General features: G+C 36.1%; 8 protein-coding genes across 8 annotated transcripts; 5 read left to right on the top strand and 3 right to left on the bottom strand.

Moving 5' to 3' along the window:
• Positions 1-391: 391 nt before the first annotated feature.
• LOC126705969 (serine/threonine-protein kinase RIPK-like) lies at positions 392-3009 on the bottom strand. The gene is made up of 5 exons (XM_050405209.1): positions 2316-3009; positions 2056-2191; positions 1786-1922; positions 1553-1676; positions 392-1179 (listed from the first exon to the last, which is right to left on the bottom strand). The coding sequence occupies exons 1-5, from the start codon at positions 2694-2696 to the stop codon at positions 638-640; spliced, it is 1320 nt and encodes a 439-aa protein (XP_050261166.1). The 5' UTR covers positions 2697-3009; the 3' UTR covers positions 392-637.
• Positions 3010-11875: 8866 nt separating this feature from the next.
• LOC126707012 (uncharacterized) lies at positions 11876-12631 on the top strand. The gene has a single exon (XM_050406598.1). It carries the CDS (start codon positions 11876-11878, stop codon positions 12629-12631), a length of 756 nt encoding a protein of 251 aa, XP_050262555.1.
• A 311-nt stretch (positions 12632-12942) lies between these two features.
• LOC126707011 (uncharacterized) lies at positions 12943-14831 on the top strand. Its single transcript, XM_050406597.1, has 5 exons — positions 12943-13245; positions 13459-13854; positions 14218-14351; positions 14462-14612; positions 14715-14831. Exons 1-5 carry the CDS (start codon positions 12943-12945, stop codon positions 14829-14831), a joined length of 1101 nt encoding a protein of 366 aa, XP_050262554.1.
• Positions 14832-14897: 66 nt separating this feature from the next.
• LOC126707009 (uncharacterized) lies at positions 14898-15494 on the top strand. Its single transcript, XM_050406596.1, has one exon. It carries the CDS (start codon positions 14898-14900, stop codon positions 15492-15494), a length of 597 nt encoding a protein of 198 aa, XP_050262553.1.
• Positions 15495-18080: 2586 nt separating this feature from the next.
• Positions 18081-18716, bottom strand: LOC126707008 (stress response protein NST1-like). The gene is made up of 2 exons (XM_050406595.1): positions 18540-18716; positions 18081-18446 (listed from the first exon to the last, which is right to left on the bottom strand). The coding sequence occupies exons 1-2, from the start codon at positions 18714-18716 to the stop codon at positions 18081-18083; spliced, it is 543 nt and encodes a 180-aa protein (XP_050262552.1).
• A 22886-nt stretch (positions 18717-41602) lies between these two features.
• Positions 41603-45630, top strand: LOC126707722 (pro-cathepsin H-like). The gene is made up of 8 exons (XM_050407587.1): positions 41603-41887; positions 41969-42090; positions 43232-43347; positions 43498-43571; positions 43667-43931; positions 44150-44281; positions 44614-44749; positions 45315-45630. Exons 1-8 carry the CDS (start codon positions 41712-41714, stop codon positions 45350-45352), a joined length of 1059 nt encoding a protein of 352 aa, XP_050263544.1. The 5' UTR covers positions 41603-41711; the 3' UTR covers positions 45353-45630.
• A 3748-nt stretch (positions 45631-49378) lies between these two features.
• Positions 49379-59664, top strand: LOC126705703 (protein FIP1). Its single transcript, XM_050404857.1, has 14 exons — positions 49379-49569; positions 49823-49914; positions 50001-50105; positions 50708-50757; positions 51546-51612; positions 51849-51921; positions 54885-54940; positions 55492-55588; positions 55730-55814; positions 55996-56058; positions 57090-57149; positions 58054-58146; positions 59105-59167; positions 59245-59664. The coding sequence occupies exons 1-14, from the start codon at positions 49505-49507 to the stop codon at positions 59359-59361; spliced, it is 1086 nt and encodes a 361-aa protein (XP_050260814.1). The 5' UTR covers positions 49379-49504; the 3' UTR covers positions 59362-59664.
• Positions 59665-61286: 1622 nt separating this feature from the next.
• Positions 61287-66542, bottom strand: LOC126705663 (uncharacterized). Its single transcript, XM_050404774.1, has 15 exons — positions 66144-66542; positions 65626-65892; positions 65386-65510; positions 65070-65286; positions 64676-64801; positions 64313-64569; positions 64125-64232; positions 63718-63859; positions 63455-63620; positions 62951-63108; positions 62414-62737; positions 62167-62241; positions 61887-61956; positions 61611-61768; positions 61287-61490 (listed from the first exon to the last, which is right to left on the bottom strand). The coding sequence occupies exons 1-15, from the start codon at positions 66432-66434 to the stop codon at positions 61347-61349; spliced, it is 2628 nt and encodes an 875-aa protein (XP_050260731.1). The 5' UTR covers positions 66435-66542; the 3' UTR covers positions 61287-61346.
• Positions 66543-70666: the final 4124 nt, after the last annotated feature.

Here is a 70666-nt window from a genome sequence, read left to right as displayed (position 1 = left end):
TCTAATAACTAATTAGGTATGTGTCATATTTGTGTCTCGTCTAATGAAAATACAATAAACTTAAAGTAAAAGCCAAATTCAAATCTATTTTTTACGATAAATCCATGAGAAGGGCTGCTTAAGAAGAATAATAATTATTAGTGCAATTGCTTAGTGGCACTTCACTTCATCACCTAACAAGGAATCCGCGTTGCATAAATTCAAACTGCCTAGCTGTATCAATGTTGAAAGTCTGCTTTCGATAAACATATCTAAATATCTAGTGGGCTTGTTTTGAATGGTCTTCACCTTCTTTATAAATAAAACCATAAATATAAATGCTTCATTGCACTACAAGCAATTGAAAACAAAAGTTCCTCTATTATATTTTATTAAAAAAAAAAAAAAAACATTTATAACGCTGCTTCATTTCACATACAATTCAAAAACAATACTTCCTGTACACATTTGAAAAATGAAAAAAAAATCAATTAAAGAAAAGTTCTTCTTTCCAAACAAAAATCCTTACACTTGGCCTAAAAAAATAAAGTGACAAATTATGCAATATGAAGGAAACCCTGAACAAACCTGTATTTACATTTACAGTATGATTTTTACATTACTATTGGTCTATGCTGCCCTGCCCATATGGTGCAAATTAAGGAGAGTGCATCCCTTGATGATCTCTACAATTTTGGCGCATATCGGTTTGTGAGTGAATTTTCGGTGACTTTGATGATCTATGTTGACGCTTATGACCATGATGGTGCCCATTCTCTTTCTTTTGGGATTCTCTTTTCAATTCCTTTTGTCCTTCCAATTCTTTAGCATGTTCCTCATTTAAATCATTTTCAGACGGAACCGTGTACACAAATGGGACAAAGGGGATCTCATTATAATCCTTAAGGGGCTCCAAAGTCTCAACCACAGTACTCATTGATGGTCTTTGCTTTGGTCTGTTGCTTAGGCATTGATATGCCAATGCAGCCGCCTTTCGAGCCCCGGCTTCCGAGTATTGTCCTTCCAATCTTGGGTCCATAATTCTGCCAAGTTTCCGGGAATCATTTAACATTGGCCTTGCCCAGTCTACTAGATTTTGCTCTCTGCTAGGACGATTTTTGTCTACTGACTTTCTTCCTGTTAGAAGCTCTAAGAGTACTACTCCAAAACTATACACGTCGCTCATTGCTGTCAAGTGACCTGAGAAAGAACATTAAACAAATGTTAATTAATTTTTGGCATTTTATCTATTTATGTAAGTATTACAAACTTATATGTTATTAATTATGAAAATGTAATTGAAATCAAAATAATAATAAAAATTATGAAAATGTGGTTTAAACATTTATTATTTATTATGTTGTTAAAATGGCACCAATCATATTTATTATCATATTAATTTATTAGTTATTTTTTTAGCAAAATAACTTAGCTTTATTATCTTGCAAGTTGAGTATTAAAGTTGTAATTGGAACAAGTCGAAAGTCAATAGGCCTTCACATTTGAATTGGCATTTAAATTACCTGGAAAATAAGAAATTAAAAAAAAAAAAAGTGTCTAATAAATTAATTACCAGTCATGATGTATTCGGGAGCAGCATAGCCTTGGGTGCCCATAACACGAGTGGAAACGTGTGTATCATCTCCTTCAGGACCATCTTTTGCAAGCCCAAAATCTGAGAGTTTTGCTGTGTAATCCTGCAAAGAAAATGATCAATAAGATAAGTTCATATTACCACACAACCATGTCGAGGAAGTGCCAGAGACAAAAATCACAAAAAAGAAAGAAAAAGAAAGTGATGCTTACTGAGTCTAACAAGATGTTTGAAGCCTTAAAATCTCGATATATAACAGGTTTTTCCGCTTCATGAAGAAAGCCAAGGCCCTTTGCAGCTCCAAGAGCAATTTTCATTCTTGTTGACCATGGTAGTGATACCGAATATCCTGCAAAACCAAATGATAGACATTAATTAATTTTTCTATTAATTTCCATGCAGATAGGGAAAAGAATAAAGTAATTTTATAAGGATCAAAAGTCGTTAATTTAATTATATATAGAGATGAGAAAGCAGCATACTTCTGAATAAGTGATTCTCTAAGCTTCCTCTTGGCATATATTCATATACGAGTAGTCTGTGTTCCTCTTCACAACAATATCCAATTAGTTTCACAAGGTGTGGATGCCTCAACTGCCCCAGAAAAATAACTTCTGTCTGTCGGAGAAAAGGTAAGAAAAGCTAGAATCAGAAATCATTTAAATCTGCATGATCATAATGGAAAAATGTAAATTAGGAAATTTAGGTACATAATTAGATAATGTTGTACAAAAATACTCACCAACCACTCCCTATGGCCTTGTAAGCCATCCAAGTCCAAAAGCTTGACAGCCACGGGCTGAGCCATTAGACCAGGTCTAAGTTTGTCATCAATGAAACCCTTGTGCACGGGTCCGAACCCACCTTCACCAAGAAAATTAGTTGAAGAGAAATTCTGGGTGATAACCTTTAGCTCCATAAGCGTAAACGCATGCACATTAGACCCTGCAAGAGATATAGAGATGTCCTCGGAAAAAATTGAATTCGGGTTACTCAAATCGGAGAGTGAAATCCGTTGAAAAGAATTTTGCTTTGAGCACACTTTCTTGGTCTTGGATGAGGGGACTTCAGACTTGTAACATGTTGGTATTATTGATCTCCACGTGATTTTCTTGACAGTCATTCTTGCTGATAAACAATATTGGTGTTGGTTTCTTAGATTCAAAAACTACAAGCATATAGTTGTCTTGTAGTTGTGAAATGTATGAAGCAAGGAGCTAGATGTGTATGAAACAAAAAAATGAAAAGAATGAGACTTTTAGAGGAGATGAATTGGTGAAATGGTCTATATATGGTTTGAAAGACCATGAGAGGGAGAGGCTAAATAGATAAATGGCCAAATATTCAAATTCACCTACTGCTTTAAAAAGTCCAAACCAGCCAGAGAGAGAATAGAGCTTCACAACTATCAACCTTGTTGACTTTTCTCCTCCTTTTTGGACAATATGGAATTCTTCAATCTTATTGAGAATATTTATATACGCGGATTTAGGTGATTTATGATTACTTTTTTGGGAGAATTGGTGATGAGTCCAATGTGTACACAGTTGTTTCAAGATAAAATGACAAGGGCTAGCCTCCTTTGACTTTTCGCATGATTCGTGTGAGAAAAATAGAAGGAAGGAAGAAACTTTGTTTTTTTTTTTTTTTTTTTTTTTTTTTTTTTTTTTTTTTTTTGGAACTTTTTTTTTTTTATGAAATCATAATTTCGCCATGGTTTCACTTTTATCTCTCTTTCTAGTGATACTAAGCGACAAGCCCAAAACTGAGTTTTTCCATGGAAGCTAATTGACTCGTTTGATTTTATTTTTATTTTTTTTATAAGATTATTAAACAAGTTTCAAGTGTATTAGGATTTTTTTCTATCATTTGTTAAGATGAATGAGTAAGATTCAACGTATGGTAACAGTTACGAGTCTAAATCTTCTGTTCCACTTTTCCTACTCCACCCTATACTCCACCAATAAAAACATGCCATGTGTTCACCTAATTAATTAAATACTATCATTATTGAATTATTAATACTACCGTTATTAATTAATAGTAGTATTTAATTAATTAGGTGAACACGTGGCATATTTTTATTGGTGGAGTATAAAGTGGAGCAGGAAAAGTGGGACAGAAGATTTGAATTCAACAGTTACATGATGATTATTCTTTACTATAAAATTAATATATTATATTAATTTTTTCATTAATTAGTGAGATTTAATCATAATTCTTATTTACTATATGATTGAATCATAAATTTCTTAACACTCACAATAGTACAACCTACCATAGTGATTAAGTTTGAAATCAAACCAAAAACCCGGCCAAACATGAAGACAAAATCATAGAAGAAGAAAATAAAGTTGCCAAGAGAGAATAAAGATAAAACCCAGCTATTTGACTACTTCACACTTAATGGACGGTGGGTTTTACCCTAGTGGGCTAGACAGAGGGGATGAATCAATTAATTAATTAATTAGTTAATGTGTGATTTAGACTCAGTAATGATAATAAGGGTAAAACCTAAGAAAGGTTGGTGTGGTTCCAATGTTGTTCGGCTTCTAGAAGCTTGAATCAAATTTAATTATAATCTGCCAAATTATTAACAACCTCCCCACGTATGATTAAAAAACATAAACCAATCACAACCGTTAGTTCTTTGTACTTATCCTGTTCGGCAGATCAGATGCTCGTGATTCTAATACAGTTGACCTCAGATATCATCATGGCATGGTGGTTGTGGTGTCATGCTCATACGTATTTCTTTGATCATCTTGTTCATTCTTGTTCTTAATTCACACAAGAAATATAGGAATAGATCTAATGAAATCAATTAAAAAAAAATTATTGGCAATGAATTTGGTCTCTATTCTATATTGTTTGTATCGAACAAGGTCGGTTGCGTTGCATGGAATTTGCGTTAGGTTAGGTGTCATTAATGGTGGTCTTATATATATTAATGATTGCTCTTAGCAGGGATTATTAAAAAAAAAAAAAACAGTAATTATCGATCTTATCAAAATTTTAAATAAGATTAAGATGGATTACTGGAATTGTGTGAAAGATTCTTTGCCTCTCCACACGGGATGATTCCAATCCCTCCTGATTATGAAGATTCATGAAGAGGTCTCTCTCTCCCTCTCTCGAATGCACTTTTATCAATGGAGGGATTAGGTATTTAATGGACCATTCTTCGTGTTGTCTCCTATGGAAAGTCAATTAATGGGCATAAGTGTCATTTCAGGAAAAAAAAAAATATTAATACTAATGAACATTTCAACTTGAAAAACTGGATCCTCTCTGGATTAGATAGCGAAAGCTTAATTTACCAAAAACAAATGGATTGTGAAACTTAATTTTCATAAATAAATATTAAAAAAATTGCAACTTTGATAATATTTTTACAATAAATATTAAATGATAAGTTGTTATTGATTTTAATTTAAACTCGTTATAAAATTACTTTTTTTATGCATCAATAACAGCCGTTAATAATCTATTATTTAAAATTTGTTGTGAAAATATTATAGACTAATGTTTCAAACATTATTAAGTTGTGGAACTTTTCATAAGTTTTAAACCCTTATGAGTTTTGAACTAAAGTGGCCATAATATATGCTCCACTAGGCAACAACTAAGCTAGTGAGATAATACTCTCCACAAAAGCTAGTAATATAATACACTAATGGCCAATAGGTTTATACCAATGTGCTTGCTATCTCCGGGAAAAAAGGCTGCCTTTTTAAGCTTGCAAAAGAGTGTGACCATTCATGTGGGTCACGGTTGCTAATTACTCATATTTTCATTAACAACTTATGGTAAGTAACACGGTGCGACTACAGCTTTCAATCACAATCTAAAATTTCTTAATCTGATTTTTGCTATTTCATGGAAAATTTATGACCACACAGAAAATATCTTTGACAAAATGGTCTTGTAAGTTGCAACCCTGTTCTCAACCTCCCTTTTTTTTTTCTTTTTGTGTGTGGGGGTGTTTTACTTAATTGTCCATACATTATATATACACATTATTTAACAAAATTATTGGGTTATAATTCATTTTTAATTACTATTATGTGTTGATAAAGGTCAAGAAATTTGGATGAACAAATCAATCCAACTACAACTACCTTACCTTCTCTTTGGAATCCCACCAAACAACCCAAGGTTCAAAAATAATGTCTTGAAATTTGCAATGATCACATTGACTTAATCTTTCTTCTAAAAGCTTCTTCTTGAAGGATTAATGTTATCAGTGCACCTTGCTTTCTTCGATTGATTACCGAATACTAAGATAAAAATAATCCTTTGGTCTTGTACAAAAAAAAATATTGAAGGAAAGAAACTTAAAATTTTAAAAATAAATAAATAAATTAGGTTGAGATCGAATCAAAGACAATTTTTTAATGGCATATGCTGATAGATTAATCTTATCCAGCGGTTACTTGCTCATTAATTCATCAAAGGAGATGGATTTGATAGCTAAGAATAATAATATAGATATATGATATATGAACACAATCAAAGTCTCTGAAGAAATATGGTATGTATGAATTTAGTTCAACCACCAAAGGTCTCGTATTTCCACCTTGTAAGATCATCTTGGGCGTCACTCAGTACTCAACTTATGTTCATACATACATACACGTCGACGTAGACGCCAAACACGGAAAATTTGTGAGTTTAGGGTATAAAATTTTGTTAAGGCAAGAAAATATATTAGGTACACACAGAACATTCTATTAGCGTGTGTTTTAGACTTAAAACGCAGTAAGACTCTGTTGGGTCAAAGCTCAAAAGGTCAATCTTCTCTATTACCCTGTTTTTTTTTTTTTTTGATGACACAACACTCAACGCAGCATTTAGGTCATTAATCCTTGGAACTAGTCTAAGCCGTGTCAGTGATAATCGTGTCAGTATTGTATAAAAATGGTGGACCACCCTAAATCCTTTGTATATATGAAGTATGAACATATATTCTATGTAGATTGTTCGTATTGTCAACCTTTCCTGACCACTAGTTGGATTATCTTAATTTATCGATCATGTGAACGTAATAAACATTGCCAATTGTTAGTTAATATATATATATATATTAATCCTTGCCAAAATTTCATGCCCAAGCCTGTAAATCCAAATTAAGAATGATGTTAATAAGTTTGAGTATGTGCTATATATATATATAATTTTTTGTGCCATATATATAATTTTTTAAAAATTGTTTTTATAATATACAACTTTTTTTTTTCAGTCTAATGAACCAATCAAACCCTTTTTTTCTAAACGATATCTCTCTTTCTCGTTTTACTTGTCAAAGAAATATGTGCATGCATGAAATTTACTTTTCAAAGAAATATGTTTGTGCCTGAATGAAATTTTAAACCGCGTAAATTAGTTCCATAATAACAACTAAAAAACAAGCCGACATTTGACAAAACTAAAGATTGGTTATAGTAAATTTCGTCGGCACCATCCAAATCTTACACTTGATCGAAAACGAAAGGAGATAGTGGAGGTTGGGGGAGAAAAGAAATTAAAGAGAATTGACAATAGAATAGAGTACACAGAAGAAAGTGAGGCCCAATCTTTGTGATTCTAAACAAACTTGAAAATACAAAACTACAACGAAAATTCAGGTCGACGTCATGGCACATACCGTTTTGCATGCATCATCATTGAATTCATTTGCCATTGTCAAAAAACAAAATGGCAAAAATGGCTAATCGATCCTAACTAGTATGTGAAACGTACAAAATTTCCAAAAGGAAGAGGGAAAAAACACGCGGACACATGATTTCAACAAGACTCCAAAATTTAATTCTTGGTACATTTTAAATTAAATATGTTAAAACTCAAAATAACTGAAGATGAATAAAGAGATGAGTTATAATAAAAGTTGTTAAAGAAAGAGTTACTTGTATGTAAGTTAGATTAAATAAATTAAGAGAAGTTTTCTAAATTAATAAATAACATGTAGGTTATGTGAAGGGTTGGAAAACTATATATACGGCTATGCTATGGACTAATTTCATATCAAGAGTGAATGAAGAAAATAGTAAAAAAGCAAAGAGTATTGTGTGAGAGAGTGAATTCAATAATATTCCTAAATACTTGAGAGATTTTGGGCCAAAGAAAGGTGTTCTTCTGGTGGAACTTTGGGCTTGAACACTTTGTGCAGAAGCTGTTCTAGGCATACAACATTTGTTGGGTTGTTGTATCCTGGGGGAGACAAGTCAGAGAAGGTTTGCACCGGTTACAAAGTTTAGCCAACCAAGGGCTTGAATCTCCTTAAAGAGAGCGAGTGCCGCGCCTCAGTCCAAATAGTGTTGTGTAATTTTTCTCATTGAATTAATAATATTCAGAAGTACTATTCAGTTTCTCATTGTGTTATTTCCATTATTATTGTGTTTGCACCAACACTTTCCAATCTAGAAAACAAATTCCTTGGCTTGTGTCGCATTGGTATAGTTAGGGGTGGCAAAATTGGACACAACTCGCAAACCTGACACGAGACGACATGAAATTATCAAGCTTTCCTTGTGGACTAGGTAATCTAAGATGAAACCAAGGCCTCATGTTACAGACATGCATGGCTTTCCAATTTAGAAAACAAATTCCTTCGCTTGTGTCGCATCGATATAGTTAGGGGTGGCAAAATTGGACACGACCCGCGAACCTGACACAACATGACATGAAATTGGCAGGTTATGGGTTTAGACTTAACGGGTTCGTGTCATATTCGAGTTGACATGGCTGAACCGTTTAATAAATGGGTTGGGTTAGTGTTGAACATATAGAACTCATTTGACCCATCTGATCCGTTTAATTAAATGACATTTTACCGATATACCCTTCAAACTCTAGGTATATAAACTTATTAGTTGTTGTGGTCTATTTTTTTTGACATATTGTGATTGATTATTTATGATATTGTAATATTCTTTAATTTTGAATAATTATTTGTGATGCAATTACTCGTTAGTTCTGAATTTTATATTAAAAAAATTTATTTGTTTGTTTTTTCATAATTTTTTTTTTTTCATTTTGATAAAATCTGATAAATAAGTCGACACGACTGACCCGTTTAATAAATAGGTCGTGTTAGGGTTTAAAAATCTTAACCCGTTTAATAAATATGTCGGGTTAGTGTTGACCTATATATATCATCAAATACTCATGACTTGACACGACACGAACCCGACACACGAACACGAATTGCCACCGCTAAGTATAGTTGATAAGGAAGCACATCAACCACTAAAATAAGGTTAAACACCATTAATGTTAAGAGTATGCTAATTGACTACAAAGACCTACCCTATCTAGTTGATGCCATTTGTATTTGAATCCAAAAACTATGAAATTCCAAGAAAATCACATATGTTGGACCAAACAAAACAGCCGACACGTGTACGACAAGGATGCTGGACTCATTGAATGTATATATTGTTGGGAAATTTAGACTCCGGTTGATAGAATTAACAAGTTTTAAACTTAAGTTGTTAATTAGATTTATTATGAAAAAATCTTGTGAAAACAAACTAATATCAATATCATGCACAGCGGAAAAGTAAATAAGACAAGATATGATGACCCAAGAAAACCAATGAAACAAACTAGCTTCACAGTAAAAAACTTGGGGGAAAACTTTCCCGAAAAGCAATCCACTATAATAAATAGAAGTTTCAGATTTAGTACAAAACTTTCGTCCCTAAACTCTACAATCCCCGTAAATGAACTTACAGTAGAAACCTTCTACCGCTTCAGAACCTCTGAACTCTTCAATATATGAATGTCACCCTTTTGCACAGATTCCAAAACATGACTAACCAATGATGCATGGCTCCCAGTACGTGATTAACACACCAACTTAAGGAAGATGTTGACTTCAAAATTCTTCACTTCATCAACAATGAAGATCAAGAAGCACTTGATTATAAAACCCTAAGATGCAAAGACGCAGTAGTTTCTTTCAAAGAGAATAAGGCATTCGGTCACTTTTTGCATGTGTTCTCCTTGTATTCTCTTATGTGACGACCTTTAAAATAAGCCTTATATATGTCTAGGGTTGTGAGAAAAAAAACCGTATACATACATGTCAACATGGGCCAAAAATCAAATCTGAAAATCTGAATTTAGTAATTCTCGATAGATACAGCTATCGAGCTATCTATCAAGACCTCGATAAATACATTTGTCGAGCTATCTATCGAACTTCATTAAATCTCAATAGATATTATTTGTCGGCAACTGTCGAGAATCTGTCCAACTTAAATGAATAGTTTTTCTTCACTTGTTTCTTGGTCCAATTTTCATGGCTTTAATACTAGACTCTTATTCCTTGAAGTATTAAACACATCCTAGATCTATCCAATTACAAGTAAAATGCGTTTTGTCAAAAGATTAGCCAATTCTAAATGACATATGTTCTTAACATAATTTACATATGTCCTAACATATATAGGGGTTCATGGCCCTCTAAGAATTTTTAAAAATTAAATTTTATATATATATCTATTCTATATATAAGAGCCTTTCTTTTGTTTAACTGGACTTTTATATGGTTCAAAAATACATTCATTAATGAAAGGTAACTTCATTTAAAAATATGGTCATAAATGTCAAATAACAAATTTCATTTTGAATTCAAAATGAAAATTCCTAAAATTTAGGATTTTTTTCCCTTCTGAACTTTTATGTGGTTCACAAATACCCTAATTAATAAAGAGTAATTTCATTTAAAAATAGGGTCATAAATATCAAATAACAAATTTCATTTAAAATTTAAAAAGAAAATTCCTAAAATTTAGGATTTTTTCCCTTCATGTTCAAAAAAGAAATTACTCTTCCTAAAGTGTATTCTTTTTATTTTTTTGAAAAATAAAAAATATATATTGTGGGGACCGGTTAGTCACTAAAATTATTAAAGTCAAGTTAATTGGGCCTGTGGCCCATCCGATGACGTAAAGCTGTCCGAGGAGGCCCATACCAGGTTGTAGGGGTAACCAAACGAAAGGAAGAGTAGATATCACGTAAGGTAAGTTCAGTATTCGTCCGAGAACAAAATCCTTCTCGGCAATATGAGTCCCAGGACGATCAGAACGCCACCTTGTTACAAACGTACTTCGGAGCTACGTCACCACTAAAAGTGGGATAAGGGACCAAGGGTAAGAAAGAGAAGGCAAACAAATATCTATAACAACAGCTGCCTCTGCATTAATTGCCTCTCAACCAACTCTCTGGCCGCATTAATGTGGAGGTGATGCCTGAACAGTGATGAAGTAGCCTTACAGCTGCTAGTAGAAGGTTCCAGAAGGTGTTAGATGGGACAGAAAGAGATCCCCTGAACTCGACTTACACGTGTGTGGTGAAGATGATATGAAGAAGGCAGTATATAACATGAAAGAAAGCATTGAGAAAAGCGAATCGGAATGTCAGGAAACAAAGAGTACTCAGAAGAAAGCCTTAAGAACAAAAGAACTGAACTTGTTTCAAAAGAAAAAATTAATTGTTATAGCTCTGTTAATCCATCTATAAACGTGTGGTTTAATCGTTTTTCTTTTAGAGTTAACCTAGTTCTTGAACACCCACGCTCTACAAATTTTATTGTTTGGGCCTTTAACGTACGAACCCAATACCAATTTGGGGTCGTTACAAATTGAGTCCTTACAATTGGCTTCGTCTGTGGGGAGAAATTGATTTAACTTAAAAGAACTCCGGTGCAACATTTATGATGGAGGAAGCAGGTCCACATCACTACGCGGCAGGACCACATCAGAAAGATGCCAACCCGCACCAGGCAGAGTCAAAGGGCTCCCAGCATGGTAATCCCCATCGGAGTCCCGAACGGAGAAAAGGCCGTGAGGGGAGTGTGCGCACAACTCATACCACCAAAAGTCACTCTCGTGGGAAGAGTCATGTCTCACATGCAAAGCATGACTGGAACCTGCAACGTGAGATTGCCGATTTGAAGAAAGAGTTGCGTCATGCCCGGCGAGAACGCTCCCCACCTTGCTACGAACCATCATCCGAGGAGTCGGATAGAGCTAGTTATTGGCGGAGGTCAAGAACTCCGCCTAGTGAGACTTTCTCCTATGAAGAGGAGCACGGCCATCGACATAGGCACAGAAGCCCGCCTGGCAGGGGCTTGGGTAACAACGCCATGAACAAAGCATTGAGCCAAGTTTCCAAATCACCCTTCACGAGGAATATAGAAGATGCAGTTCTTCTCGGCGATTCCACTAGCCTACGTTCACCTTGTATGATGGCCGGTCAGACCCATTAGAACACATTAGCCATTTTAGCCAGAAAATGGCTATCTACTCCAGGGATGAGGCCTTGATGTGCAAGGTTTTTCCATCAAGTTTAGGTCCGGTGGCGATGAGATGGTTCAACGGCTTAAGGACCAATTCTATTGAGTCCTTCAAAAAGCTGACCCGGGCTTTTGGCGCTCGCTTTATCACATGCAGTAGGGTTCCTCGGCCTTTAGGATCCTTGCTGACTATGTCCATACGAGAGGGCGAGACTCTCAAAACTTATTCGGATAGGTACTGGGAAATGTTTAATGAAATAGAAGGAGAGCACAATAATGTGGCCATAAGTACATTCAAAGCTGGCCTCCCAGCCGATCATGATTTAAGGAAATCCTTGACGGGTAAACTTGTTACCAGTGTACACCAGTTGATGGACAGGATTGATAAGTACAGAAGAGTAGAGGAGGATCAACTTCAAGGAAAGGGAAAGGCTAAGGTAATCCCTCAGGAGAGGAGGGATTTCAGGTCGAACCGTTATAACAGTAACCGACCTCGGAAAGACTTCGTCGGGCAGTCAAGTTCTGCGGATACCCAGGTGGTTAATGCGGTGTTTCGGAAGCCGGTGCAGCAGGTTTTGGAGAAGATAAAGAATGAACCATTTTTCAAATGGCCGAACAAGATAGCGGGAGAGCCTAGGAAACGCAACCCGAACCTATATTGCCACTATCATCAGGATCATGGGCACACGACGAAAAATTGCAGGAATTTATGGGACCATTTGGAACAGTTGGTCCGAGAGGGGAAGTTGAAGTAACTCTTGCATCATTCCAGTGGTAGCGCAAGTCAAGCAGGCTCAGAGATGCGTGGGGAAGCTTCTTCAAGACTTCCCCTTGGTACGATCAACATTATTTTTGCTGCCTCGGGGAGGACTGGATCTTGCCCTTCCAGGGTACTGTCGGTGTTCTGACCTCCGGCCAAGGATCATTCCCAAGCGTCGAAGAGAGCCAGGGTGGATGTCCCCCTGATTCTGGGCTTTTCAGATGAGGACAAGGTTGGAACCATACAGCCCCATGATGATGCTCTGGTGGCCACGCTGAGAATTGATGGGTACGAGTCAAAAAGGTGATGGTAGATCAAGGTAGCGTTGTGGATATAATGTATCCAGACTTGTATAAGGGGCTAAGTCTGAAGCCAGAGGACTTAGCAACCTACAGCTCCCCTCTAGTGAGTTTTGAGGGAAGGATGGTCGCTCCGAAAGGACTGATCAGGCTACCTGTGCAAGCCGGAATGGATGTAGTGGAGGTGGACTTCATTGTCGTAGACGTTTTTTCTCCATACACGGCTATTATGGGCAAACCTTGGCTTCATACCCTGGGAGCGGTCTTGTCTACTCTGCATCAGAAAGTGAAGTACCCATCCGGAGGCCAAGTATTGGAGATAGTAGGAAGCCAAGTGGCAGCTCGGCAATGCCTAGTAGAGGCTATACAACATCGGCCAGAGGCAGAGACCTCGGCCACGACCGATAATGAATTATAGCAATTAAAACCCCCAGTATTACCCTTAGATATGTCAGCCGACAAGGTAAAGTGTGAAGATTTGGAGAGGGTAATTATTACTGATGATTCGGAAAAATTCTTCTAGGTTGGGGCTAAGTTGCCTTTGCAAGAGAAGGAGAGGTTACTGAAGTTCCTCCGAGCAAATGTAGACGTGTTTGCATGGAATCCGTATGAAGCCCCGGGTGTGGACCCGAATTTCATTTGTCATCAACTCAACGTGAATCCCTCCATTATTCCCAAGAGACAGCCACCTCGGCGACCATCAAAAGAGCATGCCGAGGCTATCAGGAGTGAGGTGACCAAGCTCAAACAAGTTGGGGCTATCAAAGAAGTTTTTTATCCTCAATGGTTGGCCAATACGGTGGTGGTAAAAAGGAAGACAGGAAAGTGGCGAGTGTGCGTGGACTTCACGGACCTCAATAAGGCTTGTCCTAAGGATCCATTTCCTATGCCGAAGATAGACCAGTTGGTAGATGCAACCGTAGGTCATCCTAGGATGAGTTTCTTGGATGCCTTCCAAGGATATCACCAAATACTGCTAGCATCGGATGATCAGGAGAAGACTGCTTTTATCACCCCTATTGAAAACTACCATTACAAAGTGATGCCCTTCGGTTTGAAAAACGCCGGATCTACCTACCAACGGATGATGACTAAAATGTTCAAACCACAACTAGGTAGGAGCATTGAAGTTTATATCGATGACATGGTAGTAAAGAGTAAAGTGGTGTCCGAGCATGTGGAAGATCTCACGAATATCTTCGGAATACTGAGAAAACATAAGTTACGCTTGAATGCTTCAAAGTGCTCCTTTGGTGTAGGCTCCGGGAAGTTCTTGGGGTAGATGGTGACTCATAGAGGAATTGAAGTGAACCTAGATCAGATTAAGGCCATTAACGACTTACAAGCACTTCGAAATCCAAAGGAGATGCAGAAACTAACTGGAATGACTGCTGCTTTGAACCGGTTTATCTCCAGGTCAGCCGAGAGGTGTCGTCCCTTTTTCGTCTATTGCATAAGTGGCAAGGATTTGAATGGACCGAGGAGTGTGCTGTGGCATTCCAACAGTTGAAAAAATACCTATCTAGGCCGCCTATCATGTCTAGTCCTGAGGTGGATGAGGTATTGTTTGCTTATCTAGCAGTTGCCCCCCATACAGTTTGTTTTGTCTTAATACGAGAGGACAGTGGCATCCAAAGGCCAGTTTACTATGTAAGCAAGTCCCTTCATGAGGCCGAGGTGAGATACTTGTCATTGGAAAAGGCCATCTTGGCGGTAGTCCATGCAACACACAAACTTCCGCATTACCTTCAAGCTCATACTATGGTTATCTTGACCCAGTTACCTCTCAAGTCCATACTAAGAAGTGCAGACTACACCGGAAGAATTGCAAAGTGGGGCACAATTCTAGGTGCTTTCGATATCAAGTATATGCCTCGCACCTCTGTGAAAGGCTAAGTCCTTGCCGATCTGGTAGCCGAGTTCGCCGAGTGCCCAGAAGAAGTTAATATGAAGCAAGACAACATGGATAAAAAATCGGTTGGTCTAATATCCACACAAGGCAGATCCTCTTGGAGGGTATATGTGGACGGGGCAGCAAACCAACGGGGGGCCGGATTGGGGCTAGTTTTAATATCCCCTGAAGAGATCATCATTGAGAAGTCCTTGAGATTGGGATTCTCGGCTACTAACAACGAAGCAGAGTATGAATTTTTGTTTATGGGAATGAGTATGGTCCAGAAAATGGGCGGAAAGATAGCAGAATTATTCTCGGATTCAAGATTGGTAGTCGGTCAAGTGAAAGGAGAGCTGGAAGCCCGAGATCCAAGAATGCAGGGGTATTTGAGCCAAGTTAGGCGTATGCAAACGAAGTTTGAGTCTTTCAACTTGTCGCATATCTCCCGAGGTGAAAATACTCACGCCGATTCCTTGGCAACCCTTGCCACCTCCTCGGTACGGAATTTTCCTCGGTTGATCATCGTTGAAGATTTGCATACCCCCACCTCACCAGAAAATGACGTTTGCCAAGTTTATCAAGCCAATCTAGCGCCAAGCTGGATGGATCCCATATTGAAATTCCTTGAAAGTGACATCTTGCCCGAAGAGAAAATAGAAGCTTAAGAAAATACGGAGGAAAGCTCCTCGGTTTTGGTTATCTGAGGACAAAAAGTTATACAAACGGTCCTTCTCTGGGCCGTACCTACTCTGTGTACATCCCGAGACGTCAGAGTCAATCCTAGAAGAGCTGCATGAAGGCATTTGTGGAAGTCATACAGGAGAAAGGTCCCTATCACACCGAGCCATCACACAAGGATATTGGTGGCCAAACATGCAGAAGGAAGCGCAGGAGTATGTTAGGAAATGTGACCAGTGTTAAAGATTCGCTCCAAATATCCATCAGCCTGGAGGAATTCTTAACCCTCTCTCTAGCCCTTGGCCTTTTGCTCAATGGGGGCTGGACATTGTCGGCCCTTTTCCTAAAGCCATAAGAAACAAAAAGTATCTGTTGGTCGGCACAGATTACTTCACTAAATGGGTCGAAGCTGAACCCTTGGCTAACATCAGAGACGTAGATGTTAAGAAGTTTATTTGGAGGAATATTGTCACGCGATTTGGAACTCCCCGCACTCTTGTCTCGGATAACGGACTTCAGTTTGATAGCAAAGCCTTTAGGCAATACTGTTCAGACTTGGGTATAAGAAACAGATATTCCACTCCGGCTTATCCTCAAAGGAATGGGCAAGTTGAAGCTGTTAACAAAGTAATAGTCAATGGGCTTAAGAAGAGACTGGATGATGCAAAAGGAAAGTGGGTAGAGGAATTACCACATGTTCTTTGGACCTATCGAACAACGCCCCGACGTTCAACGAGGAGACTCCCTTTTCCATGACCTACGGAACCGAGGCCGTCATCCCTCTGGAAACTGGATTCCCAACGTTAAGGACTAGTACATTTTCCTCGAACAGTAACGATGGGATGTTGGAAAAAAGCTTAGACTTGATCGAAGAACGAAGGGAGAGTGCAATGGTCAAATTGGCTTACTACCAGCATAAACTCAAGCAAGGCTATGATAGTAATGAGAAGTTGATGCCACTAGCCATGGGAGATCTGGTGCTGAGGAAAGTTCTGGGGACCACCAAGAATCCAGCTTGGGGAAAATTGGGGCCTAATTGGGAAGGGCCTTATCGAATTACTTTAGTAGCCAGAATTGGGGCCTATTATCTGGAAGACCTAGATGAAAAAGCTGTATTTCATCCTTGGAATGTAAATAATCTCAAGAGGTATTATTATTAATAAAAGTAGTCCAGTTTGAGTTTTTCTTTTAATTTATGTTAACCATGCATCCTGTGCTCCCACACTCTATAATATGAATTGAAGTGTTAAACAGAAACTAAGTTATGTTAGATCCTCAGATCGCAAACTTAGTGGAAATTAATACCCTATGATATGAATTGAAGTGTTAAACAGAAACTAAGTTATGTCAGGTCCTCGGATCGCAAACTTAGTGGAAATTAACACCCTATGGTATGAATTGAAGTGTTAAACTGAAACTAAGTTATGTCAGGTCCTCGGATCACAAATTTAGTGGAAATTAATACCCTATGATATGAATTGAAGTGTTAAACAGAAACTAAGTTATGTCAGGTCCTCAGATCACAAACTTAGTGGAAATTAACACCCTATGATACGTATTGAAGTGTTAAACAGAAACTAAGTTATGTCAGGTCCTTGGATCACAAACTTAGTGGAAATTAATACCCTATGATATGTACTAAAGTGTTAAACAGAAACTAAGTTATGTCAGGTCCTCGGATCACAAACTTAGTGGAAATTAATGCCCTACAATATCTACTGAAGCCTTAAATAGGACTCTATGAATATTATTTAATGTACCCAATTTTATTCAACCTTTGAACTTTCTATAAAGTTTCAATTGATTAGAAAGAATACGTACGTATCCAAAATGTCTCCCTGAGACCTCGCAGTATTAATGCTTATCATCCATTTTTAATCGCCAATTGGTGATATTTATAAGTAATACTTCCCCATGCAAACAAAGGATAGTCAAAATGAACCCATCTAAATTACAATAACACAGTGAACGAGTACAAAAATAATATAAAGCAGCAATAGCGGTAAGAAAGTAAACATAAGAATCCTTACAAAATTTCTAATTAGATTACAAAACAAGTCCTATTTTTTCAATTTAAATTGGATCTTCGAGGCCGGGCTAGCTGGTTTGTCTGCCTCCGAGGTGGTGACTTCCTCTTTATCCTTAGAAACTCCCCCAGCTGGCAAGACCGTGGAGGCCAAATCCTGTTGAAAACTTTGGGAGGCCACCTCTGCCTCAGAAGCAGTTGCAGTCTTGTTCGAGGAAGCTTCTGGAGGGGCAATACTCCTTTTAGCTGGTTCTGGCTAGCCAGGAGGAGGAAGACTTAGAGGCAAAACCTCCTTATTGGGATTAACGGTTAAGGGAGTGGCTTCAGCTTGATGGTTTGGAGGAGCTGAGGGGCGGATTGCCTCAGGATAGAATACCTTCTCTGGCCTCCTTAACTCAGATGAAGCCTCAACCCCAGCTCGGTTAAAGGCCTTATCCCAAGTTTTGGCACAGTAGATGTGGCACACCACTGGCACCTCGGCTCTCAAAGCATCCTCAGTCTCAGCTATACCGACCTCATAGCCTTTCTGCTCAGCTTCATTCATTGCCTATTCGGCCTCGGTCTTTGCTTTCTCGGCTTCCTCCCTGGACTTTTCAGCTTGCTCCCTCAGCTTTTGGGTTTCCTCCAAGTGCTTCCTAAGGGCTACAGCCTGTTCCCGAGCCTTCTTCAGTTTGGCATTCGCCTCACGCAAGCGGTTCCCCTGGTCCTCGGCCTGTTTTTGATAACCTTCCAAGGCCAACTCAGCGCTCTTGCGAGCTTGCTCCTCAGTAAGTAACTTTTTCTTCGCATCGGCCAAATCCTGTTCAGATTGGGACAAAGTCTGTACAGCCGTTGCCCGTTTCTTCCTTTCATCATCTAACTGATTGGAGCAGAGATTGAACATCTCATCCAACTTGAAAGTATTTTGGATAATCTATAGGGAAAAAGTTAACACTATAGTCAGTAAAAAGTGCATACTAGCGAGTAATGATCACAAAAAGAAAAAAGAAAAGAGTCAGCTTCTTACCATGCCCAAGTATCTTTTATTGTTGAGGATGAGTTCATTCTTCCTCACATTCTTTATTCCGGCCATATCTCTTGGGAACAACAAGGCATCCTCTATGGCCGAGGCTATGTGGCACCCTACGCCGCCGTTGAAGTCCCTAATAGATGCATCATCTCGTAGGGGCTCCCCGCCGTGCATAGGTGCTGGCAACCATGCTTGTAGCTCAGAAACTTGGGTATCAGACCTCTCCTGGCCTCGCGGAGCTTGGTGTCTGATTTTTTGCTGCTTTGCAGCTCGTTGGGCATCCTCTTCACGAGTAGGACGAGAATTGCCAACGTCTACCACCTCCTTACCCTTCTGCTCCCTGCGCCTTTTTAACTCGGCAGCATCAGGACGGGCTAGCTGGGGAGGTTGATGAGAAGGCTAGTGAGGAGCGGGAGGAGGAGACCTAGTGGGAAGAGATGGAATTTGGGGTTGTGTTGATTTTGCCGGGGCACTCTTCCCGGGCTGACCTTCCATCAACTCCATCAAACTTCTTTGGGGCTTCCTTCGTATCCCCATCTCGTCAGGATCTTCTTCGAAGCGTATGGATTGATCAAAAATCCCAAAGTCGTCCGAAGAGTCAGAGAGTTCTACAACTTCTTCCTCTTCTTCTTCCTCTTCTTCTTCCTCTTCCTCTCTCTCTTCTACTTCCTCTTCTCTGAGGGTAAGCTGAGATGAAGAGGCTCCTGTCGAGACGTCGGCCATGAAAAGGGGCTCGGTACAGGATGTATCTTGGGGAAGTGGAATACCTTTAGGAACAATGAACCCCTTGAAGGCAACACTGATACGGTGAAGCCGAGGATCGCGAGCTCTGATCACGCACTTCGGCGCCTGGAAAGCAAACGATAGGGGAGTATAGCCAAGGATTAAATGTGCTGCCCGGAGTTGGCCGTCAGCTTCGTTCACATATATCTCGGCTTTCAATACCTTATCCAAGCTCGCCTGATTAACTAACCTAAGGTTGGGCTTTGTGTAACGTCTATCTGCAAGACCATTGAATTGGAGTGAAGCGTTGTTAGAGATAGGAATACCAAGACTCAAAAAAAAAAAATGTACATATAAACCAAATGCTATGAATATATGACTACACTCCCACCTGGTACTCCTTCCACCATAGGGCATGGCAGACCATCGTGCCATTCCCTAGAGAAGATAAGGAAATCCTCCTTTAGGTTCTTGTTCGAAGTGGGAAGACACTGAATCAGCCTCACCTCGAGATATCTCAACTTGAGATAATACCCCTGCCCCTTCAAGTGGTGGAGATTGTACACCTAATTCACGTCATGATGGGTCAATTTTAGGTCCATCCTCTCGTTCAAAGCATCTATACTTCCTAGGACCCTAAACATATTTTGGGCACATTGAGTAGGGGATAACCTAAAGAACCTAAGGTAGTTCCTAGTAATACTACCTATGGGGATGGTCATCCCGCCTTCTATGAAGGCAATCATGGGAATAACCACTTCCCCTGTTTGTCTAGCGTCGGCCCATTCCCCTTGGGTTACGTACCTCATACCCACCGTAGAGAGGATCCTATACTTAGAGCGGAAATTTCTGATACCTTCCTCGGGCTCAACTAGACATCGAAATGTACTCTTCTTTTTCCCCATTTTTCTAAAGGATTTAGTAGAGAAATTAACGAGTTTAAGATAAAAGCGGTAAAGGTTTTGAGAAGACTTACAGGTTTGAAAGAGGGACCTCGGACAAGATTTGAGTATTTGTAGACGCCAGGAAAACGACGAAAAAGGAGAAAGGCAGGTTCAATGTATGAGCTATAGAACTGTGTGATCACTGAAGGTAAGAAAGAGAATTGATTTAAGAACGCCTTTATAGTCGTGTAGAAATTATGAGCGGTAAAGTTCCCGCTCGCGAAACAAGATGGGCCCTCTACCGTTCGATTTACATCTCACCGTTGGGCGTGAGAGACAAGGGCGTCACCAAAATTTAATGCTGTCATAATCGGGATGCTGAAGCGTCAGAAGCATGCCCCAAAACATGAACGAGTATGGGCTTATGACATCAAAATCCATCTTTTCTCCTGAGGAGTCGAAAAGCAAGATTTTGAGGGGCTATTATGGGGGCTGGTTAGTCACTAAAATTATTAAAGTCAAGTTAATTGGGCCTGTAGCCCATCCGAGGACGTAAAGCTATCCAAGGAGGCCCATACCAGGTTGTAGGGGTAACCAAACGAAAGAAATAGTAGATATCACGTAAGGTAAGTTCAGTATTCGTCCGAGGACAAAATCCTTCTCGACAATATGAGTCCGAGGACGATCAGAACGCCACCTTGTTACAAACGTACTTCGGAGCTACGTCACCACTAAAAGTGGGATAAGGGACCAAGGGTAAGAAAGAGAAGGCAAACAAATATCTATAACAACAGCTGCCTCCGCATTAATTGCCTCTCAACCAACTCTCTAGCCGCATTAATGTGGAGGTGATGCCTGAACAGTGATGAAGCAGCCTTACAGCTGCTAGTAGGAGGTTCTAGAAGGTGATAAATAGGACAGAAAGAGATCCCCTGAACTCGACTTACACGTGTGTGGTGAAGATGATATGAAGAAGGCAGTATATAACATGAAAGAAAGCATTGAGAAAAGCGAATCGGAACGTCAGAAAACAAAGAGTACTCAGAAGAAAGCCTTAAGAACAAAAGAACTGAACTTGTTTCAAAAGAAAAAATCAATTGTTATAGCTCTGTTAATCCATCTATAAACGTGTGGTTTAATCGTTTTTCTTTTAGAGTTAACCTAGTTCTTGAACACCCACGCTCTACAAATTTTATTGTTTGGGCCTTTAACGTACGAACCCAATACCAGTTTGGGGTCGTTACAAATTGAGTCCTTACATATATATTTCTAAATCATAATAGATACAAATTATTAACCTTTATCCAAAAAAATAGAAGAGCATCACGCGCGTGTACTCAGAGACTAGTATATATAATAGGATTCTCTTATTTCAACTCGACTTTTATAGTAGGATCATAAATGTCAAATAACAAATTTTATTTTAAATTTAAAAAGAAAACTCTTAAAATTTAGGATTTTTTTTTCCGCTCAAAAAAGAAATTACAGTTACTATTTATCTCTAAAGTTTATCCTTTTTATTTGTTTGGAAATATATATATATATATATATATATATATATATATATATATATATTTCTAAATAATAATAGATGCAAATTATTAACTTTTACTCAAAAAAATAGAAAAATCTCTAAGCACAAGACTAGTATATATATAAGATTTTTAACTTGGGCAAAGAAACATTATGCTCTAGCCCCTCAAAATTGAATGTTAGCCCAAATATTTTAAAAATAAAAGTGTCATCTAGGCCATTCAGCTCAATGGTCCCTCCTAAAACAGAAACAATAATAACAACAACAAAACTCACACACACACTTCTATTTTTTTTTTTTCCTAAATGACATAATTTTTCATTCATCAAAATTCAAGCTTAATGCATTTTCCAATTACAAAAAATATCTAGAGGTGTAATGAGATTTATGCATTTTTTGATGTGTTTATATTTTGTACTACATCTCATCAAACTCCTAGAAATTTCAGTCATAGAAAAATGCATCAATCCCAAATTATGATAAATAAAAAGTTGTCATTTAAAAAAAAAAAAAATATATATATATATATATATATATATATATATATATATATATATATATATATATAGAAGGGCATTTGAGCTTGCACAACATACTTGCGAAGAGCTTAGTCTTATCTTCTTCAAATTATATCTCAGTATTCTATCTTCTTCAAACTCCTATTCCTATGTTTCCACATTCTATTTCAATTTCTTTTCGCATGTATCTTTTTATTACTCCAGTATCTTTTTACTACACCATTGTATACAACAAGAAAAAAAATAAATAATAAATAATAAATTGATGAGAATTTGTAGCTGATGTAGTGACATAGGGATTTGCTTGATAAAAATGCATTAAGTATTAGAAAAAAATAATCGAGTGATAAGTCCAAAGAAAAGGCACCCTGTTTTTATTTTCACATGTCCAAACTCTTGAGTCCCAGCCCACCTTTTTAAGTTTTCTAATTAGTGCCTGTTTGTTTCAACGTTTTCAACCCAAAAAGCCTGTTTTGAAGAAAGCTGAACCACAAAACTCGTTTGGTTAGGTATAAAACGCAACTTTTTGGAAAAAGTTGCGTTTTGGGCCAAGGCTAAGAACGCGCAAGCCATAAAGGAGCTCTGGAGGTCCATTTTAGAAAAAACGTCCATGCATGTTGATCAACTATCCGTTGGACTCTTCGGGCAATTACCAAATTACCCTTCAATAAATCATGCTCATGTCCTCAATTCTCATGCCTATTCCTCATTCCTCTCATCTCATCTCTTTGCTCTGCCCTTTGCCCTAAAGCTTACTCACGACTCTTATCTCTTCTCTCTGTTCTGCCCTTTCCGTGCTGCTACAAACACAGCACCACCCAACTATCACCGGTCTACCACCCCAACCCATTTCAACATTTGATCATCCAAACACAAAATCAACAAAATCAAACAAAAAATAACTCAAAATCAACACAAAAGTACAAAACAACTTAAAATCAACTCAAACCCCATTGGAAAACCCATCCCAAACCCAACTCAAAATCAACCCAAAACAAAATCAATTCAAAATCAAACCCAAAATCCACAGAAAATCAACTCAAAATTAAACCATTAATTGAAAACCCATAACCCAAACCCAAAATCAAAATCAAATACAAACCCAATGGTGGCAGAGACTTAAGGGATCTGAGAATTAAGGAGATAGATGAGGGATTTCCTTATGTTTCAATCCTTCATCTTCTTCTTCATCATCATCATCATCGTCTTCTCTCTTCCTTGTAGCTTTCGAACTGTCAAAAAAAAAAAAAAAAGAAGAGATGCAGAGACTTTGAGGGATGAGAGAGGGGCGGAGACTATGTGGAACGTTTTAGAGGGTGAAGTGGTAGGGAAAAAGATGAAAGAAGGAAATAAAGAAAAAAAGTAAGGGCACGTGTGTGGAGGAAGTGGTAGGGAAAAAGAGGAAAGAAGGAAATAAAGAAAAAAAATTAAGGGTACATATGTGGAGGAGAAAAAAAGAGGGAAAAAAATAAGAAGGAAATATGGATAAAAAAATAAAATAAAATAAGGGAAACATAAAATAAAGAATAAGAAATTAAAATTGAGAAATACTGTCACAATATTTTCACAATACTTTCACAATAAATCTTAAGTGATAGGTTATTATTAGTTAATATTGGTGAGAAAAAAATAATTTGTTTAGAAAGAGAAAAAAATAGTTGTATTAGTACATTTAAATTAAAATCAGTATAAATTATCACAATACTTTCACAATAAATCTTAAGTGGTAGGTTATTATTAGTTAATATTGGTGAGAAAAAAATAATTTGTTTAGAAAGAGAAAAAAATAATTGTAATAGTACATTCAAATTAAAATCAGTATAAATTATCACAATAAATTTTAAGTGGTAAGTTATTATTAGCTAATATTGGTGAGAAAAAATAATTTCACAATATTAATTTAAGTATGAAATAAACTCTCTTATATATACATTGTCCTTTTTGGTAATTACCTCTCAAACTGCCACTTTTATAAGTGCTAGCCAAACACTCAGCTTTTTCAAAAAGCACTTTTTAATAGCTTTTACCAAACACTCAGTTTTTTGAAAAAACACTTTTAGATTATGCACTTTTTGAAAACTCTACTTTTTCAAAAAGCTGAACCAAACTCACCCTTAGACACAATGTCTTCCTCCACTTAGTCTCTCTCTCTCTCTCGCTCTCTCTCTCTCTCTCTCTCTCTCTCTCTCTCTCTCTCTCTCTCTCTCTCTCTCTCTCTCTCTCTCTCTCTCTCTCTCTCTCTCTCTCACATAGCCTTAATGAATCACTGATGCCTCTATTCACCGCTAAGGACGCCGAGAGAATTTTGTTGGTCATCAAGTGTAAAGTTCAACTCTGGTCTGGTATCCTTTAACTGGCCCTACTCCGATCTCCAGACCACCAAGGAATCTACTCTAATTTGTGGCTTGAGAAAGGAGAAACGAGAGAGAGAAAGAGGACAAACCAAGAGAGAAGATAGAGGGGAGAGAGAGAGAGTTGAAGCAGAAATATAATTTAAAAAATAAAAATTTGGCCTTGGCGAGGAAAATCTCTCACCACGAGGGGTGAGGCACTGTTCCTGGCTAAGTATACTGAACTAGTTTGACTCGATTAATGCGTGGGTTTATTTTTTAAAATTTTTAGCTATACATTTGTTAAAATATTGAATAGCTACATTGATGTGAATTCTATTACATAACTATTTTTACAGATCTATTCTTTATTTTGCAATAAACACATTAAAAATAAATAATATATTTGCATAGACCAACAACTGAACCCAAAAAACTCGACAAATCACTCAACCAACCCCTGCCACCACAAGCCCACAAATTAATCGGCACCACAAACCCCTCCATATCACAACACAAACATAAACCCCAAGCCACCGCACATTGCTAAGTTTAAGAACAAACCCAAAAATCCAAAGCAAACTCAAACCCAAACCATTCATCTTTGTTGACAATGCCCAAAAAAAGAAACATCGCCGCCGCCCAAATGAAGTACCCACTGAACCCACATCAAAGTTGCCACCCAAAACGAATCGTCATTTGCCACCCAAATTAGATCGCACAAACCACAGATCTATGAATTTTTTTTCCCCTCTTCCAACAACGATGGCTGGTGATGACCGTCAAAATGGTTATTGGCAGCAGCAACTTGGTGATCTAGAGAGGAGAGAGAGGCAAAGTGGGAATAAAAAATAGCAATATATATATATATATATATTTGCTAAATAAAAAAGGGGTCTCCAGTGTGGACTCATCAACCCTACGTCACGTGACGATATGTGTACCACACTGGTTTTACTAGAGCTATTGCTCGAGCCCCTCCTCTTTGGGTGTTAGGCCAGTGTTAGGACAATAACTTTTACCATCAAGCCACACCCTGTGTGGTAGCAATTTTTCTTTTTTGGTTGCATAAGCTACAGTCTAGTGTATTTTTACATAATATTGCAGCAAGTCATGTAATTTGCAACAAGAATGGATAACCAGATGTGGGAGCATTTTTGTTGATATTGAGCTACAGCGTTATCTATTTTACATTTTTGTGGGTTTTGTATTTCCATTTCCCTCCCAAATAATAGAACCATAGATGTACCAGGAGCAACATTCTATTAGAATGTGTTTTAGAGTTAAAACGCAGTAAGACTCTGTTGGGTCAAAGCTCAAAAGGTCAATCTTCTCTATTACCCTGTTATTTTATTTTATTTTTATGACACACAACACTCACGCTGCATTTAGGTCATTAATCATTTGGAACTAGTCTAAGCCGTGTCAGTGATAATCGGGACAAAATGGGCTTCTGCCCTTTTTGGGCAAATTAATTAGCCTTTTGCCCTTCTTCCTAAACTAAATAGTGAAACGCCCATCTTTTGAAAATCGAGTTTCTCAAAATCGAGTTTAAAAAAAAAATTTCTAGAGCCCTATAGTGACGTTTTTAAGGACTTATAGTGACGTTTTAAGAACCTATAGTGACGTTTTATAACTTGATATCCATGAAATCGAGTTATAGGCAATAAAATTGCCTATAACTCGATTTTATTGCCTATAACTCGATTTCTTGGATATCAAGTTACAAAACGCCACTATAGGTCCTTATAAACGTCACTATAGGTACTTGAAAACGTCACTATAGGGCTTAAATCGATTTTGAAAAACTTGATTTTCAAAAGAGGGGCATTTCCCTATTTAGTTTGGAAAGAAGGGCAAAAGACTAATTAATTTTCCTAAAAAGGGCAGAAGCCCATTTTGTCCGTGATAATCGTGTCAGTATTGTATAAAAATGGTGGACCACCCTAAATCCTTTGTATATACTATTTATGAAGTATGAACATATATTCTATATAGATTGTTCGTATTGTCAACCTTTCCTGAACACTAGTTGGATTATCTTAATTTATCGATCATGTGAACGTAATAAACATTGCCAATTGTTAGTTAATATATATATATTCCATGCCAAAATTTCATGCCCAAGCCTGTAAATCCAAATTAAGAATGAAGTTAATAAGTTTGAGTATGTACTAACATATATTTCATTATTTTGTGCTATATATATGTATAAGTTTTAAAAATTGTTTTTATAATATACAACTTTTTTTTTTTAAAGTCTAATAAACCAATCAAACCCTTTTTTTTCTAAACGATATCTCTCTCTTTCTCGTTTTACTTGTCAAAGAAATATATGTGCATGCATGAAATTTACTTTTTTTTTCTTTTGGTGAAATGAAATTTACTTTTCAAAGAAATATATATGTGCATGAATGAAATTTTTAACCGCGTATATTAGTTTCATTATAACAGCTAAAAAACAAGCCGACATTTGACAAAAACTAGAAATTGGTTATAGCAAATTTCGTTGGCGCCATCCAAATCTTACACTTGATCGAAAACGAAAGGAGATAGTGGAGGTTGGGGGAGAAAAGAAATTAAAGAGAATTGACAATAGAATAGAGTACACAGAAGAACGTGAGGCCCAATCTTCGTGATTCTAAACAAACTTGAAAATACAAAACTACAATGAAAATTCAAGTCGACGTCATGGCACGTACACCGTTTTGCATCACATTTAACGCAATACGTACATAAGTGTGTGTATATATATATAAAATAAAAACACTAATTAAAGGGATAGGCATACGGTGAAAGTACACTGTTGGACCAAGCTATATGGATCGATGCACTACGGATTGAACTGAGGTCTTTGCTTGGGAGAGAGATAGACATGCAACTAGGCTATATACTCCTTTGCTCCCGCAAGCAATGATAGAATTATAATTTCTATATAAAGTTATAAACTAGCACTACTAAAAACATGGGTTAGTTATAGCCACGTTTTTAAAACATGGCTGTATATAGCTCCTAAAATGTGGCTATAGGTCCATTTGGCCTACAATTGCATTTTCTATAGCCACATTTTTAAGTAGGGTCAATGCACTGTGACAATAAACTGCTAGATCTATAGTCATGTTTTTTCAAACACATTTTCCAAACTCTGCTATAGGGTTTACATTAGCCACATTTAACAAACGTGGCTATTTTTTTTTTTTTTTCTATAGCTGCGTTTTATAGGTCCTAAACCTATAGCCACTTTTTAAAAACGCGGTTTTAGGTTTTTTTTTTTTTTGTCCTAAGCAAATCACAAATTCCCTATTTGATCAACCTATTTATCAACCTATATATCAACTTGTTTATCAGTGGACAAACCAACATATCAAAATAATACATTATACATTCAAATTAACACATTACGTATCCTACAATATTCATTTAGCAATAACTAAGTAATAGTACTCCTAAATCCCAAAAATATAAGAACTAAGTTAACTATCCTACTTTATACATTGATGTATACTTCTTGCAATCGGAGAGTTCTCATCAATCCTCAACATCATCATCATCGTCATCCTAAATATATTAAGGGCATCATATTAATATCACATAACAATGTTCATACGAAATAGCCAGAAAAGAACACAATACAACTAATTTCCTTCCAACGCATTGCAATGAGTTGAGTTTCCTTAAATTAAATTTTTTTGGTACCTAAGAAAGACGTGAAGAACACATATATGGGCTAAATTCAGCCAACATTTCTCTCATTTGCAACATCATTTGTTGCATTTCTTCATTCCTCTCACTTCACTCTTTCTCTAGTTGCTCTTTATGCAACGCATCTGATCGAGCCAGTGATTGGGCTAGTATGTCTTGATGCCTCGCATCTGATTGGGCTAGTATCCTTGCAATATATTTCTTCACGAGCCATATATTAATGAAGGAGAATGGTACTAAAATAATAATTACAACATACAGATCAGGAGAATGACGATAAGAATGAAATTGCATGCATCATCATTGAATTCATTTGCCATTCTCAAAAAACAAAATGGCAAAAATGGCTAATCGATCCTAACTAGTATTTGAAACGTACAAAATTTCCAAAAGGGAAAGGGAAAAAACACGCGGACACATGATTTGAACAAGACTCCAAAATTTAATTCTTGGTTCCCTGTGGACTAGGTAATCTAAGATGAAACCAAGGCCTCATGTTACAGACATGCATGGCTTTCCAATCTAGAAAACAAATTCCTTGGCTTGTGTCGCATCGGTATAGTAGTTGATAAGGAAGCACATCAACCACTCAAATAAGGTTAAACACCATTAATTAATGTTAAGAGTATGCTAATTGACTACAAAGACCTACCCTATCTAGTTGATGCCATTTGTATTTGAATCCAAAAACTATGAAATTCCAAGAAAATCACATATGTTGGACCAAACGAAACAGCCAACACGTGTACAACAAGGATGCCTAGACTCATTGAATGTATATAATATATTGTTGGGAAATTTAGACCCCAGTTGATAGAATTAACAAGTTTTAAACCCAAGTTGTTAATTAAATTTATTATGAATAAACCTTGTTAAAACAAACTAACATCAATATCATGTCAATATCCTGCACAGCAGAAAAGTAAATAAGACAAGATATAATAACCTAGGAAAACCAATGAAACAAACTAGTTTCACAGTAAAAAATCTGGGGGGAAACCTTCCCAAAAAGCAATCCACTATAATAAAGAGAAACTTCAGATCTAGTACAAAATCTTTATCCCTAGACTCTACAATCTCCGTAGATGAACTTACAGTAGAAATCTTCTACCGTTTCAGAACCTCTGAACTCTTCAATTTATGAATGCCACCCTTTTGTACGGATCCAGTACGTGACTAACCAATGATGCACAGCTCCCAATACGTGACTAACACACCAACTTGAGGAAGATGTTGGCTACAAAGTTCTTTACTTCATCAACAATGAAGATCAAGAAGCACTTGGTTACAAAACCCTAAAATGCAAAGACGCAATAGCTTCTTTCAGAGAGAATAAGGCATTCGTCACTTTTTGCATGTGTTCTCCTTGTATTCTCCTATGTGATGGCCTTTAAAATAAGTCTTATATATGTCTAAGGTTGTGAGAAAAAAAAAAAACTCTACACATACATGTCAGCATGAGCCGAAAATTAGATCTGAAAATCTGAATTTCGTAATTCTCAACAGATACAACTGTCAAGCTATCTGTCGAGACCTCGATAGATATATTGTCAACCTTCATTAAACCTCAATAGATATTATCTGTTGGCAGCTGTCGAGAATCTATCCAACTTTAATAAATAGCTTTTCTTCACTTGTTTCTTGATCCAATCTTCATGACTTTAATACTAGACTTTAAACTCTTATTCCTTAAAGTATTAAACACATCCTAAATCTACCCAATCACAAGTAAAATGCGTTTTGTAAAATGATTAGGCAATTCTAAATGACATATATTTCTAACATGATTCACATATATCCTAACATATATAGAGGTTCATGGTCCTCTAAAAATTTTTAAAAATTAAATTTTATATCTATCTATACTATAAATAAGAGTATTTCCCTCCTTCAACTGAACTTTTATATGGTTCAAAAATACTTTCATTAATGAAAGGTAACTTCACTTAAAAATATGGTCATAAATGTCAAATAACAAATTTCATTTTGAATTTAAAAAGAAAATTCCTAAAATTTAGGATTTTCTTCTCTTCTAAACTTTTATGTGGTTCAAAAATACCCTAATTAATGAAGAGTAATTTCATTTAGAAATAGGGTCATAAATCTCAAATAACAAATTTCATTTTAAATTTAAAAAGAAAATTTCTAAAATTTAGGATTTTTTTTCCTTCATGTTCAAAAAAGAAACTGCTTTTCCTAAAGTGTATGAGAGTGCTTTTTTCTGTAGCACTTAGGCCCAAGGATCCTGGGCCGAGTAGTTGTAGTTTGGTGGACTGAGCTTTGATTCACCGCAGCTAAAGGGCTGTTTAAAAATCAAGTGGTGCATAGGGCATACTTCCTACAATACATATAAACTAACAAACAAGGATATTTGTATTGAACAACAATCAAAACAACAAAGTAATGCAAAAGAAAAACAAACAGTAAAAGCACAAAGTAATGGTTAGGGATCCTCAAATCAGTAGAGAATATTTCATTGAATTTTCTTTATTATGATTACAGTATGTTCACTAAGACGTGATACAAGGTTCAAGCAAGCTCAAAAATTACAGTCTTAAATGGTTATTCTAACCTTTAAGACTTGCAAAGTTTGATTCTTTTTTAATCCGAGTATGTACTACAGTGGCTTTCTCTAGGATACTAGGAAGTAATTTTACTAGTTTCTCTGAGTTTTTTCTTCTCGACAGAACTTTCTCAATGATTCTGTTACCAATTTTTCTCCCCCCTTTTCGCAATCCTTCTCCCCTTTTTATAGTGTTATTCTGGAGTCCTAGGGGAACTATTGATTCCCCTATTTTGCCCTCTGGGTAGCAGAGCCTGTGTTGTGCCTATCGCCCAGAAGGTTCAGTTTCCCTGTTCTTCATTCTTTCCTTGCTTTTAGTTTTGTTTCTTTGAAAGTCCATGGCTGACTACCTATTTCGGAGTATGCTGAGGTCACGTTCTTCACGATCTAGCTTTTGGCCATCCTTCTTCTTTATCTTTTTTCTCAAATGGGCAGAATTCCACTCTGCCAATTTGAAAGTCTTTCGCTGCTACTCCCCTTTTTTATACTTCTTCATTCTGGTTCCCCAGGGTGCTACCCACTTGCGCTATGAGAAGTCGCTCCAAGTTTCTTTCTTCTTCTTTTTTCTTGCTGGGTCACTTGACACTTGAGAAGGACGTGCCCTCTCCTCTGTTTCTTGTGTTCCTTTTTGTCTTTTTTTTTTTTGAACTGTCTTAATCCTTTCTTGACTGTATTTACATGCCTCGGGGATCCCGAGCCTTTTGGCAGTCTCTGAAGATCCCGGCTCAGCTTTCTTCTTCAATCTTCTGACTTGGGCTTCTTTTCTTTTTTCTTTCTTCTTTTCTCATAAACTTCTGGGCTTGCCTTTTTTTCTTCTTGATGTTTTTTGGGCTTCAAGCCTTTTGGGCTTACCATTTCTTCCCTTTTCCGTGGCCCCTTGCACTTATTTCTTTAGGCTTGGGTGCTGTGACTTTTAAGACCTCAACAAAGTGTATTCTTTTTATTTGTTTGAAAAATAAAATAAATAAATATATATATTTCTAAATAATAATAAATGCAAATTATTAATTTTTATCCAAAAAAAATAGAAGAGCCTCATGCGCGTGTGCTTAGAAACTAGTATATATATAAAAGGATTCTCTTATTTCAACTAGACTCTTATAATAGGGTCATAAATATCAAATAACAAATTTTATTTTAAATTTAAAAAGAAAACTCTTAAAATTTAGGATTTTTTTTTTTGTTCAAAAAAGAAATTACAGTTACTGTTTATCTTTAAAGTTTTTCCTTTTTATTCGTTTGAAAAATAAAAATATATATTTCTAAATAATAATAAATGCAAATTACTAACTTTTACTCAAAAAAATAGAGAAGTCTCTAAGCACAAGACTGGTATATATATATATATATATATATATATAAAAGATTTTTAACTTGGGCAAAGGAACATTACGCTCTAGCCCCTCAAAATTGAATGTTAGTCCAGATATCTCAAAAATAAAAGGGTCATCTAGGCCATTCAGCTCAATGGTCCCTCCTAAAATAGAAACAATAATAACAACAACAAAACTCACACACACTCTTCTATTTTTTTTTTTTCCAAATGACATAAATTTTCATTCATCAAAATTCAACCTTAAATGTATTTTCCAATTACAAAAATATCTAGAGGTATAATTAGATTTATGCATTTCTTGATGTGTGTATATTTTGTACTACATCTCATCAAACTCCTAAAAATTTCGATGATAGAAAAATGCATCAATCCCGAATTATTTACGCCACAATAATTTCACAACAAATTTTATATAACAAGTTATTACTAGTTTTAATTTAGACTTATTATTAAAATATTTTTTTACCTCATTAGTAAAATTTGTCATCTAAAATTTGGCGTGAAAATGAATCGTTTATTGGGCCATCCCCAACTCCAGATTTTTTATCTAGCAAATTTGGTCAATTGCGTGTGGCTGCCAATAATCCAGTTTCAGAACTCCACGTTGATGGATAGAGTACTGCCCTGAAACTATTGGCGCAATTTTTGTTTGTCAGAAATGAAAGTTAAAGGCTAACATCATCATCAAGCTCCCTGTCCCACCTTTCAATCATATCATCTGTTGTTTTCCCATTGATAGTGCATACTAGTCACAAGCAACGTTGTCACTTTTATTTATTTATTCTGCTTGACTATTTTGTTTATAATAGTTGAGAGAGTAATTTTGATAGAATCTAACGTGAATAAAAAAATAAAAAATTGAAGGAGATTGAGACAGAAAAGTGATAATATGAGATGAGTATGCCTTGTTAAGAAAAATAAAAATAAAAATATTAATATATTAAATAAATAAAAATTACGTTTAATATTGACTGAAAAAGATAATTTTTTTTACTATTTAATTTATTTTTATTACTATTCACAACTTTCATTCCACTTTTTTAATACTAGATCAGTTTCAAATATCTGAAAAAAAATCATAAATAAAGATGGAATCTTTGAAATCATGGACATACCGATCGGGTAGAGTCGTAGGTGGGTGAACAAGTTGTGAGTGTAGCGACAAATATTTTGTGAACACCGACGTATGCATCAATTGATTTCATAGTCATAAGATGGAACTCTAGCGCTTTGGATTTGATTTAATCTGTTAAACGTTCCCATCAAAAAAAAAAAAAAAAATCTGTTAAACGTTCTCCAACCCCTTGTATAATAATAATAAAAGTGTTAACAATCTTCAAATAATTATTAAATATGTTGCTTCGCAACCCTGCATATATGCTTTAATTGGAGGCTTTTTATATATTTGTTTTTGAAAAAAAAAAAAAAAGTCTTTTCTTCCTTTAATTTAATGAATATCTTAATCTCACCCACCACCGTGTGGTCCATGCTTTTATATTTCTTTTTTCTCAGTTTATTAATTTTGAGGAATTTTTTTAATCTTTTTACATTAACAAATATACTGCCATCATATTTTAGTCTCCAAAAAAATTCTATCGATTTATTTTTAATTATTTAATAAGCATTGTTTTGACAAATCCAAATTAAAACCACCAAATTCTTTACTCTTTATAATACAACTATATGTATTAAGTTATAAAGCCTTTTTACTTTTTTTTTTCTACAAAATGATTCTATGTATTGTTCTTAATTTATTTATTGAGACGATTCTCAAAAAAAAAAAAAAATTATTTATTTATTGAGATTTTTAGCCCGTTTGGTTCCACTTTTTCAGCCCAAAACGGGCGTTTTCAAAAAAGCTAAGCCCATTTCTGCGTTTGGTAAGTTCAAAACGTAACTTTTTTATAAAAGTTACGTTTTGAACTTTTAGAAAAAATTGAAGACAAAACGCGCAACGAAAATGGACCATCAGCGGTCCATAAATCAAAACGCGCTATGCGCGTTTTGTTATATTACCGTTGCAATAACCAAAAAGACCAAAATACCCAGCATCTCTCACGGCATCTCTCATCTGTCTCTTTTTTCTTCATCTTCCTTTTCTTCTTCCTCTTCGTCTTCCTCTGCTTCTTCACCGGTCTACCCCCACAATCAACAAAACCCATTTCAACCTTTGATATTCCGAACACAGAATCAACAAAATCAACACAAAAATAACTCAAAATCAACACAAAAACAACTTAAAATCAACTCAAATCCGGAAAACCCATCCCAAACCCAACTCAAAATCAACCCAAAATCCATAGAAAAAAAAAAAACCCAAAATCCCAAAATCCTTATGTTTCAATCATCTTCATCTTCATCATCATCATCATCTTCTCTGGAGTGTGAAAAAAAATAAAGAATAAAGAAGGAATGACAAAATAAGGAAATAAAGAAAAAGGACGAAAAAAGAGATGCAGAGATGCAAAGACTTCTTCATCATCATCATCATCATCTTCATCTTCTTCATCAACATCATTAGCTTTTGAAGTGTCAAAAAAAAAAAAAAAAAAAAGATGCAGAGACCTTGAGCCGGCTTGAGGGATGAGAGGGGTTTGAAGTGTGTGGAAGATTCTGGAGTGGAGTGGAGTGTGGAGTGGAGTGTGAAGTGGAAGGGAGAAATAAGGAAATAAAGAAAAAAAAAAGTAGGGGCACGTGTGTGGAGGAAGTGGCAGGGAAAGAGAGGAAATAAGGAAATAAAGAAAAAAAAATGGAGGGTACGTGTGTGGTAGATAAAAAAAGAGGGAAAAAAAGAAAGAAATATGGATAAAAAAATAAAATAAAATAAGAGAAACATAAAATAAAGAATAAAAAATTGAAATTAAGAAATACTGTTACAATATTTTTACAATATTTTCACAATAAATTTTAAGTGATATGTTATTATTAGATAATATTGGTGAGAAAAAAATAATTTATTTAGAAATTGAAAAAAAATAATTATAATAGCAAGTTCAAATTAAAATCAGTATAAATTATCACAATACTTTTACAATAAATCTTAAGTGGTAGGTTATTATTACCTAATATTGGTGAGAAAAAAATAATTTCACAATATTGATTTAAGTATGAAATAAACTCTCTTATATACATTGTCCTTTTTGGTAATTTATCTTTCAAACTGCCACTTTTATAAGTGTTAGCCAAACACTCAGCTTTTTCAAAAAGCACTTTTTAAAAGCTTTTACCAAACACTCAGCTTTTTGAAAAAACACTTTTTCATTATGCACTTTTTGAAAACTCCACTTTTTCATTATGCACTTTTTCAAAAAACTGAACCAAACTCACCCTTTACCTCAAAGGAAAATATTATTTACTGGATTATTTATAATGTCAAGCACCATTCATTGCATATATGTATTCAAAAGGGTGAAGTGTATTTCCTAATTCCCCACACAACCGCACAGCCAACGACTGGCGGATACAACTAGTAGATGGAATTTAAAATTGTTACATCACCATCACCAAATGTCACATGATGGACAAAAGAAGGAAAATTACTATATTTTAGACCTTGGAATTAGAAAAATTATAAAACCGAACTATAAAGCTATGTTCTATCTTCCTCTTATATAAACCAAGTAAACCCTGCTTGTGCACACTCTCATGCACACAGGAGCATTCAACGATAATGATGATGAGATAGTTTAATCTAGGTAAAATAAAGTGATTGCTTGATTTTTTTGCGGTAAGTAGATGAATGGTTACTTGGTACTAATATTAATAAAATTGGTTTTTGCTGTAAGTAGTTGGATGGGTTATTTGGTACAAATATTAATAAAATTAGTCTTTTTTTTAGAGAGAGTTTCAACTTATAGTATTTATTCATGATGATAGTTCTTTATCATTAGACCAAGACAGAAATCAGTTTTTGGTGTAGACGAAGATTGAACCTCAGATCTCTTATACAACCATCAGAGACTTTACCAAGTGAGCTAATTGGAACCCACAATAAAATTAGTCTTAAGTATTGTAAAACGGTATATAATACATCCACACACGCATAAACAACCACCATTCTCAAAGAAATTAAAATCTTGAAAACTCATTCAACCACAAAGTTTATATATATTCAGTTTTTCTTATAATGGGGGAATTAAAAAAACTTACTCCGTGCCAGGCAATATCAAATTACATTGCAGAAAACAACATTTGTATTACATTTGGTTTTAAAATGTGAGCTAACTGGGACCCACAATAAAATTAGTCTTAAGTGTTGTAAAACGGTATATAATACATCCACACACGCATAAACAACCACCATTCTCAAAGAAATTAAAATCTTGAAAACTCATTCAACCACAAAGTTTATATATATTTAGTTTTTCTTATAATGGGGGAATTAAAAAAACTTACTCCATGCCAGGTGTGGGGCCAGAGAACTCGTGACTCAAGCCCACTCTATATTAGGGCCCAGGGCCCAAGCCGAGGAGAGCCATTGCCGAGGACGACCTCATGCTCGGCACCTCACGAAATGCCCGAAGAAATGGGCAAACTAAGTGTAGGGGCAGGGCAAGAGAAAAAGCTGCCAACATCATAATACAAAACCCTGTATCTGACAAGTCCATACTCTAAACCATACCCCTTAACTTTCCCAACGACCCCAAACCACTCTAGGCATGGGTTGACAGGACAGGTCTGCACCCCAGAAAAGTGAAACTTACACGTGGACTCTAAAAGTGGAAACAAACACTAGTATAAAAGGAAAAACCCCCCCAGAAGAAAAGGGGGACTCCCCCCCCGGAAAAAGGAAGAAAGGGAAGGATATAAGGCTCCTTGGACAGCGTCCGAGGACTTAAGTCCTACAACCCGTACTAATGGAGGCCTTAGCTAGTCAAGCTAAGCCCGCCCATATAAGAACTTCCATAGACGCCACGATCAAACCGTTCACCTGTGCCCAAGGTCATGCTTTTCAAGCCCACTCTCTACAAATCATATTGTTGGGGCCCTTTGCATACGAGCCCAACGTCATTCTTGGGCCGTTAAATAAATCGTGTCCCTACAATTGGCGCCGTCTGTGGGAAAAGGCTTGCGCGTTGGCTCAAGCGACGGCGGAGTCGAGCCTTTGTCAAGCAAGGGTCTGCGAGGGTGACTTCATATTCCAGCGACATGTTGTTGTTGTTCCAACATAAGTTCCCACTAGGAGCTATGCCGGGCAGTGCCAAGGACACGGGCAATTTTAGGCGCTTCCAACATCAAGCTAACCCCTCCCCACCTGGGTCAAGGGGCTAACCTTTGGAAATCAAATCAATAAATAAGTAAAAAAATACAAGTTTTGGACAGAACCAAGGCCTTGTATGGTCCTCGGACTCAAGCCTCTGGGGAAACCAACTACTTGGAAGAAAAACTACAAGTTTTGGACAGAATCAAGGCCTTGTATGGTCTTCGGACTCAAGCCTCTGGGGAAACCAACTACTTGGAAGAAAAACTACAAATTTTGGACAGAACCAAGGCCTTGTATGGTCCTCAGACTCAAGCCTCTGGGGAAACCAACTACTTGGAAGAAAAACTACAAGTTTTGGACAGAACCAAGGCCTTGTATGGTCCTCGGACTCAAGCCTCTAGGGAAACCAACTACTTAGAAGAAAAACTACAAGTTTTGGACCGAACCAAGGCCTTGTATGGTCCTCGAACTCAAGCCTCTGGGGAAACCAACTACTTGGAAGAAAAACTACAAGTTTTGGACAGAACCAAGGCCTTGTATGGTCCTCAGACTCAAGCCTCTAGGGAAACCAACTACTTGGAAGAAAAACTACAAGTTTTGGACAGAACTAAGGCCTTGTATAGTCCTCGGACTCAAGCCTCTGGGGAAATCGACTACTTGGAAGAAAAACTACAAGTTTTGGACAGAACCAACTCTGGGGAAACCAATTACTTAGAAGAGACAATACGGGGTTTGGACACAACCTGGACGTTAGATGGCCTTTAGAATCTACCCCGAGAAAGAATTCCCCGTTTGATAGTTGGGCTAGTCCCAGGAATGCATGGATTCCCCAGCCTACCCTCAGATTCTCGGTACCGAGGGAATTGGTGCAACTGAAATATAGGGCCATACATTGTCAAAACACAGTTAAAGTCCCTCGCTGCTCGGGTACCCTCTCGGATGAAATATTTAGTATTTATCATTCTCGGATGGTCGCCGCGTATGCATTACGGGGCATTAAGCCGTTATTTCAATTGGTAAGGTTCTGTTTCAAGGTTTCCTGCTTTAAGCGTCACTAAAGGAAGGTACATACATAACGCACCTGTTTACAAAGTAGTTGCTGCCGAAAGGAAAAGTATTTACAAAGAAATAAATTCATCTTTTATTACGACAAAGAAATAGTACAGCGTACAATGAAATCCTGGAATAAGCTTATACTAAAGCTAACTCCATAAACGAAAAGAAAGATACAAGAGAATAAAGAGAAAGCCGAGGAAGAAGTGCAGAGGAGAGGTTGGCTGCTGTTCCAAGACGTTGTTCAAGGAAAACCATTCCTCAACACTTTTACATGCCTATAACTCAGGCAGCCAAAGAGCCCAACTCTGGGCTTGCACCGTTGAAGAAAAGGCGTAGAGAGCCCGACTTCGGGCTGGCGCAGCTGAAAAAAAAGTGCAGGGAACCCAACTTGAGGCCAGCACCGTTGTAGAAAAGGTGCAGGCAGCCGGAAGTTGATGGGCCTCCACGTAACCACGCCTGCGATATAGCAGACGGCACTGATGGCGGAAAACTTTACTTCTGATGCACCAAGAATCTGGTGCGACCAATACCTGCTTCGGATTTTGACTAAAAGAAGGAGAAATACCATTTCCCCCTTTGTCAAAACGGAAGATCTTCTTGAATCTGTGCCTCCCTTGCCCAGACCACGCTACCTTGAATCTTGGAAGGACCCGGCGCCTCTATGGCGGATGGAGTTCCTTTACCCCTGTCCGTGTCCTAAGCATATTGCACAAAGGATGGATAGCACTGAATACGAAACTGTGATTATTGCTGAAGGATTGTGATTTAGAAGAGAATCGGAAGATTTGTATGTAAGGAAAACAACCTCCTACCCTACTTATATAAAAGATAATGTGGTGGCATTCAATTCGTGTAACTTTCCAAGGAATGCTACGGACAAGGCAGAGTTGGCTCAATTTCCAATGCCATTCACAACCGTAGGATCTGAAGATCCTCGTGAAGACATGCCTCGAGTATTGAAGCGTCAAAGGACTTCACGTGATTGGGTAAAGGAACGCCTCTCGATTTGGCACGTCCTCCATGTAAATGGAAAAACACAAATATTAGTAGAGTACGGAATCTGAGCCAGCTATGATGTAAGCCCAACATTACCAAAACCCTCCTCCCCAACTAAAAGTCGGGCAGCAGGATTTTGAGGGGCTATTGTGGGACTAGAGAACTCGTGACTCAAGCCCACTCTATATTAGGGCCCAGGGCCCAAGCCGAGGAGAGCCATTGCCGAGGACGACCTCATGCTCGGCACCTCAGGAAATGCCTGAAGAAAGGGGCAAACTGAGTGTAGGGGCAGGGCAAGGGAAAAAGCTGCCAACATCATAATACAAAACCCTGTATCTGATAAGTCCATACTCTAAACCATACCCCTTAACTTTCCCATCGACCCCAAACCACTCTAGGCATGGGTTGACAGGACCGGTCTGCACCCCAGAAAAGTGAAACTTACACGTGGACTCTAAAAGGGGAAACAAACACTAGTATAAAAGGAAAAACCCCCCAAGAAGAAAAGGGGGACTCCCTCCCCGGAAAAAGGAAGAAAGGGAAGGATATAAGGCTCCTTGGACAGCGTCCGAGGACTTAAGTCCTACAACCCGTACTAATGGAGGCCTTAGCTAGTCAAGCTAAGCCCGCCCATATAAGAACTTCCATAGACGCCACGATCAAACCGTTCACCTGTGCCCAAGGTCATGCCTTTCAAGCCCACTCTCTACAAATCATATTGTTGGGGCCCTTTGCATACGAGTCCAACGTCATTCTTGGGCCGTTAAATAAATCGTGTCCCTACACCAGGCAATATCAAATTACGTTGCAGTAAACAACATTTGTATTACATTTGGTTTAAAAATGTTTGGCACTAATTGTTCCCCCCCCCCCCCCCCCCCCACATTGCTATGATCCTTTTTAATAACGAAAAAAAAAAGTATATACATAAATGAAACTTCTTTTTAAGGTTTTACATTCAAGTATTAAACTTATCAACGTATCAAATAAAAGACATATTCCAAATGCCTAAACAAAGTACAAATGTAAAACTACAATAGCAAACCAGAAAGCTTTAAATTTACACGCTTATTATCTTAATCTTAACCCTCCATTCCCACTTTATTATGATCCAACGGCTAACATAAAGTCACTGACTATATTTACACACTTATTATCTTAATCTCATCTTCCATTTTCACTACACTTTCATCGAATGGTAAAAACACGATGACTTTGATTCATTTCTAATTTTTAAAAGCCTTCATTATCATCTTCCATTCCCACCTCCCTCTCTCACCCAATGACAAACATTAACTTTGATTCATTTTTTGTAATTTTCAAAGCTGGCTTTAGCCTTTTAAAAACAAAGGTAAACACTTTTAACAATCAGAGGGTTTGGTCATTGTGCACATACAAACTCAGAGTATAACATTATATGAAACACGCAAGAAAGCCGTCATAGCCACGCCTTGTATCATCACAATCACAGATGCCACCTCAGCCTCAACCTCCTCGAGCCACCATTGACACTCAAGCAGATCATTCTCTTCATTTCTGCTTTGCCTACGACTTTCTTCCTCTCAATGCCTTACGAATCTCTCTTCTTCCCTCGATTTCAATATATATTTTTTAAAGACAATGAGATGGTGCATTTGATTCCTCTACAAATGTGAATCCAAGTTCAATGAATTATGAGTGTTATTATTAGGTCTCTTTGGTTTTCAAGCTTGCCACAAAAATCTCTTTGGTTTTCATGCTTGCCACAATTATTGTGGTTTTCTTAACTTTCGTGTTAGGTGTTAATGCATGTACAAAAAATTTAAAAATTTAGATAGGACACATCACACACGACTCAAAATTAGCTATCCAATTTAGAATTTAAATTAGTTCCTCTCAACTTTACCTGTATTTACATATAATGGATGAATAGACATCTCCCACGTCACCCAAATATTATATTTACTTTTGTGAAAACATTTGTATTTATATATAGATCTTTCTCAAAACATTGAAACAGTAAAACTATTTTATAACAATTTTACAAATTGTTAACGTGTCCAACTTGTTATTAGTTTCCATCTCAACCTACTATTAATGTCACGATCTCAAATCACTATTAATTGGTCGTAATTATTGTATGTATCCATAAAAATATCCTAAAAAAAAACAAGTAAGTAATAGAAGTCTACAAAATAGGTGGTAGAGACCAACTTGGTAACTTCCTCCACATTGTGTCCATATACATCATCCGACCAATTATTAATATTCATACATACTCACGCATTATCCCACCCAACAACATATTCTCTGTGCCTCTAAACCCTCCCAAAGTTCTCGGAAACATGGGGCGAGTGAGCTTGGTATGGTCGATCCTATTAGTCCTATGCTGCGCTGCCGCAGGATCAACCTTCGATGACTCAAACCCAATCAGATTGGTATCTGACGACTTCGAGTCTCGGCTCATCCAACTCATCGGCCACACCCGCCATGCTTTCTCCTTTGCCCGCTTTGCCCATCGGTAATAAAATCAAATCAAATCAATCTCATCTTAACTATCTATTTATTCATACATAGGTGTGAGCTAATTCAAGTGTTTCAGGTATGGGAAAGAGTACGAGAGCGTGGAGGAGATCAAGCTAAGGTTCCAGATTTTCTCTGACAACCTCAAACTTATCAGATCCACTAACAGGAAGGCCTCATCTTACAAACTCGCCGTTAATCGTAAGCCTCTTCCTTTCTTTCTTTCTTTTTTTATCAGCCGTTGGATTTGGTAGATTTTAGCCGTGTTATGGACCCACTATTATGTCTGTCTCGTACGTGACGTGGCCATCTTAACTCACTTAAATTAAGGTCATTTTCTCTATATGAGGTGCGCCTTATCTCAAAATAACGAAAAGTCAAGCTCATCATGTTCTGTTATAGATTCTTGCTGACCAAATCAAAGACTGACTGGTTTCATATGATAAATCATTTGTGCCCTGTTTAAAATTTTTTTTTAAAAGAAAAAAAAAAATTTTTGAACTATGTATTTGTACTATGGTAGAATAATTATAGAGTTCATGTTTTTTAATCATCTGATATACATACTAATACTAGCTTGAATTCTCGATTTTTTTGCCAATAATATAATATTATTGTAACTAATTATCATATTTTCAATCACGCATAGCAATTGAATTTACGGAGTTTTTAAATTTAAATTTCCACTAGGCTTGATATAAGAATATAATCAAATGAAATTTTATTTATTTATTATTATTAATTAGCATTGATGTTTAGTCTTTCAACTTATACTTCAGATCAATAATCTCACTAATTAAATTTGTGGTAGTGCCAACAAGGGCTTGGCTTAGCTGGTAAGGTTCGTTCACTCCGCCTAACCAGCCCAGGTTCGATTCCCGCTGCCAACAGGCTCTTGTTGGTGGGCATCCTTGGTGAGGGTAGCTCCCTCACACGGACTGGACAGAACGGCTTGAGTTTGACCCCAACCCGGTGCACTGCCCGGGGGCAAAATATAACCATAAAGGCCCCCATTTTCTTTAACCAAAAAAAATAAAATAAAATAAATTTGTGGTAGTAATACCACCACGTACTCTTGGCGTGGTGATCACTCCACAAATATAAGTGCTTGTGGGGTGTGGGGGGTAAGGATTGGGGTTCAAATTTCCAAGAGGGAACTTCACACACATATATACTTAGATTAGGCTAAAAATGAATTTCTATGTTGTATATAAAAAAATAAAAAAATAAAAAATTTGTGGAAGTAATAACATGGCTCTCGAGGTATTAAATAATTTTCTTACATTAATTCACCCGAAGTGTTTTGGTGACCCAATTGATGGTTTTTAATTTTATCAAACAGGCTTTGCTGATTGGACTTGGGAAGAGTTCCAAAGGCACAGATTGGGAGCTGCACAAAACTGCTCTGCCACTTTAAAGGGCAATCACAAGCTTACTGATGCTGCTCTTCCTGAACAGGTAGTTCTTGTGGAAGATTCTTTATAGATTTTATTTATTATGCTCTTAGTTATGGAGAGTGGAGGCCTTATCTGGAAGTGACTATATTATAAAATAAAACTATGTTAATGGGAAATATTTTAACCTTATTATAATTATCTGTATGTGCAGAAAGACTGGAGGGTAGAAGGCATAGTCAGCCCAATTAAAGATCAAGGCCATTGTGGATCTTGCTGGACATTCAGGTAGATTCGAATATACGATGTACTCAAATAAGGCTCACAAAATATACCAATCACTCTGCTTCTAAGTTCTAACCTTCAATATTTGTGTATTGCAGCACCACTGGGGCTCTTGAGGCAGCCTATGCCCAGGCATTTGGAAAGGCAATCTCTCTCTCTGAGCAACAGCTTGTGGATTGTGCCAGAGCCTTCAATAACTTTGGCTGCAGTGGAGGGTTGCCTTCCCAGGCCTTTGAGTACATCAAATACAATGGTGGCCTTGACACTGAGGAGGCATATCCTTACGTTGAAAAAGATGGTGAATGCAAATTCTCAGCAGAAAATGTTGGCGTCCAAGTCGTTGACTCTGTTAACATCACCTTGGTAATCATCATGGACAAATGTCTTCACGTTTTTTTTTTTTTCATTTTAATGTTTTCTGTATGCACATCTTGCGCTTGATGTGTAAATAAATGAAATGTTCCTGTTAACTTAGGGGAGAATTGGCATGAGAATCTATTCACTTGCTTATATGCCTGTGGATTAATATATATTTTTTTGATTGTTTTGAGGTTTTCTAACATATCTGTGGACTAACACAGGGTGCTGAAGATGAGCTAAAGCATGCAGTTGCATTTGTTAGACCAGTGAGTGTGGCATTTCAGGTAGTGAATGGTTTCCGATTTTATAAGAAAGGAGTTTACACCAGTGAGACATGTGGCAGCACTCCCATGGTAAGTTTTCCTGATTAGGATTTAGGATAGAGAATATATATATATGTGTGTGTGTGTGTGTGTGGTTAACTTTAAAGAATTTAAGTTACTTCATTGATTTATTGGTTAAGATCATCCTTATGCAAGATATGCCTTTATAGTTTTTAATTTTTTTTTTCCTTCTTATGTGCATATGTGTATGTTAAACATGTGCCTATATGTATGCATGCAAGTGTATGATCATTCACTGATCAGGATTGTAGTAGCATTTCCGAGCCACACAGATGCACGAACATTAACACATTCATGGTGCATTCATTTCTTTTTAACACTGCTGTAAATTTATCTGGCAGGATGTGAACCATGCTGTTCTAGCAGTTGGGTACGGAATTGAAGATGATGTCCCATATTGGCTTATCAAGAATTCATGGGGAGAAAGCTGGGGTGATAAAGGCTACTTCAAGATGGAGATGGGGAAAAACATGTGTGGTAAGTTTTTGCGCTAGCTGATCCTAGTGTAAAACAATATAACTCCATTTGCATGGGCCTCTATATATACCTCAAGATTTTTCCTTAGGCAAATTCCACCCTGGTCTTTCATACCTGATCCAGAGCCTAGGGCCTGAATGGACCATTGCAAAGGTTCAGGACCACATAGTTTATGTATGATCTTATCAGATCATTGAAACTTATTTGATCTTTAGGCTGTGGTCCATTGATTATGACCACTGATAATACTACATGTTTGACTGGTTTACATGAATAACATGCGTGTGAGTTTTAGTAAAAGGCTCACTAATGTTCGCTGTGGTCTCTGTATTTCAAAAGTTCCCATGTTATAAATGTAAACCAGCTATATATACATGGACTAGTGCTTATTTGCTTAAACTAGCGAAAATTTTGGGGTCATTTTGAAATTGGTACCCCGTACCCAAATGGTTGAAGTCTAGATTTACCACTGAATACACCATTAATTGGAGATTGGAATTTGGATGCAATTAATCGTCCATTTCAGTGTTGTTTATGCTAATACTGATTGATCATCTAATTGCAGGTATTGCAACTTGTGCATCATACCCAGTTGTTGCATAGATAGTCTCTGTTTCAGAAGATATGGTAGGCTCTTTTGGTGGTGGATTATGTTGTATCAAGCAAGTATTGTATGAATCTGTCTTCTTCTTGCAGTTGTACGCATCTAAGGTTAAAGGGTTATATATGGTGTAATAATTAATGATAATGTAGACTTATTGTAAAAATAAGATCCAAAAGATTGTAACTTTCACAACATGACCATGTGTATATTCTTGATGTATGGGTGATATGTGAAATCTGTTTCCATTATATAAAAAGGATATCAACTATTCATTTTATTTCCCTTACTCGCTCTTTCCTCTTTAATTATTTTCATAGAATTCAGAAGGTACTGTTCTTAAATTGCATATTTATAACCATATATATGTCCCATGCGGGCTGTCACTCCCGCTTATCAGGCCCTACCAAATATTACTATATTGAATCTTGACAGAAAAACTATCAGAACGTATGGACTGGTTGTGGCTGAGGTGGGCAGCCTGAACTTGTTCGTGTAGTACTTTATGATACATGCTGTGTCTTTTTGCCAGATTATTTATATAATGGAACACGATGGGTGTTGTCCAACATGCACTATTGTGTGTCTATATATATATATATATATATATATAACGCACAAAAGAAAATAAATAAATAAATAAAAGAAGAAGATGAGATGAGATCCACACTCAATGACCAATTCTCTTCAAATTTGTACGTCGGTCATTTTGTAATTACAAATGATATGCACCGATTATCTATCATCCATGAATAGATCATGTTTGATCTAGATTAAGGATAATGAATAGTTGGAATTTTATTTTCCGGTGGGGGGAGGGGGAGAATTCACAAACGGGTAAGGAGGGATTTGAACTCTAGTTCTTATAAAAGGGGAGGGGGAGAATTCACAAACGGGTAAGGAGGGATTTGAACTCTAGTTCTTATAAAAGAGACCAGACAATATCATTGAAATAAAATATTCTTAGAATAAATAGTTACATCGAAATTGATATTATAATTAAGGATACACATGGAGGAAGTTCCTTTTTTTTTATTTTTATGGGAAAGATAGAAGTTGTTTTATTGCATATGAGAAAAGGAAGTTTCATCGTGGATAAGAGCTTGCATAATACAGCAAGGGTCCTCTTCAATCCAAACTACATAGTCATCGATGCTAGACGCATGCTTCTTCTTTGGGCTCCAAACAATCCCAACCAATATAGGAAAATGGTAGACAAAGATATATTCTTTCCTTATGTATGGAAGGGGGAAGGTGACGGAATAAGAAAGGAGGTGACCGAAATGTATTGAATTTTTCCAGGCAATTGTACACTTTACTCTCCTCATCTCTCCTTTCATCTTCCTCCATTCCAAACATATTCTTAGACAAGTTGATGATGTTCTTTAACCTATACTGATACCAATAAAATACATTATTTCCATACATCTAATTATTTCATTTTAATCCAAATTATAGGAACGTGCAATTGGAGATTGCGAGCCACACTAGTTTGGTTACTTACTTCACATAAGAATCTATTTAGTCACAAGAATAACGAATTTGATCTAATATTCTAATGGGAAAACCACATGATAGCCTTTTTCTATGGTATATTTATTTTTTTGAGAATAATAGAGCAACAAGTGAAAGAAGTGTTTTGGAGTGATGATAATGAATGTGCAAAAAATATTAAATATAAATAAAATATATATATAACAAAAATTAAATTATATATACATAATTTAATATGTATATATATAATAATATATATATACACTGCACACACATTCAAGAACTAGCGGGATGAGCAAAACCCGTCATTTCCCCATCACCTCTTTGAGATGCGCAAGGATAAAGCAAGACAAAACAGGTCAAGCGAAATGAGAAATTTTTGCCACCCCTAATTAAAAGAAAACTTGATAAAGTTGGGTCTAAGTTAGACTCCTTATCACACTAAAATGATTAATTATATCCTAAAACAAACGGCAATCTTGTGGAAACAAAATTGGGTTACAAACCAATCCTATTCGTGCTTTATTCAAATAACAATCAAATAAAATCAAAGTATAACTAATAAGAGAAGATAAGTCAATAGAACTAAGGTTGAGTTTGCAACAATTTAAAGTCTTTCTCAAGCAATCCATAACTCAAGCCACATGCATGTGCTTCTTGAAACAGCCACACTTCACCCACTATACTTTTTTTGGGAAATTTGGGGTTAATAAATGATTGATAAAAGGCTTAAAGGCACAAATTTCTATTGTCATTAGACAATATAGGGCCTGTTTGGCAGCAGATTTCAAACAATAGTTTTTAATTAAAAAAAAGTATGTTTGGTAAAAATGTTTTATCAAGAGTGTTTGATTTATAATTCTCAAATTAGGGTATTTAAAACATTTATTTTGAAAACTAATCCATATCAGTTTTTAATTTTCAGGTAACACTATTGAGTACTTTTTTGTAAATAAGTTGAAAATTGTGGGGGCCACTTGATATAAGACCAAACTCTCTCTCACATGCTTCAACCTTCTTCTTTTTTCTTTCTTTTTCTCCCACAGTCCCACCTCTTTCACCAGTTTCACGCATTATGTCTTTCTCTCTTCCTTTTTTCTTTCATTTTCTCTCTCCTTAAATAAAATGGTATACTTTTACTATACAGTCATCACATTAAAAAAAAAAAAAAAACACAAACACATACCAAACACACAATTATGTTTTCATATTTTAAAAAATGTTATTTGATATATGGTACCAAATTTTTTTTTTGCATTATAAATACTTTAAACACATGTTTTCACAATACTTTTTAAACCACAGTTTTCACATCGTTTTGAAAACCAATACTTAAGCACAGCTACCAAACATGCCCATATTCTTCAAATAGCATTCCTGAGAGAAATCATTAATTTCCATATAATGGTGAAGAGTTTATCTTAAAGTGAATATTAATCACTATTTATTGGGCCAGCTATGTCTCCATAATGAATTCCATGATGTAATTTGCATTAATAGTGAATAACATAAATTTAAGGGATACATAAAATTGTTCTTCAAATAGATTAGTATCATCCATGAACCAAACCAAAACTCATTTTAACCAAAAAAACTATACCTTTTAGAGTAAAGTAGTTCTATAATACGAGGAAGCCAGTCACAAAGAAAATTTTCAAATAAAAATAGGAAGGGGAAAGTGGAAGCCACCACCACTTGAGGTGTGAATACAATGGAGCTATATTTGGGAGTTTGAAAGCAATTAACGCTTCTTGATATTTTCAACAGAAATGTCCAATATTCATATTCACACTCCCAACTATCAAATTATCTTTAAAAAGAAGAAAAGAAATCAATTGGTATAGGCGTGATAATAATAAGAGAATGGTTGTGTTTGAATCAATCTCTCTCTCTCTCTCTCACCTAGTCAAAACTATTCGAGACCGGAGTCCCTTCAATTGGATTGGGTCGATACGGTGAATAGGGTTTAGAAAGTTGTAGAGTCTAACATTAAGGGGAAATTTGGCATTTAGCAATATTTTAGCAACTATTTAGTTCGTTGTCAAGTTTGCAAACTAACATCTTGAGGGTTGGAAACCCGAGTTCCTATGCTGCGTTTTTGGGTCTCTTCTTCTTCTCCTGCTTTCTTCTTTATTCCTCTTCTCTAAGCTATGTAAAAATTGAGTGTGTTAGACTAGATTTCTCATGTCAAAATCAAGTCTGTTAGATGTAAGATGTAAATTTTTAAAATAGTTTTGAAAATATGCTAATTAATGAAATTATTAGAAAAATGGTGTTAAAATGTAAATTAAAAAAAATTAAAAAAAAAAACTCTAACATTTATCAATAAACATAGCCGGCCCAATAATAATAATACTACCATATATTTTTGATGTGATGATCATTCTACAAGTATAAGTATTTGTAGAGTGTAAAGAGTAAGAACCAAGATTCAAATCTTCGAGAAAACTTTATTGAGATATTCAATTAAAATTAGCTAGCGTATAATTTGTTTCTTGTATAAAAAATAATAATAATAATTAAAAAGAAAAAAAGAAGAAGAAGGGGTTCGGTCGAGCTTACAAGAACAAGAGCAAGATCTGTCTTTCTCTGACAATTCAAAACCGAAATGACGCAGAGCGCATGACATCGATTCAAATCTCACTCACATAGACATAGACATGGCCACAGAAAGAGAGAGACACGCTTCTTCTTTACCCTCAACATCACACCAAGACAACGCCCTGTAAGTCTTCTCTGTCCTTGATCCAACTACTTCGTTTCGTTTCGTTTCATTTCGTTTTAGCAACATTCCTACTATAATTTGCTGCCGTTTACTATAATTATCGAGATTCATAATTTATTACCACTGACTTAAGTTGCGTTTGGCTGTCAAGAAAGTTTTTCCTAGATAATTAGTCAAAAACTTTGCAATGGTGGATTCAGATTCAGATGCTGATGCTGATGGTTTCAATTTCAATGGTTTGTTGTCATTTTAGGTTTCTAGATATACTTCACGAGGCTCCTTTATTCGGTGACCGCAAGTCCAGAAGCATATTTGGGAGTGTTTTCTACTGTTTTTGTTTGGCAAGTACAAACTTTGGCTTTAATTGCATTGTTTATGTAATGTTTTTGCTGACCTGACTAATAATGTTGGGTCGGGTCAATTTTAGGCAGCTTTTGTCGTGTTGGCCGTGGGAGCTCCATGGATTTTTCATCCTATACAATACTTGATTGCGCCGTTGCTTTGCAGCTGCAATGTTGCTCTTTTACTAGTCACAGGTTTTTGAATCCAGTAGCTCTTATCTTATCTGATTTTACAATCTTATTTATCTCTGAAATTACATTTTGTATGTAATGACTTTGTTGCATTTTTATTTTTTATAGTATTGATTGAAATCTTACATGGCTTTGGAGATGCACCATACATAGAGCATACCTACTTATGTAGGCCTTTTGTTGTTGTTGTTTAATTATCCCATTGAAGGTTTAGTGTGTGTTTTAGATTCTGTTATTTTGTGAAACTGAATCATGGGAACATGATATACTATTATACTAGGACATGTAGTTCTTGGATAATTTTATTTTTATTCTTTTGGTGCTTGATGTCAATGAGTTCTAGCTCAAATGGTTCATCATCCTTCTATAATAATGAGATAAAGAATCAGGTATTGAGTTCAAGACCCATGGAGCGTGTGTAACTTATCAATTATACATCTGTGTGTGTATGGTCTTTGGTGATTGATTGTCCTCCATTCCAACTTTGTTGTATACAATTAGTTCTTTTTTGAGTTCTACTGTTGTTTGTACCTCATCTCAAATAGAGTAAGCATGCTGCCAATGTAGGGAGTCAATCCACTAATGAAGATATCTCAATGTTGCAGGCATATTTCAACAATATCTGGTTTATCAAGTCCATAAAATACGCTTGCAGGTAATATATATATCAGTTACATAGTTAACTGTCTATTTTCTGCTCTCTCTCTCTCTCTCTCTACCTATGTGATGAAGATGCTCTTTCTCACAACCCCTCAAGACACAGACACAGACACAGAATTCTGCTGGTCTTCTGGTTTGTGGAAGTATATTCTGAGTAGACATGGAAAGCTGTTCCTAAAGATAACTTAAAGGTTATACCTGGTGCATAATATTCTCGCTTTTTGCGGGGTTTGGGAGAGGTGATTGGACTGCCTTACCCCCATTTTTTTCTCCCCAGAGAGGCTGATTCCTAGGCTTGAACCCACAGTTTGTTGCTTTTGGTGGAAGGAATTTACCACTGCACCAAGGCCAACCTCTATCCCAACAGCAAAAAAGAGTTTTCCTGTGGACCCCATAATAATTATTGAAAATTCACTTACTGCCCAATTGAGAATAGAATTTCCTTTTGAATTGATACCATGGATTATATTGGTTTTGTTTATTCTTAAGGCCATGTCCCTAGTTAATGAGCTTAGTCCAAATGTCACTTCCTCCTCTCATAATAATGGGATGGAGGGTGAGGTCGTGGGTTTAATACTCATTTGCATGTATAATTTACCAATAAAAATAGTCCATGAGTCCCTGTGCTGGGTATGAATCTAAGCACTGTCCAGACTAGAGGATTTAGCTATTAAGATGCAATAATAATTCTATTTAGTTGAATGGTATTGGGATGTTAATTCATATATTTTGATATGTTATTTGTTATTTATTTTAAATCGTGACATTTTTCTTGTCTGGTAGGGTTATTATAGTTTCAGCCAGAAATTGAAGCATATTGTTCGCTTACCTTTTGCCATCACTGCATATGGTATGTAAGCATGAATTTTTTTTCCTGTCCTCAACCACCCCCCCACAACCCCCCCCCCCCCCCCCCCCCTTTTCTATTTTTGGTTTCTTTGGAATCTGAAAGAATATATATGGTTCTCACTGAAGTTAACTAGAGAGCAAGAATTCATGTAACTAGATCATAGTTGTTGGGATTTTATCTTTGCAATTATTGTTGTTATTATTGGACTTGTTTCAAATATTTTGGTTCAATGGTAGGAACTGCTGCAATGCTACTAATCATGGTATGGAAACCCCACATCTATATTCTTTCCATCTCAACAATACTAAGGTACACATACTATCTAATGGTGCCGAATAACATTTATCTGCAAGATATATTGCTTCATGTAATAAAGTTGAGATAAAAGGGCAAAAAAAAAATTGCAAGAATTTTCCTTTTTGGACTATAAACAATAACTCTTAAATTTAGATGATCTTGAATGTGAATTTTTTTTTCTCAAATTATAATACAAACTACAAAGTGAATCAACAAAGGAAGAGATCAATCTTTTACTTTGAACTCTATTGTAAGTGAATTAACCTAAAGGAGTTTTGTTTGACTAAAAAGACTTTTTCACCGTCCAGAATCTTTTTTGTTGTTGCCATAAATGTTCAGATTCCTGATCTAGATATGTTTAATTTGTTTATAAAAAGCTTAAGGAACTATTCATAGGTTTGAACTTTAATGGTAGGAAGCATGAGTGCAGATTTACAGTACAGATACATTGGTATGGCAATTTTTAGAAAAGTATATAATACAATCTGGTGAGGATATATTAATAAATGAACATACTTTTGTAAATCTTCAAGGCATAGTTGTCAGTATCGTATGATACGCGATATGTATCGTATTGCGTGTAAAAAGTTCTGTATCATATCGGCGTATCGTAAGTGCTTATGAATCATATGATACAATGTGCATATCCTATGAATCGTATTGTATTGTAAAATCGTACGATACATGGCAAATGCTTTAAAATGAGATCTTTTGTTAAAATTTGTACTTTTATTTGAATCTAACAAGTTATTAGACTTGTTTTTAACAAAAAATTATTAGTTTACTTTGTTTACCCTACCAAAATAACATATTCATAAGTTTTTTTTGCTCTCTCTCCTACAATTAGACTACATAGTACACACTTACCCTTCACTTTAATATTTATAAATTTATTTTATATACTACGAATAAAATATTAATTGACAATATAAATTTTTTATTTTTATTATTATTGTTATAAGTCCAAGAAACTAGAATGCCAAAAAAATTTTATAAAAATATTATTAAAATAAAAAGAACAAGAAGAGATGGTAAATGTTAATGACAAATTTTAATGAAGAAATAAGTTTGCAAAATTATAAACATGATGATAGCATTGACTTAGATGGGGTTGATTAGGCAATTTGATGAACATGATGAAAATAAATTATTATTTTTGGGTCATTTGTAATATATTATCACTTTTGAATTTAAGAAATTTGAATGCATATGTTATAAACACATGCTAGTTTGATTTATTTAGTTAGCTTGTTAAATATTATTACATAAGTGATGAATAAATTAGTCATTAGTTGAATATATTCAAAATTTATAATAAATATACCCTTTATATATGTATATTTATAATTTTTTATAAATTTTATTAAGTGTTTGTATATCTTACGATACATGATACGATACGATACATGATACAAAAAAATTATTTTTTTTTTTTGATAAGTAAGAAGAGAATATTATTAGAAAAGAAAAGTAAGAGAAACAAAAAGAGTTCACGGTAGTGAACAATGGAAAAACAAAACAGCAAGACAAAAAGCAGCCCCTAATCTATTCTAATAGAAGAAATAAAATCCGTAAGGGTAGAACAATCCGAGAAACCCCAACAATGAGACCAATCGAAGAGGGTCCTCTGGCAAAACTCAAATAACTGAACCATCGTTTTCTCCTCATCCTCAAAGGCCCGCCGATTCCGTTCAGACCAAATAGTCCACATTAAACAGCCTGGGACCAAATCCCATATATCAGAACTATGCTTCCCAAGCCAATGAAACCAACAGAATAATAAGTCCTCAACTGAACCTGGCATGACCCAAGCGATCCCAAACAACCGAAGCATATGCATCCACAAAGAATGAGTTATCGGACAAGAAAGTAACAAGTGATCCACAGATTCCGCATCACAACAGCACAAATAACATCGATTCACCATAGGGCGCCCACGAAGCATAAGGTTATCCAATGTTAGAATTTGACCATGAGCCGCTGTCCACATAAAAAAAGCCACCCTTTTAGGAACCTTAACTTTCCAAATACCCTTCCAAGGGAAGGTGGAGTGAGCTGCATTACGAATCTTATGATAGAAAGATCGAGCATCAAACTTCCCACTGCCATTAAGATCCCAACAAAGCCTATCACACCCTCCACCCTAGGGATTCGGGTTTGGATGAAAAGAAGAAGAGAATAGGAGGCCGCCAACTCCCAATCATTGAAATCCCTCTGAAATCTTAAACTCCACACTCTGTCATTATCACCCACTGAAGGGCTTAACACATCAGAAATACAAGCCTCCTTATTAGCTGAACACAGAAATAATTGAGGATAAAGACTTTTAAGAGGGACATCCCCAGTCCATTTATCATGCCAAAAAAGAGTACGAGATCCATCCCCCACCACAACAGAGAATGATTAGCAAAAGTTTCCCACCCTTCACTAATACTCCGCCATAACCCACAACCATGAGCCCTACTACAAGCTCTAGTGCACCAACCCCCTTTTCCCTCCCCGTATTTCATGGCTATGACCCTACGCCACAGATGAGAGATTTCATGACCATACCTCCAAAGCCATTTCCCTAAGAGGGCCTGATTAAAAATCGATTCATGATATGATTCACGTTTTGACAACTATGCTTCAAGGTATATCTAGTACTTGTAACCAATGAGTATATGGTAAAATTTTTACATTAAGTTATTGACAAATTTTGGGTACACCCATAAAGTGTTGAATACATATTGAGATTTATCTCTTTCTAATTTTGCATTATTGACTTTTAACACTTAAATATTGATTGTTATTTCTTGACACAATGGATTATTGTCAACTTACCATCCTATCTGTTGGTAGCTTGTAGTTATATATGTTTAATGTGAATGCTACTTCTCGAAATTGTATTCTTGTTTAGTTTATGATTAAATATTGATTGTGACTGTGGCAAGCTATGTGTTGCTGACAAAACTTGGTTACCCATAAATCTGCAGGATTATTATGGTAATCGAAGCAATATGTGCTGGATCTTTTATGAGTGTCTATATTGGTGAGTTCTTACATCCTATTGACATTTAAAGGATTTGACATACTAGAGGCTTGTGATTGAATCCTGTCTTTATTAAGGGGTTTGTGTGTGTGTGTGTGTGTGTGTACTATATCCATATTATACTAAGACCAATACAAGATAACCTCATAAGGTTGGTTGGTTTGGTTGGCTGTTTTTTTTGCTGGGTCTCTCCAATAGGTAAAAAAATCACACACGCCCAATGAGTTTTGAACCCACACTTCACCTTGCTCTAACAAGGGGATGAGATACTGTTTGAACTAGAGCTCACATACAAAAAAAGAAAAAGATAAACATGACCTAATTTATGTTTTGTTTCATTCCAACTGCGGTTTCTGTTTTGTCCAAGAGAAAAGCATTTTCTTCAGAGAATATTAGGATTCCTTTTTTCTGCTATCCCTTATGCTTTTGTTATGAAACAATTTTGCATATCGTGGTGTTCTATTTTGCTGAATGTGAAGTTCTAAACTCATTTTGCATTAGAGGTTATAGGTTCCTTTAACTCTTTTCAATGTGTATTTTGGTGTTTGCAGGTTATGTACACCAATACAATTCATTGAATTCTCAACCTGATGTTTTAAAGTCATTATATTCTCCACTTCAACCATCAAGTTCTTTGGAAGGTTTGAGGTAATCATGGATTGTTAATTTTTTTTATTCCACTATCCATATTCAACACACACACTCCCACACTCACACTCATGCATATCTAGTAGTTGGATTATATATAACGCAATACGTGATGCCATATGGCAAATTTTGGTGCAACAGATATCATGAAGGTGGTCGACTCTCTGATGAGCAAATGGCTTTGTTGCAATATCAGCGTGAAAATCTTCATTTCTTGAGTGAGGAGGTATATGATGATCTGAAATTTACAATTGGTGTTGCTCCTATTGCACTGCATTTCATATCCAACAGTTCATTATGTCAGCATTAACTGCTCCCGCGTAATGGATTCCACATAGTAACACACACACACAAAATATGTATGTACAATATTGTTACTAATTTCAGAGAAAAATGTGCTCATGCAGATTCTGCGATTGCAAGAGTGCTTAAGTAAATATGAACGGTCTAATGATGGAAGCACACCCCAGGTATTTGTCATCCTGGAGATGATTTTCCCTTATTCTGTCAAATAAGAGCAATCTGAATGTCTTTGTTTCCTCAATGAAAGTTCTATCCACATGATAGTAGATGGTGATGGTCAATTTTAGATCCTTGAAGACTCTGAAAAGAATGTGATGTGATTATGGGAGTCTTGTTAACTCCATATTCATATGTGCAATGGCTTGTAAGATACAGGTGGTGTATTAGAGAACATTTTGTAAAAGACATGAATTCTGATGGCCGGTTCATGCTTGTTAGGGAGAGCTTATTTCATTGGTTTATTGGCTGGGCTACCTAGAAAAAGTAGGGTTTTAAAAAGTTTTACATGAGCCAAAAAGTTATGGCAAACAGTCACATCTAATTGAAGGATTTGATGAAATATTTGAAGTGAAATGTAATAATAATTGTATGATTTCTTTTGGAGTCCATCCAGTACGTCTATGTTCAATTTTTCACTAAAAGTTTTTAAGAAGGACAAAACTTAGATATAATTTCCTTGGTGTTGTACCTTAGGTTCCCTAATTGAATTCAACAACGTGGTCCATAACATTGTTTGTACCGCATTGGTCAATATAATCATGTGATCGAATTTAATTGGGGAATCTAAGATACAACACTTAACACTATGTTTGGTTGGGTGGAAGGGGAAGAGAAGAAAAGAGAATAAGGAGAGGGAATAAGAAAATAATAATAAAAGATCATTTTACCATTTTATCCTTATAAATTAATAATTAATTATGAGGACATAAAAGTAATTTCACAAAAAATTCAAAATTTTCCAAGGGTATAGAGTAATTTTAAAGATTTGAGGGGAAATTAAAAAATAAAAAATTGGTGGGGCCCATGGAATCCATTTCTTCCCCCTTTATTTCCTTCTAACCAAACAAAGGATAATGAGTCATTTCTCTTCCCTTCTCTCCTATTCCCTCAAACCAAACAAAGCCTTAAGGAATTGTACCTAAGTTTTACTTAGTTGAGGAATAGTCAGAAAATCATTTACTAATGCCTCCATGTACAGGTTGATCTCGCCCACATGTTAGCAGCTCGTGATCAAGAATTACGGACACTTACTGCTGAGGTAATACCTGGTTGATTTTCCTCACTTGTTCATGTTAGTATGTTACACTTCTCCAAATGTCAATCCCTCATGTTGCTTTTGATTTTAACATTGCATGAACACTGTTTACTGCTGTTATCCATTTGAAAATGAAACAGATAATGTGCGTGTTAATTTTGTACTCTTGTGTTTTTTGATAAGTAACAAGCCTAATATTGTGTTCACATTTTGCGATGCGTGTTTGAAAGAATTTATTGTTTCTATCCAGGAAAAAGAAAAGAGGAAAAAAGAAAGGCACATTATTTTGTGATATATAATAAAGGTAGATTATGCCAATTACTATGTGAAGTACACAGGCATATCAACATTTATTATAAGGGAGAAGTTTTACGTTTTCAAATTCGTAGTTAAATGGGTAGTCCTTTCTACTTCAGATACAATGACCTATGGCATCATATAAACAACAAAAGAATGACCCTTGGAGAGGTAAAATTGCAGCAGAAAAATAGAGATTTATACATTCTTCTTTCTAGTCCAAAGATGACTGAGATGGGATCCCTGTTTTTATTTTGGTAAGTTACACACATCTATGAGTTTTGAACTCACAACTTCACCTCCATATTCTTGTGGGAGGAAGTGACATGATGAAATCCCTACGTATTTGGTAATGTCTTTGGGGCTAATGTAATTGTTAGTGTCAAATGATGTAATCTCACTTTTGAGTTAAGTTAAACAGAAGTATACATACTAAAACTTATTAGTCAATGACCTTAAATACAATTGAAACTTTTTCTCTGCCCCTAGACACTGGGACGTAATTTGTTCATCCATTCACACTATTCTTTTATTTAGGAAATTGAATATAGCATTTGACAACAATCTACTGCGTTATTAAACTGGATACTGAAAGGGACTCACATTGTAGGTGAATCAACTGCAATCTGAGCTAAGGCTTGCTCGGTCTTTGATAGCAGAGAGGGACTCTGAGATTCAGAGTGTTCGTGCTACAAACAATCAGGTAGGTACTAACATGTTAGCTCCATGTCATGTTAGTATTATGTATATGTATTATAATTATTGAAGACCTGGAAACTCTTTATTATATCAATATATTTGTATCATGTTTAGCATCTCCAGCTAGTAAGATTGACATGCTTTTGAGGAGGTTTTATTCTTTCTATGGGCATGTTTCTGCCAGGATTCCTAGTGGGGAGGGGGAGGACATTTTGATCTGGCAATTGAATCGTAATGGTGTTTTTGATGTGCGATTCTTTTATATTGCTTTATTGAAAGCCCCTTCTGTTTCTTTCCCTTGGCAGAGCATTTGGTGTGTAAAGGTACCTAAAAGGGTCTCTTTCTTTTTATGGACTGCTGCTAGGGGTGGGATTCTTACTATTGATAATCTAGTTAAGAAGACCTTGCCCCTTGTCAACTGGTGTTGTTTATGTAGGTGTGATGAGGAGACTGTGGATCACCTTTTGATCCATTGTAAGTTTGCATCTGCTTTGTGGAGTGAGGTCCTTAGTATGTTTGGGGTTCAGTGGGTGATGCCGGACACTATTGTTTCTCTTCTTTTTGCTTGGAGGAATTGGTTGGGAACTTACTCTTCAAAGGTTTGGAATTTGGTACCAGCTTGCCTTATGTGGTTAGTATGGAAGGAACGCAATACCCGAACTTTTGAGGACGTTGAGAGTTCTATAGATAAGTTGAAGGCCTTGCTTGTTAGGACTTTGTTTGAGTGGTCTCATATTTGGGGGCTTACGTATTGTAGTGCCTTGTCTGATTTCCGTAACTCTATTAGTCTTTCCTTATGATTTGACTGTATCTGTTTCAAGGGCAGTGTGTTTACAATCGTAAACACATTGTTCTTTTTCATCAATAAAACTCTTATTATCTATCAAAAAAAAGATTGACATGCTTTTAAGCTTTTGTTGATTTTTTTTAATGTTCTTTATATTTCTGGGGGTACTGAACAGTATGTAGAAGAGAATGAAAGACTAAGAGCTATTTTAGGAGAATGGAGTACCCGAGCAGCAAAGGTATTGTCAATTCGTTTAACTATTTGGTGTATGCAGAACATTTGGCTAATAGAGTCTCAAATTTTGATTTTTTAAAGCTTGAACGAGCATTGGAGGTCGAGCGAATGTCAAATCTTGAATTGCAGAAGAAGGTTTCAACACTCACAAATCAATCAAATACATCAGCAGAACCTACTGAACACCGTGGAGCATAGTCACACTTGTGTTGAATGTTTCTCAGTTCCATTCCTCTGCTAGGTTAAATTGAGAGAGAGAGAGAGAGAGAGAGAGAGAGAGAGAGAGAAGAAGAAGAAGAAGAAGAAGAAGAAGAAGCGTTAAAAGAACTCAGCATTGACAAGTGATGGTTGATTGTATATAAATTTGTTTATAGATTGCCCTTTTTTTTCCCTTACTCTGATAGGAGAAGAAAATATATTCGCGGCAGCCACCTATATAGGTGGTGGAAAAAATCCTCCCATTTTGTTCTTGATATAAAGAGTCCATAATGATTCATTTCAGTTGTCCCATGGCCATGGAGGATTCATAAATACTCGTCTCATATTATGCACCCATAAGGTCTCTCTATTTTATTTTCCTTTTAATTTCAACAAAATGGTATAATTTGATCCCTGATTTTCCTAGCCAACACTTTCAATTTCAGTCAGTTACAACTGGGAGGAGAATATGAATAATGGAAAAGAAAGAAAAGAATATATATATATAGTCTTGCCATTCTCTCATTTGAGAGGTTTCTCCTTCTCTTTTTATTTTTTATTTTTTATTCTTTTTTTTTGGGTGGGGGGAATTAACCCTTTTTTGAGAGTTAATCGGAGGGAATTACTTTCCTTCTTATACTAGCTTTTCAACCCCTACAAATTTATAAGAAATTGAAGGAAGTGGGATGAAATGAATCATTTAGAAATATTTATTCTATTCCCTTGTTTGGGAGTTTTAATAGGAATTGAAAAACCATTCTCTTATTTGGAAATTTAAGTAAAAGGAAATGAAATTGATGGAACATTACATATTTCTCTCTATTTCCCTCAAAATGTCAAATTTTCATTTTCCTCAAAATTTGGATGAATCAAAGGGAACAAAATTAGGCTTAAAAGAAATTTTATTAAAACTCACAAAATACCCCTACATATTTGGCAATTTATTTTAAAATAAGGGTTCAATAGTAATATTGTCATAAAATAGTTTCATTACTCTCCCTCTAAAACAAGATTACTTACTTTCCATTTATTTTTATTCTTTTATTTCAAAACATTCAAACAATATCGCTTAATTTTATTACATTTCTTCCCCATTACTTAAATACATCATGTTTCTTTTCGTTCCTTTTCATTCTTTTATAATTTACTTATTACATTCTATTCCATTCCTTAATGAACTTCTAAATGAAGTGTTTCCATTCAAATCACCTAAAATGGAATGTTAGAAAGCATGTTACATCCAATCCCTTTTATCACTCATGATGTTTAGAGCACTTATATTTGTGTGTGGATTGCATAAGGTGTTAAACTTGCACATTCAAGCCCAAAAATTCACCCACATTAATTAATTAAAAGTGTATAAATTTACATTGTTGCTATAATAACCAAGTAAATATACATGGTTGCTATTCACATGCAAATTTTTTTTAATACTTCTTTACTCATACACGAAGAGATGATTAAAAAAAAGTAATAAAAAATTTGATAAAAATATAATATTTTAATAAAATGTAATATAAAATAGATAATATGATGTGAGATGTTTTGAAAATTGTTGTGTAAAATAAAATAAAAAATTTATTTAAAAAAGTAGGTTCTTTTATGCTAAAATCAATAAAGATGAAAATGCTCTAATAGGAAATAGATTTAGCTAATTTTAACAATGTGCATATCCAACCCACATTAAAGTCCCAATGCCAAAAAGTACATTGAAAATTATGGAATTCTAAATTTTGTTGTCTCATAGTAAAATTTCAATTAGTTCAACTGTTAATAAAATACTTGAGTTCTAATCCCACCCATACAGCATAGAAACCAGTTGTTATCTTGTTCTTATAATTTTTTTTTTTTTTTTTTTTTTTTTTTTAATCATGGAATTGACTCAATAGCTTTCAATCATAGCCTATCTAAAAAAAAAACCATGATGATAGCAAGCAGAAATGGGAAATAGACCGTTACAAAAAGATTATTAGCTATAATTCAAATTACAAGGGGCTGACATGAGTAGTTTCATTCAGAAAGAGACAGCCAAACACATCATTAAAGAAATCACGACCTTTGATTTCTCCTCCAACTAGAGCTTCGGTATCATACTTACATGCTCTCGTACAGTCGGGACAATAAGTCACCTACACAACAAACAACATAACTCTTCATCATTTTGCCAAGTGCATTGGATAGAAACAACCCAAAAGAACACAATAATTGATACTAAGACGAAGCTGGCATTCAGACTTTCAGGTACATACCTCCAGTAACTTTGGCTGGAAAGAGGTATCAAGCATGACATCCACACCATAAATAGCCCTTGATTTCGGACTGTGCATATCTGGATGTACTGCAGCAGCAGCCTCGAAGACTGATCGAATCATTGTTCTCACTCGCAGATGGATCTCCGACCATTTAACTACAACAAAAACAGGAATTTTCATGAGTTATGAGAAAGGTGATGATTTTTTAGAAGTTCTCAAATGACCATTCCCTTGGGAAGGCAAGCACAATTTCAAATGAGCAAGCCCTCATACCTTGATGTTCCTGTTCAAACTCTGTCACAAACTCTGGTGTATTCTTGTGACTAAACCTCCCACGATAATTCTGTAGGCCATAAATTGATCATGCAACAAAACTTAAAACTTACTTTAATGCACGAAAACTTAAATTTTTAAATAAAATGTCAAAATTTGTCTGGTTTTATTTACACAAACTTCGGGTTAAAACCTTTGGGGTGGGGGGGAGGTAGTCCATAACTGCGTGCTAACTAGAAAATTTATATAGTGATACTCAACCATCATGCATAGAACATACCATGACAGTAAAGTGGGTCTCATATTCGAAAAAACTGTGCTTGTCTAAAGAATATTGGTTGTTCGCCAATCTAACCTGAAAACCAAAAATGAAAGAACAATCTTAATATGGAAATCTTAAATGAAGACAATATCCAAGATACTCACATGCAAAATGTTGTTCTTCATTAATCTTTAGATAGTAAAGACGACAGGTTCATATCACATAAGCATCTAGGAAGTAGTACACCAACGAAGAATGAGCATACCCAGAAAACGTCGGAAAGGAATATTTCTAGAGGGTTTATACTCCGAACTAATACTATGTAACGGAGATCAAACTTCTTCCCATTGAACAAAGCAGGGTGTTCAATATACTTTTGGCATATTTTAGGACCAGTCTCCATATGACGGATGATGCAGGATAAATTATCAGTTACAGTTGTATCAATGGTTCGTGCCATATTCCAAGGTTTTAAGATCCACAGATTGTCAAGCCCATCTCTATTGCGTACATAATAGTCACCAATAAGTTGAGATAGATGAGTTTCAAGATTATAAGTAGGCTGCAACCATTCAGGAGATCCATAGGCCTGTTAGAACAAAAAAGATCCGAAGTTAATGATCTTCTTGCAGAGAAAAAACAAGCCTTGTTTTTGTCTTTGACTTGATTATCCAAGCATGCCATAATGCCATAGTTACATGGAGAAGTAGGCAATTTAATTTAAAACTGCTGACAGGCAAAGGTCAGTTCATTGAAAGAGTATTGACGCTAGCATTCACATGCAAAGTGAGCTTTTCCTAACCTTATGAACAGTCTCTGCCAAATGATGTTTCATGACAAGACAAGCCTCGAAAGGAAATTGGTTTATATATTGCTGATCTGTTATTCCAGCAGCCTTTTTCATATCCTCATCTACCTGGGTACTTGTCCATACAATATCAGCATCCTTTGGTTCAGATACTGTAAGCAAAACAAATCATAAAAGAAAACTTTCAGAAAAGAAAAAACCATAATTGAAAAAAACCATCAAAACAACAAATATGAAATAAATTGTTGTCAACCAAAGCTGACACACCAAAAAATACACCTAAGTTTTGCTTATCAGTGTAGTAGAGGATGCAGATAACTGCTACTAAACTGGCAATACTTATCGTATTCCTAATAATATTTGCAGATGCATATCTCATAACTTAACAGAAAAACACTATTGAGATGTTACATACTAAACACAACTATGAAAGAATATAAATTGATTAAATGAAGTCATAACATAAAGGAGTTGAAAGCAATGAAACACAACACATACTGATAACAAACTCCGAACGTGTCAAAAACTCTTCTACTTGAGGTAAATCAGTGTACACACGTAAAGGAGACCCATCAGTATGATGTATACTTCTAGTGGTAGAAGACTGTACAGATGGAGAAATCAAACTTTTCGATTGCAACTTCTGACAGTGCTTCTCATACTCCTGAAGGATTAATGTCATGTAAGACTAGGCAAGAAGACACAGTTTGAATGAATAAAAACAGTGAATCACAATTTAAGATAGAAATCGGAGACAATACTTTTATAAAATAATTCTGCGGCGTATGGAACCAAGCTGAAAGTCTGGCAGAACGTTGTTTGTCCTCCCCAATACCAAAAAGAAAATCGCGAGTGCATTCATCTCCTTTTTGAACATTCTGGGTTGGCCATAATATAGAAAAGCTGAAAAAAGATAACCAGGAATTATAATTGTCAATAATTCAGCTAGTACCATTGGATTTACAACAAAGGAAAAGCTGCATCAAACAAAATGCATATGATGTCTCCACATGCATTTATATGCACGAAGTGCATAAGGATCATATAGGTGTTTACATAAATCACGCATGAAAAATCATGTGGAGAGAAATTACAAAGTTCATCTACAAATGAGAAAAATAGTCTCTGCAACAAAGCAGAAAATTAAAATGAAGGATAAAAAGACAACCTCACAGCTGATGACAGATTCCCCTCTGGCATGAAGAGAAAAGGAGCCACCCTGAAATTTGGTTCATCATTATGCCGCAATGCTGAACCTAGTTCATCCATCACATACCTAAAAAAGAAATCAGAAACAAAGAATCATCACTTCGAATTATCCCAATAAGAAAAGTTCATCAATCCTTAAATGCATACCATACAGAGGTTTCATCAATCTTTTCCTCATCTGCAAGCCTATATGTCATCAAATATAGCCACATAGCACTTATAATGCGATCAGTAACAGGCTCCTCAGCAGTCCATTCAGGAAGACGCGGCTGAAGCACTGAATCAATCACATGCTTGCCAGTATCTAATATTTTTGATGCATTGACACCATTCAGTTCAGAAAGCTTAGGAAGAGATTCAAGAATATCTATGGCACTTTCCCCAAGGGGCCCAGGAATATCCACCTGCAAAACAATTTAATTTCTATAGAACCACAAAATTTTTCCAATGTTGCCTTCAACAGAATCATCTCTGCATATATAGGATTGTAGCTATATCAAACAATACTACCTCCAAAGACCGTAAGCAGGGAAATTCCTTCAGGACTTCCAACAAGACAGCAACAGAATTCTGTTCCAAAGGATTCCCCCGAATATTCAAGTATGATAGAGAAGGCAACTCAACAGGTGAAAAAGCCTGAAAAAGACAAAGGGGAATTAGGAAAAGATCAGCAATGACCACTCCATCAGACTAACCAATCACACAAAATTGTACATCCAAAAATCAAACTCAGTCCCTTTTTCTTCAAATTGGTATGGAAATATCAAAATTATGTCAGTGAAGTAAGTACAAGGCAACCCCATTCCAACATTCTAGATTTCAAATTTTTTATCATCATAATAGTTGCTGATAAAATAAAGCATATAAACAAAGAAGAATCATGCGAAGGAAGTACCGCCCGAACCTTACTGATCAAATTGTGAATACATCTATTTGAAAGGTCAAGAGAGGAAACACTCTCCAATTGATGGTCACCCTCATGGATACTGCCTGGATTATCCTTTCCATACACTCCTCCACAGAAACCCAATGCCCAAGCACCAAATTTAGCGGTGAAACGCGAGTTGTAAATTTCAAGTCTTGGCAGTCCTTGAAGAACTCTATTCTCCAGCTGACTATCACTGGAAAAAGAATACATCAGTCCGCTCTTAATATAAAACCACTCAGTTAAAGCACAAGTGCATAACAGTAACAATTTTCCAAGTATTAGGGCCACATACCAATTTTTAACAACTGGGTTATTGTTCAACCAAAGAGCCCTTAGCTGTTCGAATTTAGTAACTTCCCGAGCAATTATTTCCACATTCTCAAGCTTGTTCCCACACAAGCTAAGTGCAAGTAAACCCTAACGCATAGCAAAACATATAGACACCCAAAATTCAAACAACGCCACATCTGCTAATATTATGAAAATTTCTCAAATAACATGTAGCCTGTAAAAGTTAAAAAGATCGTCACACCGGAAATCTACTAGATAAATCAAGGGACAAGAACGTGTCATCATCAATGTCAAGCTCCTCAAGCTCCAGCCACCTGACTGCACCATCTCCATTCTCTTTTGCACCATGAATTTCACATTCCATTGCTTCAAAAACGCTCAATTTGGTACCATTTTGATGTGAAATTCCATCAACAACTTCCTCAGCCTCTTCAGCATTGGAATTCAAATCAATATCGACACACATCAAAGCAGCCATCCTCTCAGCCAATCCTGAAACCTCCTGCAACTGTTTAAAAAAGAAAAAAAAAACTCTTACTTTGGTACATGAAAAATGTGCGGAAGTTCAATTTCATTCCAAACTGTCAATTTAATTGAAATTGCAAAAGATAGTAATGACTTTGTCAGTGAGCAAAAGATAGTGACTTACAAATACCCAATTGAAAACATAATAAATTTCAATCAGAGTTTGCAAAAACAAATTAAAAAGAGAGAGAGAGAGAGAGAGAGAATGGTGTTTCAAAGTAGAGAGTGAGGCACCTGTTTGTAGGCATCGGAGAGGCGAAAAGTCCAGGCATGGTCGACGAGAAACACTTGGGATTCCTTAGGCATGAAGTCGGAGGAGGTGAGTAGGAGACGCCTTTGACGGCCATCTGAAGTGGGCTCGATTGCGAAGTGGGCTCCGCCGTCAAAGGTCTCCGAGGTGAGCTTCTGGAACAGCTGGAAGTGCAGCGACTGAGGTAGCCCTGACGCCGTTAGTAACAGCCCGTGAACTTTCACGAAGTCCGAGTACCTCGTTATTCTCTTGCCCCCATCCCCATCCCCAACCATTGCAAACACTATTGGCCACTTTCAGTCTCTAGGAACGTCTACAACTACAAGTAGAAGAAGAAGAAGAAGAAGAAGAAGAAGGTGGCCTTGCCCTTTTCACTCGCTTCACTACAGACTACAGTAATAGGCTTATTATGAATATGAATAAAAAGACCCAAGCATTCACATTTGCGTGAATTATATTATTAGGGCGTTAATCATGATTTCAAGTAGGATGGCAACAGGGCAGGGCAGGGCAGGGCAGGGCGGGGCGGGGCGGGGCGGGCCGAAGGATGGGGTCTTCGTTTTCGCCTTGTATAGTTTTGTCTTGCCTCATTTTCATCCCGTCCCGTATGGCAGGAAAAACTTTCTCACCCCATCCCCACCCCTTGGGACCCCGCGAAGCCCCGCCCCACCTCGTAAAACTCTACTTTTTGTTAATTTGCTCTACAACTAGTACAATTTTTTTAATGAAACCTATTTCATTAATAAAAATATACTTAAAATTACAACTAAATTTATCCCATCAAATCAAATCAATTTTTAGAAAAAATTAAATAATATATCCAAGTATTTAACAAAACAATCATATTTAAAATTAAAAAAAAATAAAAAAAAAATCTCATAGTATAACACATAACAAAATAAAGACAAAGAACCACATTGGGTAGAATAAAATAAGCTAATACTGATATGGTTATTTAAATAGTAGGGTTTTAAGGTATGAAAAATTTACAATTATAACTCTTAGCAACACGGGGCGGGGAGGGGATGGGGACGGGCGGGGCGAGGTTGGTCTAAAAAGTTTAAACCCATCCTCTTGCCCCATCCCCACCCCACCACCTTTGCGGGGCAGGGAAAACTCGCAGAGGGCGAAGCGGGGAGGGGCGGGTTAAGCGGGGCGGGAAAAAATTGCCATCCCTAATTTTAAGAGAAGAAATACCCTAAAGCTTGTGATATTTTGATGCATAATAAAAACTAAATGGGTTGATTAAATGAAGGGAACATTAAAATTCAAATTCCTTATCAGCCCAATGGTGTTCAACAAAACCAGAGCCCAACCCGTTCCTTTGAATGGCCAAGGCCAGCTCTTCATCACTGCTCACTACTGAGAGGGAAACAACATGTTTCGGGGCAACTTGCTCCCTCGGGGCCCAATTTATGGGATGAATGCCAAGGGTGCCCTATCCTCATCACCCCATATCCCCAATTTGGGTAAGAAAAACCTATGAAAGACAAGTTAGTTCTAAGATGGGTTTTGAGATATTTCGTCATCACATATAAGTTAGCTAAAATATAAATGAGGCAGAGATGAAACAAAAACAAGAGAGGAAATCTTAAAAGCTTTATGAGAGAGAAAAGCATGAATTTTGGGAATGGTAATTGAATATGTACAATATATACTATTTTTATTTTTTTTTGGGTGAGGCAAGGCAACCAAAACCTGTCCCCCACCCTATCTCCTTATCAAAACTGTGGAAATTTTTGCATAGGATTGGGGCAAAACAAGGTCAAGGAGGGCAAGAAATTTTTGCCATCCTTGCATCTGCTCTTGGTTAATGCAAGGCATACAACCTAATTGACCAAATTTTCCATCATAATCAGCTTGATTTGGGAAAGTGATTTTTTTTTTCACATTTGTACCAGTTAAATTAGTATTAATGCTCCTTAAATGCCTTCGACTAGGGTTTTGCGTGTTCACTAGTGAGGAAAATTTCTCTTCCTAAGACCATATATTCATCCATACTTAGTATATCTTCCATCACCCAAAAATCCACATTCCACAAAATATTAGGAGTATATAATAGTGAATTTTCTCGGAGTTGGTTTCGTGGCTTTTCCTTTAGGAGAAAGGGCTTCCCACATTTATAGGCTTGTAAAGTTATTGAGAACATTTTTTCATGTCATGTGTCACAATTTTATTGACAACCCACGCCACATCAACATTATCTCATACAAGAAAGAAAGAATGGGTTTGGGGTTAAATCTCTTTAAGCCCAAAAATGTCCAAATTTTAATTAACTAGGTGGATCAAGCTTTCTTTCCAAGAATCCATATATTTTTGGATTGGGGTTGTATGGACCAAGTATGTCAACCCAGTCCTGAAATGTAGGCCCATGCAACAATGTGCTTGGCCTGTCCTAGCCCACGGGCCGGATCGAGAGGGGCCTATCGAATCTTCGGCCTAAATGCCCCAAGAGTTTGCTGCGAACTAGGGATAATGCCTTAGGAGAATCCACTCACCTAGTAGTAACCGGCATTAGGCACAAGTTACCAGGAAGTCACATTAGTAGTAGGTAGTGGGTCCCATCTAATCAAGAATATGGGGTAGAGGGACCCACTGACATGGGAAAATCCCTTCATCATGACAACCCTACTAAGGGGAGGCTATAAATAGAAAAAGAGGTATAGGGATTAGGGATTGGAAAAATTGGGGAGAGAAACATGAGTGAAGTAGGGAAACACCAGCCTCGGGAACAAAGAGATCCTATTTGGATCTCAAGGAAAGGGCGCGGCTGCGTGATTGTAACCTCGACTGGGCCAAAAGAAGGGAAATTAAAGGCTAAAATAACATTTCTATTATATCAGTAAAGGTAAGCCACTTCTTGGACCTCCCATTGAGGGAGAAGCTCAATCTAGAATACAAATAAATTGAGGGTCTGAGCCTAAAAGTCCACGGTGATTAAGTTTAGGATGTCACAGGGTCATGGCCCATGACGTCTCCACGGCATGGGGTGGGATCATGACCCATATCTTAATATTAGCCTTTTACTATTGAATCCAATGGTGACTTTAGGAATTTTTTTCTAGGGTAGTTATTAAAAAACTTAAATTATACAAAATATAATAAAAAAGGAACTTAAATTATACCCTTTCCTTCTACTGATGAAATGAAAAGGCAAAAAGGGACTAAAGAGAGATAAAGTGAAAATTGAGAATGCTAAGATGAAAGTAATAAAGTGAGAGAGGATTTGAGATACTAATATATATATATATATATATATATATATAGAGAGAGAGAGAGAGAGAGAGAGAGAGAGAGAGAGAGAGAGAAACATATGATACTTACTACAACTACAAGCCGAACGGCTAGCTACAAGTGTCGTTGAGGAAAACTCTTGGCCATAGTATCTCACTTGGTATCATTTTTTAGGAAAAACAAAATTAGACATTATTTTTATAGAATGAGTTGAACAAGTTATGAATTTTAAAGACTAGGGATTTTTAATTTTTGTTTTTAAATGGTCTTTTGGTTGAAAATTTTGTTCATTTGTTGTTGGTTGGCCTAGTCTTGTTGTTGTTTAGGCTATTTTTGTTATTATTTGGGTTAATTTTTATTGATGTTATTTGGGGGGCATTTATATATATATATATATATATATATATAAATATATATATATATATATATATATTTTTTTTAAAGGGTTAAAGATTATGTTTGAGTGGCCAAGATTACTTTTGTTGAACCCAAATTCTTGGAATACTCAAGTCAGGATGTTTAATACATTTTTTTAGGGTAGATGTATTCATGCTTCATCATACCGTTGGATGTATAGACTTGTCTCATTTTGCTGCCAAGCGTTCATGACTGGACTTGTGTGTCATTTTTACTAATATCTTTTTGACAAATTTATAAACTATTATCATCTCTAACTCAAGATAAGTCATTGTTCCTCTACCTTCAAATTTATGAGTACTTAACCATTGAATGCAAGTTACTTTATTATTATTTTCACCACTAGATGTACATGACTTCACCAATACTTTACCATTAAACACATGCTACTTAATTTATTTACTTTTCTTCGATGTTGGATATACATGCTATTTATCTCACTACCCAATACACCTTACTTTGTTTTAACTCATCATTAAATCCATGCTATTACAATCTTCACTTAATGTTAAATAAATAATAAAGTTTTTTATTATTTGTGCATTAGGCTTTGTTTCTTATTTAAGCTTAAAAATACAATTGAAACCATTGGTCTTCTTTGAGTCAATGTTGAGTTTTGAATTTCAATACCAAAACAATCTAACACCTAGTTAGAACATTAGCATCAAGTGTGCTAAATGATAAATTTTTGGCATTTAGAACACAAAATACCAAAAGACCACATACATCAAATGTGTCAAATGTCAAAAAAAAAAAAAAAAATGGTTGAAGGGTATTGTAGCACCATACTATTTTTTTACTTAGTTTTTAATTATATTTTCTCTTCTCTCTCCTACTTAGTTCTCCACTCTTCCTC

The sequence above is a fragment of the Quercus robur genome, chromosome 11, assembly GCF_932294415.1.
Source record: "Quercus robur chromosome 11, dhQueRobu3.1, whole genome shotgun sequence".
In the NCBI taxonomy this organism is placed as follows: Eukaryota; Viridiplantae; Streptophyta; class Magnoliopsida; order Fagales; family Fagaceae; genus Quercus; species Quercus robur.
This window is presented reverse-complemented; position numbering and strand designations above follow the sequence as displayed.

Excerpts from the sequence above, each read along its gene's own strand:
- LOC126705969 (XM_050405209.1), bottom strand. The coding sequence starts at position 2,696 with ATGACTGTCAAGAAAATCACGTGGAGATCAATAATACCAACATGTTAC. Across the intron at positions 1,923-2,055 it reads AGAGAATCACTTATTCAGAA|GATATTCGGTATCACTACCA; the intron begins GTATGCTGCTTT and ends TTGGTTTTGCAG. Across the intron at positions 1,677-1,785 it reads CAAACATCTTGTTAGACTCA|GATTACACAGCAAAACTCTC; the intron begins GTAAGCATCACT and ends TTTTCTTTGCAG.
- LOC126707012 (XM_050406598.1), top strand. The coding sequence starts at position 11,876 with ATGGCTATCTACTCCAGGGATGAGGCCTTGATGTGCAAGGTTTTTCCA.
- LOC126707011 (XM_050406597.1), top strand. The coding sequence starts at position 12,943 with ATGGTAGATCAAGGTAGCGTTGTGGATATAATGTATCCAGACTTGTAT. Across the intron at positions 13,855-14,217 it reads ACCAGTTGGTAGATGCAACC|ATGGTGACTCATAGAGGAAT; the intron begins GTAGGTCATCCT and ends TTCTTGGGGTAG. Across the intron at positions 14,613-14,714 it reads AGTCCCTTCATGAGGCCGAG|TTACCTCTCAAGTCCATACT; the intron begins GTGAGATACTTG and ends ATCTTGACCCAG.
- LOC126707009 (XM_050406596.1), top strand. The coding sequence starts at position 14,898 with ATGGATAAAAAATCGGTTGGTCTAATATCCACACAAGGCAGATCCTCT.
- LOC126707008 (XM_050406595.1), bottom strand. The coding sequence starts at position 18,716 with ATGCACGGCGGGGAGCCCCTACGAGATGATGCATCTATTAGGGACTTC. Across the intron at positions 18,447-18,539 it reads ATAAAAGATACTTGGGCATG|ATTATCCAAAATACTTTCAA; the intron begins GTAAGAAGCTGA and ends TTTTCCCTATAG.
- LOC126707722 (XM_050407587.1), top strand. The coding sequence starts at position 41,712 with ATGGGGCGAGTGAGCTTGGTATGGTCGATCCTATTAGTCCTATGCTGC. Across the intron at positions 43,572-43,666 it reads GGATCTTGCTGGACATTCAG|CACCACTGGGGCTCTTGAGG; the intron begins GTAGATTCGAAT and ends TGTGTATTGCAG. Across the intron at positions 44,750-45,314 it reads GATGGGGAAAAACATGTGTG|GTATTGCAACTTGTGCATCA; the intron begins GTAAGTTTTTGC and ends ATCTAATTGCAG.
- LOC126705703 (XM_050404857.1), top strand. The coding sequence starts at position 49,505 with ATGGCCACAGAAAGAGAGAGACACGCTTCTTCTTTACCCTCAACATCA. Across the intron at positions 56,059-57,089 it reads ATGATGGAAGCACACCCCAG|GTTGATCTCGCCCACATGTT; the intron begins GTATTTGTCATC and ends CTCCATGTACAG. Across the intron at positions 57,150-58,053 it reads TACGGACACTTACTGCTGAG|GTGAATCAACTGCAATCTGA; the intron begins GTAATACCTGGT and ends CTCACATTGTAG.
- LOC126705663 (XM_050404774.1), bottom strand. The coding sequence starts at position 66,434 with ATGGTTGGGGATGGGGATGGGGGCAAGAGAATAACGAGGTACTCGGAC. Across the intron at positions 64,802-65,069 it reads TTCACAATTTGATCAGTAAG|GCTTTTTCACCTGTTGAGTT; the intron begins GTTCGGGCGGTA and ends TGTCTTTTTCAG. Across the intron at positions 64,233-64,312 it reads ATTGATGAAACCTCTGTATG|GTATGTGATGGATGAACTAG; the intron begins GTATGCATTTAA and ends TTTCTTTTTTAG.